Source organism: Euleptes europaea, chromosome 7 (assembly GCF_029931775.1).
Source record: "Euleptes europaea isolate rEulEur1 chromosome 7, rEulEur1.hap1, whole genome shotgun sequence".
NCBI lineage: Eukaryota > Metazoa > Chordata > Lepidosauria > Squamata > Sphaerodactylidae > Euleptes > Euleptes europaea.
The window spans coordinates 58,205,728-58,276,861 of NC_079318.1; the positions used below are offsets into that span (position 1 = coordinate 58,205,728).

The 71,134-nt window shown below is 50.4% G+C and overlaps 1 protein-coding gene across 1 annotated transcript; it reads left to right on the forward strand.

Annotated features, from left to right (window-relative positions):
• The first annotated feature begins 27,538 nt into the window (after positions 1-27,538).
• Positions 27,539-31,779, forward strand: SIX3 (SIX homeobox 3). Its single transcript, XM_056852489.1, has 2 exons — positions 27,539-28,386; positions 31,527-31,779. The coding sequence occupies exons 1-2, from the start codon at positions 27,563-27,565 to the stop codon at positions 31,717-31,719; spliced, it is 1,017 nt and encodes a 338-aa protein (XP_056708467.1). The 5' UTR covers positions 27,539-27,562; the 3' UTR covers positions 31,720-31,779.
• The last annotated feature ends 39,355 nt before the right edge of the window (positions 31,780-71,134 follow it).

Here is a 71,134-nt window from a genome sequence, read left to right on the forward strand (position 1 = left end):
GCAACCCTATGAGCCTTCACTAGGAAGATCCACGCTGTGCATATGTACAAAGCTTGTTAAAATTTGCTACTTCATGTTACAGTACTGCTACTTGTGTTTGGTCGTTTGGACACATTAAACACAGCTCTTCAAAAAAGCAATCTACAGTTCCATCAAACAGAGCTTCTTTTTGCTTCTGCAAAGGTGAGTACAAAGCAACTGTCTAGAGCAGTTTAAACAATCACTTTTCTTCAGATGTTTCACAAAATTGAAAAGTTTGCCACAGGAGAGGATGATAGTACATACATTCTAAACTTTTACAAAACTGACTTGGATGCAGCCCAACTACAGCTTCACTGGGATATGTTTTTGGATGTTGCAAGGGAGAATATTTTGATTTTACTTTAATTTAAAAAATGTAAATAAACAGTTTGCATTGATAATTAAAAGTTAAAGTTGTATTTCAGCTGTCTGAAGAACATCTGTTGAAGCCCCCCTAAATTTCTGGGGAGCCCCTCCCTAACTCCCCCATAGCACCTCCCTGTGATGTCACTGGCTCCTCCCCATGATGTCATAGCAATGTCTCTTCCCCATGATGTCATAGCAATGTCTCTTCCCCAGCCCCCCCCCCCATCAGAAAGTCTATGCCCCTGATCCGTGGAACTCAGTGGGGCTTACTTCTGAGTAATCATGCGCCATGCTAGGACTCCAGGCTTTCTGGCTGGTAGTCCATCTGTTCCATTCCTTCCAAGCGCCCACTCCCGTGGCTTCCGTGGCACGTTGAGCTGGATTGTGGCTTGTGCGGTTTGTCTCCGGGCGCCCTCTGTCTTCATGTATTAGATTTGTCTTCCTCCAAGGCGCTCGGGACAACATGCAGCAAAAGACTTTGATTTAGAGAGTCCTACTATTCCTGGGTGCAGAAAACCTGCACAATGTGTTGATGCCAGGTGTGATCCTCACCAGTTTCAATCTCCTAAGGATTTCTACAGGAAAATCTTTTGTGTAAGATTTAGGATGGGAAAACACGATGGGTCTCCCTTTAGTCTGGACGTGAGCTTTCGTGAGCCACAGCTCACTTCTTCAGATACCCTGACCAAGTGAGCTGTGGCTTCCGAAAGCTCATACCCTCCTCGAAGGGGAAACCCCGCTGCGCCCGGGGAAGTGAGCCCCTCTGAGTTGCGTGAGGCCCACCTCCGCCTAAGCCCTGACTCAGGACTCCTCAAACATTGCAAGTCTGGACGCTGCAGCTCCTCGGCGCTCTGGGCTTGAATGCGAAGAACTGGCTGGCTGCTCCACGAGGAACCTTTTCCTCTGTCCCGGACTCACTATGTGGCCTTCAGCAGACTCTCAGCCCTATTACCAGCCCTCCTATGTTCTGCAATAGGGGGATAATAGTGCCGATCTACCTTGCAGGGCTGTTGTAGGGGTGTCGTGTACGTACAGTACTAGGAACATGTGTAAGCCTTTTACAGGTATCATATAAACTGCTGGATCTCTCAGGGCCCTTTCTACCCAACGACCTTGTTTTGAGAATTTCAGTCTGAACTTCTTACTTCGCAAGAAGAGGGATTGTTACTCCCCTTGTGCCGCCAGATTCAAAGCATCGGTTTCCTCTGGATACTATTCGGCCCCACTCCTGTGCCCAGGCACGCAGGTGGCTCAGGGCTGCACGCCTACTCAGCTGTGCGTATTTCCTTGGGAGTCGCCCCCACTCCCCCTGACCTGGATGGCCCAGGCTAGCCTGATCTCGTCAGAGCTCAGAGGCTAAGCAGGGTCAGCCCGGCTTAGTACTTGGATGGGAGACCACCAGGGTCGCTATGCCGAGGAAAGCAATGCCAAACCTGCCTCTGTTCATCTCTTGCCTTGAAAACCCTACTGGGTCGCCATAAAGTGTCTGCGACTTGAAGGCACTTTGCACATACAGGTCCCCGCTCTTTTCATTCTTCTGTGAGCCTGGACAGGCCTGGAGGGCCGTCCGTGGTATCGGGCTGCACCTCCCTTGGGAATGCATGCGATTGCAGCCGTTTTCTAGAATTAACCAGGGAGAGTGTTGCGCGGGATCCTCCCAAGGCCAACGTCGCCCCTAGATGCTTCCAGAGGAGCCGGGTGGCTTCCTTCTTCTGACAATCAGCCCCATCGCCAGGTTTCCCCTCGCCCCAAACCCAGAGATCCTCCCTCGCCATTAAACGAACCACAAATCCTCGGCAAAGAAAACCGGGTGGAAGACTTGGATGGGAGACAGCTAGTATGTTTCTGCTTTGCGACACACACCTGTCACGGCGGGGGGGGGGGAATTGTACGACTTTCTGGAGAAGTAAGCATTTTTCCCCTGCGATCCACAAGGCTCTTGCTCTGAAAAATCCCTCCCTCCCCGCACCTTCGAATTTAGCTAACCTTACCCTGAGGTCAGCGGCTGGTAACTTGCAGTAAGTCCTCTGTAATATGGCTCGAGAAGGTATTTGAGAAAGGGCGCCTTTCTTTTCAGGCAGCCCATCTCTGCGAAAACTCACTCTTTTGTGTCTGTTTCCTGGCCTTAATCCCTTTTCTTATTTTTAAAAAACTTTCCCCTAAAGTACCAGCTGTTGTCCATACTCCATAGGGAGAGCAAGTCAAACGAATGAAGGAGGTGGGAGGGAGAGAAAGAGAAGCTTTCTTTCTGCGGTTTGGCTTGTGAAAGAAAACCCGGCCCTGCTTTAACTCCCGCCTGGTGCCTCCACTTTTGTCTAGAGGGGAAAAATTCACCTGCAGAAAATCGAACCTGCAACCCCGAATTTCTGGTTATTTTTTCCCCATTCTAGAAACAGGAGACTGTTTACGATGTCGTTCCCCCCACCCCAAAAAAAACAAAACAAAACCCGTCCTCAAAGGAATTTACTTGAAGCTAGCAAGAGAGGAAAGATCTTGCCCCTCCCCAAATGGGGATTTTCTATGTTAAAAGGCTGAGAAAATATTTTTAATGATCAAAAACTACATATTAGGGAAAGAATGCATGCTAACCCCTATATTTACATTCCGAGGTGGGTTGGTTTACTGTTTCAGAATCCCTGTTTGCACATCTGGGAGCCTAAACACCTAAGTCGCGACGACATTTCTTTGGAAGCCAGTCCCGGTGGTTTTAATGAGAAGCCGCCCCGGCCCAGCCAAAGTGAAGCGCTTTTAATCCCACTGATTTCAAGGGGGGAGTTAAGCACAAATCTCCCCTAATAAAATATCTCCTAATAAAATATGTGATGGTAAGCACGTTTGCTCTGAAATAAGTCCCGGTGACTTCCAGGGGATTTACTCTTTAATGTGTGTTTAAGACTGCCGCCTTGAAAGTGCTTTAACCTCGCCTGGATCCTGGCCCCCCCTTGCTTTAACAAGCAGGCACCTTTTCACATTCCAAATCTAAAAGTCGGAGATTACGATCTGATCAATCAGGAGCTGGCATTTAAAACGCAGCAATGGATCTGTGCTAGGTTCGGCCGCTAGTTGGTCCAGCGAGAGGTACCACCGCGTGGATTCATTTTGCTCTGAACTTGACTTGAAAGTCGGGAAAGCTTACTTGGAAATGTCCCCCCCCCCCCCTCTGACTTTCACCTGGCAACCCAACTGATGAATGATTGGAGAGAAGATTTTCCCATTTGAGAAAAGCTGTGGGGAGTTATAGATTCTAGAACAGGGGGGAAATGACTGAATGGGGGCTTTTAAAACTGTGAATGATGTGGAGAAGGTAGATGAGAAAAGTCCTGCACACAATGCGTTAGGTGTGATAGTTCTTGCTAGGAGAATGGACATCTTAGGTGGCTTTCAGAAGGGATAGTTGGGAAACCTCTGGGAAGGTAGGGCTAAGGAGACCTCTTAGTGATAGATGTTGGGGAAGAACAGCGGTGGATACTATTGTCCTGTGACTTTCGTGGGAATTGTCCAGGGCACTTAATTGCCTACTGTGGAAAAAAAGGATGGTGACCTTAATCTGACCCAACATGATTCTTCAGGCCTTCTGTTTTACCTCCAAGTAAGGTGATTAGGGGATCAGGCTGGTGCATGAATAGAAAACAGGAGCTCTGTACCTGCGTCTTGAGAAAGATTAAGCAGCAATATAAAGAAATTAACTTTATCAGTTTAATCTAAATTCATGATTGTGTTGTCCCCAGGGGGCAATCAAAGCCAGAAGAGTACACGAGTGGACCATCTAGACAGCGTAAAAAGGGAGCAACCAGATCCACAAGCCGGTTAAGCAGGAGGATTTGTCCTCAATTACTTGAAATCGGATTAAAGGTTAGACTGTAAATTGCTGGTGTGCAACATATGGCGCACAGCTGGATCAGACAACTAACTGGAAGTCGCTAGGTTGTTTCGTCCCAATCCCAGGTAACCGCACTTTGACAGAAGGCAAATCCCGGCAGTTTCCTCCCAATGCGACTCACTTTGCAAATGCAAAACCCGGATAACGTTTAGAAGCTGCTGCTGGCTTTAGAAAGTGGCTACTGGGCTGATAAATCTCTTCTGAAGCCAGTGGAGCGGATCTAACCTGAGCAGGTCTGTGACGTGATCATGTGGGCAGGTATTTGGACGTGAGCCCCACTGATTACTTTTTGAGCAAACAGACAGAGGACCTGGCTGTCATTATAACAGTTGCTTCCCTTAATGCCTCTCCAAATGTCAATTTGTGCCGAGCGGGGGTTTAAGAATCCAACCAGGAAAGCAAAACAAATAAGCAAATACGCTGTAAAAAGTGTTCGGCGCTCAAGGTTCTGGATAGGAAAAGATTAACTATTCCTTCCAAGTGTTCAGGAGAGTTTGCAAGAACTCCCTCCCGATCTTTACTTTTACTTCGAAGTTAATTCACCGGAGTTTACTCTCAAGTAGGAGGATTTAGGTCAGGAATTATAGGAGGTGGGTAGCGAGGAGGTCGGCCCCCAGGACTGTTCAGCTGTTACCCGGTAGGCGACTGTGAAATGCCGTCCCATCCGAGCCATTACCCACTTAGAAGCACTCCGAAAGGATGTGTTTAGGGTGGCGTGTAAACGGGTTTAAATGCAAGTGCCTCTGAAGCTGAATTCGCTGGAGCCACTGAGATTTACTCGGTTGGGTGAATGTCAGGGAAACCCACCTCTGCAGTTGCCTCTGCTCGAAGGGATCCCCTTTTGAAAACCGGTTGGTTTACACGTCCCCATAAGGCATCCAAAACGTACATCCCACTCCGTCCAAATTCGGTCACCCCGTCGGCGGGCATAGGCGTTGCAGCCTTTCCGGCGAGCAAGTCAAGACCCCTGGCTTTCAACTGACAGCCCGTCGGTGGTCGATGTTTCTGCAGCCTGCAAAGGAACTTGGGGGGGGGGGTGCCTGTTCCGCGGCCTGCTCGTTCGCCAAAAGCTCTCCCCCTTCTCCGAGGAGGCGAGAGCACCGGCGGAGAAACGGCCGCACGGATCTCACGCTGCGGCGACCGCTCCGGAAGCATCCACGGCGCCCTGGGCCGCTTTCGGTTCACACGAGACGCGGCGGGCCTGCGTCTTTGGGGACACCGGCCCTGCGAGCTCAGCATTGGAACTGCCACGGTGGGCTCAGAGCTGGACCTGCTGCGTCTCCGCCAAGCAGCCCCGGCCCCCCTCCCGAGAGAGAGGGGGGGGCTCTCCCCAACTCGCCCTTCCTTCTCCCTATTGATTGCGCTCTATCCAAACGGGGCGAAGAGACGAGAATTGCCTTCGACAGACGCTGCTCACTCGTGAATAACGGGTTCAGCGCCGGGGCTGCCTTTCGCCATTATCCTGCAAGTTAATATTGTGTAGCAAGAGCCGTCTAAATAGCAAAATCTTTCGAGAGGGGGGAAGCGCAGTTATGACCCTTTCCCAGTTGACCTTCAGAGACAGCACTCCGGAAAGGAGGACCACAAAGTGGAATTGGGGGGGGGGAGAGAGGGAAAAAAATCGAGGAGGCAGCCCCTGCCCTCCGACTCTGCCCAGGATTTCCATTTCCCTTCCCGCACATTTAATTCATTTATTTTTTGCTCAGTCCAGGTTAGTTCCATGGGACTTACTCCCCGGGCAGTTTGCTTCGGTTCAAGGCCCTTGCTCCAAAGTCTCCTTGACTTTCGGGGGCCAGAGAAAGAGGTCGCCCGATGCCTAAGCCGCTGAAGTACAAATATTTCAGATTTGAAAGGACAACTGCATTGACACCTCATCTTGGCTTTAACTGCCCTGCCCAGGCTAGCCTGATCTCGTCAGATCTCAGAAGCTAAGCAGGGTCAGCCCTGGTTAGTATTTGGATGGGAGACCACCAAGGAATACCAGAGTTGCTGTGCAGAGGACGGCACTGGCAAACCACCTCTGATAGTCTCTTGCCATGAAAACCCAAAAAAGGGGTCGCCATAAGTCGGCTGCGACTTGAAGGCGCTTTACACACACACACACAGATCTGTAGACCGAAATCTGTTTTGTTTTTGTTTTTTCTCTCCCGGGCAATCAGGTTAAAGTATTTGCATGGATTGCAGGCGAACATTACAGTTTGGGGAGAAGGTGAAGTTTTATCCAAAGTTCTAGGGTGAGGTGGGAGCGGCGAAGGGAAGCCCTGGCAAGAGCTCGCTTTCTTTGCTACAGGCCTATTGGTGATACGGGGCGTCATTCAGCCCTCCTCTCCCGCCCCGAATCCAAGCGGCTCTACAGGACAATTCTTCACGGTCTTGCAAAAGTTGCAGCCCTTCAGGAACCGGGAGTCTAACCGTCTATAAGATGCATCGGCTGAAACGGGTCACCAGTCGAAGAGGGATGAGCTTAAAGTGCCTAAGAGAAGGTGCACTTCCTACCCTGTGAGGGAGACAGGAGCGCAGAGGGGACCACCTATATTTTAACAGACCTAGGGTGTCCTTGCAGTTGTGTGAGGATGGGGGACGAGTTGGGTTTTATATGCCGTCTTTCTCTGCCACTTAGGGAAGAATCAAACCGCCTTACAATCACCTTCCCTTCCCCTCCCCACAACAGACACTCTGTGAGGTAGGTAGGACTGAGAGAGCTCTGAGAGAGCTGTGACTAGCCCAAGGTCACCCAGCTGGCTTCATGTGTAGGAGTGGGGAAACCAACCCGGTTCACCAGATTAGTGTCCGCTGCTGATGTGGAGGAGCGGGGAATCAAACCTGGTTCTCCAGATCAGAGCCCACCGCTCCAAACCACCTCTCTTAACCACTACCCCACCCTGGCTCAGGTGTGGCTGTCCCAGAACCACCTTCCCACCCCTTGCCTGCCGGCAGCCTTTGGGCCCTTCCCTAGATTCTCCAAAGGGAGCCGACCTGGTCCCTCCGCTCCCATTCATTTGACATTGATGTGAGGTCGAGAACAGTCGCTTCCAAGGCCCCCAGAAGCGTTCTGACGTTGCATTGGAGAAGATGGCCAGATATTCGCAAATGTACCACAAAACCCCTCACTGTTTACCAGCCAAGCGCTTACTCGGGCGTACTCTCAACCCACCAGTGAGCCCAGCTCTTGACTAAGCTGACAAACAGCAAATATATCCAGCCAGTGGATCAGGACTAGGCACTGCGGAGCACTCCAGCATAATGTTGTCTTATTGGGAAGATGATGCAACAGGTTGCAGGGGAAAGAGTGTCAGTTGCATAAACTATTCTGTCGTTTACAAAACAGGAGAAGACACCTAGTTGTCTGTGCTTGCCTAGTGACTGGCCAATACAGAGACGGATGAATACAGACATCCTATTCTGTTATTTATCTCTTGTCCCACTTCTCTCTCTCCCCTTCCCCCCTCTCCTGACTGATGAGCAACAGATTCAGGACTGACCAGAGAGCGATTAAAATGTGGGATTCGCTAGATGTAGTGATGGCCACAGGCATAGATAGCTTTGGAAGGGGGTTCGATGGATTCATGGAGGACAGGTCTATCGGTAGCCACTAGCCATGGTGACTAAAAAGAATCTGGGGACTAAAGTGAACCTCTGAAATCAGCCTCTGAATCCCAGTGCCAGGAGGCAACATCAGGGAAAGGCCTCTATGCCTTGTTGCTGGACCTCCAGAGGAAATGGTGGGCCACTGTGTGAGGCAGGTTGCTGGACTAGATGGACCTCTGGCGTGACCCAGCAGGGCTCTTCTTATGTTCCCTCCAACTCACAAGCCACTTTCCACACTTTGGTGAAGCCCGTAGTCCTTGTCTCCAGTTGAAAACACATCGAAATGCCCATCACTGCATTTACTCTCATTATTCCCCACCCCCAATTCCACTCTTCCATCCTTTGGTGTGTGATGCCTTCGCATTTCCTCCCCCCCCCCCGTGGTGAGACTGTAAGCTCGTCAGGAGGGGGACCTGTCCTTCAATAAAATAAAATGTATTGGTGCATTAATAGAGCCTCATCTTAATACTATATTGATATAACGTGTATACATTACAGTATTTGTACATAATATTGTAGAATTAATATAGTCATATCGCGAAAATTATAGTATGTACTATGTTGTAGAATGTTACACTGTATTATGTGGTACTGATATTATGACTGCCTCGGTAATAAATATAACGATATATATATCAATGTATATTAGTGCAAACAGTATGAATAGATAAAACCTATTCTATCACTCGATAGCTATATACATAGCACAGTATCTACATATCTACCTATGATATGTATTAGATAGGTAGATATCCTGATCTCTCTCTCTCCCCCCCTATAAATATTTATCAACATCGATCGATCCTGTGTTTATGTGTAGATATTTAAAAGTCCTCCTCCGAGCGAGAACTCCCCGATTACAATCACATACCTTGATGCACATAGGTAGGTTGGAGAGCTATATTCCGATCTCTCCTATTTGCACCTGCAATCCGCATTCAGTGCTAAAATCGGAGTGTTGCCCATAATCTATAAAAGACATCCACATGGTTGGAAAATATATATATATGAGTTTGGTTTGAAAATGGAAAGGGAGAGCTGCGCAGAAAACAGGGAGCGGAGTTCAGGTTACCTCGAAGCACCAGTGAGAAGGCTGCGTGAAGTCGGTTCCGCTCACCAATGATATAGGGACCGCGTCCCGCTTCCCCACCGCCCTCCCCACCAGACAGTAACCGTGCAGGGCTCACCATATTTTAGCAGCCCAGAGTTCGACAAGACAGGGGAGAACGTAAGAAAGGCCCTGCTGGATCAGACCAAGGCCCATCAAATCCAGCAGTCTGTTCACACAGTGGCCAACCAGGTGCCTCTAGGAAGCCACAAACAAGACGACTGCAGCAGCACCATCCTGCCTGTGTTCCACCCCACCCAAAATAATGGGTTTTCCTTGATCTCTTGTCAACTGCAGATATGAGAAAGGGATGGGTTTTCCTTGATCTCTTGTCAACTGCAGAGTCAGCTTTACTTCCTACGGCTTCTGCCTTGTGCCTCGAACCCCGCTGGGTCTAAACAACAGCGGGAGGGACTGACCAAGGCTGGAAGTTTGCAGCCTACATTTAATGGAGTTGGGTTTGAGCTTGGGCTGTGATTTCTCCCCAGCCACCTCCTTACTACAGCTGCAAGGGGCAAAAAGAAGAGAAACTGGTTGCCTGGACTACCCAAGTGTGTACAATCTCGCAGAGACGAAAGCATGGTTCATCCGTAGCGGACGGGCCTTTATCGAATTCCTGCTGCAAAGGAAGAGTCGCTGCCTGTTAGAGTATAGCCAATATTGGACCATTGACTTCTGGCCTTAGGTGTCCATAAGCCCCCACCCTATCAATAGAATAGGCCTCCTTCACGTAGCCCTGCCCTTACTGTGAAGAGATCGATAGAGTGTGTTTGGGTAGACGGCCTGGTCCATAACCCAGTGAAGATGACGTGCTTGGAACCTGGAAAGCTGCCATGATGAATACAAGAAAAGCCTGGCTAGATCAGACAAAAGGTCCACCCGACTTAACGTCCTGAAGGCAATTCCTTTGTCAACTGCTTCCTACAGACTATTCTGCATCGTGAATGTGGAGGTCTCCTGTTGGCAAGAACTGTAGATAGACCTATCTATCAGGAATAATGTGTCATTAAAGGTAAAGGTAAAGATCCCCTGTGTAAGCACCGGGTCATTCCTGACCCATGGGGTTACATCACATCCCGACTTTTCCAAGGCAGACTTTGTTTGCAGGGTGGTTTGCCAGTGCCTTCCCCAATCATCTTCCCTTTACCCCCAGCAAGCTGGGTACTCATTTCACCGACCTCGGAAGGATGGAAGGCTGAGTCAACCTTGAGACGGCCACCTGAAACCAACTTCCGTCGGGATCGAACTCAGGTCATGAGCAGAGCTTTTGACTGCAGTACTTCAGCTTAACACTCTTACCCCCCCCTTAAAGCGGTTTAGTGACCCCCCATGTCTTGTGGCAGTGAGCTCTACAAGTTGAGTATTACGCCTTGCTTCACACAGGGAGCAATCCTAAGTAGGTCTGCTCAGAAGTAAGTCTCATTTTCCCCCAATGAGGCTTACTTTCAGGAAAGTGTTTTTAGGGCTGCCGCCATAATGACTCCGCTCCAGGAAATTGTGATTCTACTTTCAACCAACAATGGGTACGTATTTCTACTTAACTGGCTTGTGGACCCGGTTCCTAACCTCCTTATGATTGGCAGCCTTCCAGAACAGTCTGTGGTGGTTAACATCTCATCCCCTCAAAGTTCTGGAGCACCTGACAGACCGGCAGCCCAATCCTATGCATAGAAGAAAACGCCCATTGAATTCAATGGAGCTTATCCCCAAGTAAGCGTCATTCCAAAGCTTAATTCAAAGGCACTGGTGGGTTTGTTTGTTTGTTTGCTCTCCTTTCTTGCACTTCTTTCCAATTTTAGTATAAGTTGTTTGTCAGAAAGACCCTCCTTGGTATCCTCATCTGAGCCACTGATTTCCGTGGATCTTTCTAATACAGTGCTTTAACATGAGTGTGCAACCGACCATTGAGCGCAGCAGGACCCCCGATCCTAACCACGTTTCATGGAAGTAGATCCTGTTGGAAGCTACGGGGTGAAAGGCTGCGGTTCCTACGGTGCACCATAAATAGCGTTGCATGAGCCTTCTAAGCCCATATTCTTCGATGGATTTAGAGAGGTGTACATCTATTTAGGAATAGACAGTTTAACAGGCACATCTAGAAGTAAGTTCAGTTATAATCAGCGGGGCTCAAATCCGAGAGAACAGACGTCTAGAAACGGGGTATAAATGGATTTCAGTATTATAATTTGATCTTAACTCTGGAACTGGGCTCCCGCCTGCAAGAATGAGAAATATCAGGACTCAGATTATGTGAAAGTAAGATAGATATAGGTTGTCATTTAGTAAACACTATATTGGGCAGGTTGCCCTGACCTGGATGGCCCAGGCTAGCCTGATCTCGTCAGATCTCAGAAGCTAAGCAGGGTTGGCCCTGGTTAGTATTTGGATGGGAGACCACCACCAAGGAATAGCAGGGTTGCAGTGCAGAGGAAGGCACTGGCAAACCACCTCTGTTAGCATCTTGCCATGAAAACCCTAAAAGGGGTCGCCATGAATAGGCTGCGACTTGACGGCACTTCACACACACATATTGGGCAGGATCCGAGGAACTGTCCGGTCCTGAATGAGGCTGACTTCCGCGTAGGCGAGTTTAGAACTGAGGTCTCAGCCTACCCACCTAACCTCAAAATACTCGCCCTAGATTGGCTTTCTCACTGCATTAGCGGCTCTTCAGTGTGTCAAGCGAGAAGTACCGAGGTGGACCTAGAATCCGAGGGGCAGCTGCCTTCGTCCTGGCACTCTCTCTGCTTGTCGCAATGGGATGTGGGCTCACCGAAGCTGATCTTTAGCGGGGCCCATTCGAAGGTCACCCTAGACGGGTTGTTGCCGGCTGGAATTTTTTGCCACCGAGCTGGTGGAGAGCAGTTTAAGCTTTGCCACTAAGTACCAACAGGACCCCTCCCCCCCTTATCAGAAACGTACTTTTCATTAGAACATAAGAAAGGCCATGCTGGAACAGACCAAGGTCTATCAAGTCCAGCAGTCTGTTCACACAGTGGCCCAACCAGGTGCCTCTAGGAAGCCCACAAACAAGACAACTGCAGCAGCACCATCCTGCCTGTGTTCCAAAGCACCTATTATAATAGGCATGCTCCTCTGATCCTGGAGAGAATAGGTATGCATCATGACTAGTATCCATTTTTTACTAGTAACCATGAATAGCCCTCTCCTCCATGAATATGTCCACTCCCCTCTTAAAGCTTTCCAAGTTGGCAGCCATCACCACATCCTGAGGCAGGGAGTTCCACAATTTAACTATGCGTTCCCAGTGAGTTCTAGTGGAGAGATGCTGTGCAAGCCCTTCAGTTCAATTCCAGGGACTGAAAAGTGCTTCCTTTCAGCTGGATCGTGGCCAGGGTTTCCCCCAGCTCCTCTCCTGGGAATTGCCAGGGCAAAGAAAAAGGCTCCAGGCTGATGAATCCCAGGGCTGGGTGCCACTTCAAAGTCGGGGTGTGGCCTTAGGGGTGCGCTTGAACAGCTGTGGCCTAGTCAGCACAAGGCAGTTTGGGGTGCCCTGGGTGGTTAAGCCGTGCAAGCGTAGGCAGCATCTCCAATCTGCCCTTATCCATCCAAATCACTAAGCTGTTAACTATCTTTACAGCTGGGCTCTCAAGGTGTCTGACTCTTCAAGGAAGGAATCCTCCACCCCGCCCCATTGCCCACACCCCCTCCAGTGCTAACCGCTGTTAGCTGGAAGGAAAAGCTACTTTAGGATCGCTTCCCTAGACTATTAAAAGCGCTCGATTGTATGCTGTCTTCTCTAGACTATCGATTTCTGATTTGTAGTCTGGCGTGATACCAAAATAAACTAAAATAATAATAATACAGCCTTCTCTGGGTACAAAATCGACACAGCTGCACTTCCAAATCCAATTTTACATTTACTAAATAGCTACCTGTAAGGATATGTCATACGCATAATCTAGGGATGTTTTTGTAGGAGTGATACTCAGATCTTCTCCATGCGGTATGTGTGAGAGTAAATACCAGTAGATACATGCCTAGCGTAGGCATATCTTTCTCTGTTCTGGTAGACCATAGAGGAAATTCTAGCACAGCTACCTATGAATAACACCCATTGATCTCGGCTGGACCTGCTTCTTAGTACACATTCATTGCAGGTAAACCTGCTTTAGTTATTTCTGCGCCTTTTTGCATACACCAGCACAGGGAGCTATCAAATAAATACAGAGACCAAGATTCGGGCTGCCCTATTCGTGAGCAGGCGTTCAGGTTAACTGTGCAAAACTGTATCTAGGTGCATCTACAGCGACTGGCTAGGCTGTTTTTTTCTTGGACCACTTAACCTTGGACAGCTTCCCAGGGCTAACAATGAAGGACGCGATCCAGTTAAAAGTCAGCAATGTTAACGTCCCGCCGAGATTTCCGCAGGTGCTTCTCCCATAGAAACCAACGGGACTTTAAAACTGTTTTTGCCGCTCACATTAAACCCAATAGATCAGCCTTTGGAGTTAAATGGGTTGAGGCTAGCAGGAAGAAATTTCACTCTATCGCCAAATCTACCTGTCCTTATCTACGGCTCAGTGATAATGCAGCCAGTGATTACATTCCCTCACCTCTAAGAAGACGGATATGAGACCACTCGGATCCTTCGCATATTGCATGCAATTAAACAGCACGGAACTGAACCCAATGGAATGTGCTTTCTTGCAATAGCTTTTGGGATCGCTCTCCCTCAGGAACAGAGTATACGTTGCTCACAGAAAACCTGAAATACTGACAATTTCAGTAAGGCTTTGATCTGTTTGTTTCCTCGGTGGTAACAAGTCCAAACGAGTTCAAGGCCCAATCAAAGCGAATAACTTTTTTTGTCAAACTGATATCAGTGGGACATCTACGCGTGAACTTAAATCATACCGATAGAAACAATAAGGTGTTGTTTTTTCACAAGAAGAACTTCATTTTGGTCTGGATCGGGCCCAGCGTGCTCCGAGCATTGACTCGGGCTGTTATCTGCCATCGATAAGGACAGAAAGGTCCTGGCCGACAGCGCGATTCGAAGCACGTTTCCTCAAAAGTAAGCCCTGACTTCACTGGGGCTTAAAAAGGGTATAGGTCCCCTGTGCAGGCACTGGGTCATTACCGACCCATGGGGTGACATCACATCCCGACGTTTACTAGGCAGACTATGGCCATTTATGCATGGGAGGTTTTCCTTGGATTCACCGATTTCTAGATGCACATTTTTTCCGTCTGAATTCTCAAAACTCTGCATGGGGGCTTATTTTTGAGTTTTGAGAATTCGGATGGGGAAAATGTGCATCTACAGAGCAGCAAATCCAAGGAAAAACCTCCCATGCATAAGGACTCTATGTCTACCTGGGGGTTTGCCATCGCCTACCCCCAGCAAGCTGAGTGCTCCTTTTACCGACCTCCGAAGGATGGAAGGCTGAGTCAACCTCCAGCCTGCTCTCTGAAACCGACTTCTCTAGGGATCGAACTTAGGCCTCTGGGTTTGGAAATACACCTTTCCGGGCATAGCCCCCCAACCTACCCAACTAAGTGGGATTTGCTATTGAGTAAAGGTGCATGATGAGGTTCTGCTGCAGATCTGATAATGGCAAGTGGCCTCGTGTTTCTCAAAGCCATCGCTAACAGGCGCAGGCCGGGAAATCCACGCAGAGGTGGAAGCCGCCCGCCTGCCCGCCCTCTGGATGCGCACAGTGCATCCGCAGCCTGAGCCCTCCACTGGGTGGAAACGGTCTTTGGGAGAAAGACTGGAACTGGGGCATCTCCGAAATCCTTTCCTGCGAGGCAGATCGCTCCGGAAAGACCCCCACTCACCCATCCCCCCACCCCTTCTCGGTGGCCATTTATGCATGGGAGGTTTTGCCTTGGATTTGCCACTCTCTAGCTGAACATTTTCCAAATTCTCAAAACTCAAAAATAAGCCCCCTGTGCAGAGTTTTGAGAATTCAGTTGGGGAAAATGTGCATCTGGAGAGTGGCAAACCCAAGGCAAACCCTCCTATGCATAAATGACCCTTCTCTCTCTTGCATCTGGTATGTGGGGTGGGCGGTTAAGCGTGGGTTGGAGAGGGGGTAAGAGGGACAGCACCCCCTGCATTTTCGGAGGCTGGGGGTGGGGGGTCGAGCGGTGCCCCCAGAAGGCTGGGGTGGAGGCGGCGGGGGGCGGGTGCAGCCGCCGCCAGGCCCTTCCATTGAGCGCTCCGCCAAGCAAGCGGCTTGGCCGGCCCGCGCGTGCTGAGCGCGCCTTTGGCCCGGCCTTCCCCCCTCGGCCGGGTTTTGTTCGCCAGCTTTGTGCGCTCGGCTGATTGAGCCCCTCGTCTTAAGCTGCTCGGGGCTCCTTTGCTCGGCGACCGCTAAGAAGTCAAGAGCATCCTTCGCTCGCCTGGCCTTTCATGCCCTCCCGTTTGTTAGCCCGCTGACGCCCGCCTTAAAAAAGTCCCGCGCGCAAGGCATTGAGACGTGGGCGCCACAAAAGCCTCCGGGAGGGGTGGGGGGAGAGATGGGGGGAGATCTGTCCCTCGGTCCTCCCCGCCTCAGCTTCGAAAGCTTCCAGGCCGGGTGATTTATTTTGGTGGGTCCACTTGCATTTGCAAGCGGCGCCGAGCTAGGGAGGGCTCTGGATCCCCGCAGCAGTGGCTCAGGGCCGTGCGCGCGCGTGTTAATCTGGGCTCACGACTCTGGGGCGGTTTGGTCGGACTCGAGAAAACGCGACTCTTGTTTCTGGGTTTTTCTCTTAACGGGCCGGCAACGGGAACCTGCAATCTTCCTCTTTTCCGATTGCAGAGCCGCTTATTTATAAGGAGAGCAGGGGCCGCGTTGATCCAGATCTGTGTTCCAGCAAACCTCCTCTGTATGTCCGCCGCGCCTCACTTCCTGCCTGCCTAAACCTTCGTATCGAATCCCAACTGGACTGGCGGCCACTCCGCGCCTCCCTCGGTCAACCCTCCTCCTCGGTCGCCCTCCGCTCTTAGGCACCTTTTCTTTCTGTGACTGGTAGGAAATATGGAGCAGATTCTTTCTGTCTTTCTTTCCTCTCCCCCCCCCCCATTATTTTATTTCATGACATACACTGGTTTTTAAAATGTGTAAGTAGATGTGAAATAATAAGTCTTCGATAAAAGTGAAATCGATAATATAATTTATACAGTCAGAGAACTCAAGAATTGTTCGCAAGTGTGAGCGTATACAGTATGTGCGATGCCAGCACTATTTGTGATTTTTTAATAAAACACCTGTGCAATAGTACACAATTTATTCATGCGACATTATTCCTACGCGATAGCCCGCATTACCGGATACACACTCAGTCTATAGCACATGGAAGTCAATACCATAATGGTATTGACAATGGTTATTTGAGTTCATTTAAATTCTCCTATGTAGGCTCAACTGTATTGGGAAACTATATCAAAGTCTGTCTGTCTGTCTCTCTCTCACTCACACACACACACACTAACTATCCTTATGATATATTTACTCATACAGTAACTGATATGCGTTGTTTGTATTCCGACAGGGACTACATTTGAATGTACATGAATGTGTGAATGTATACATTTAATGAACAGGTTCTCTCTCTCTCTCTCTCTCTCTCTCTGTGTGTGTGTGTGTGTGTGAGAGAGAGAGAGAGAGAGAGAGAGAGAGAGAAGTGTGCATTCATTCACATAAACCTATACTATTCATAAACACACAAACTTTTCTCTTACTAGAGGTTGCATACCATTCTGTTTAAGAAGACAGCTACCAGATTATCGCAGTTCTACTGCATGCAATGTATGTAAATACAGGGATCTGGTCACCCCAGAACACGTTTACGTTGAACAAAGTCCCATTGATTAAACCGGAACTCGATTCAACCACGGGAGCGTGGGCAGGCCAGCGTCTTTCCTCAAGAAGTCTTCTCAGTGTTTAATTAATGTTTATTTTCCTTAGCAGAAATTGACAAAGACGATCTGATTTCGTCTTTGGCGATGACGTCAAATATTTGCTTAGTCTTGAGTAAAGGAAGTTTCCCAGTAATCCCCGTCGGAGGATGATCCGCCAAACAGGGGTGGGGGCGTGGAGGGGGGGGGTCGAGTGAATGTTAATTTACATAAGAAAGAGGGCTGCCCATTTGGTCAGTAAGAATCTGCTTCACCTGTACCATCCTTAGAGCGGACCTGACACTGGTAGGGGGAGAAAATATAATAATGGGCAATTGATTCGGCGTAGCTCACTTTTCCTCCCTCCCCCCTTCTCGACCATGTTAGGAGTGATAAGAACAAGCAACGCAGAACCATGAAAGCACTAGTCAAAATTAAGCACCTTTAATTCCCATTGACTTCAATGGAAGAATTAAGCAAGTATTTAATTCTTTCTCATTGAAATCAATGGGAATTAAAAGTGCTTAACTCTGGCTGGGTCGTGCCCTGTGGTTCTAAAGATTCTTTTAAATGCATTTCAACATCTTCACGACTTTTAAAGATTCCTAGTAACCCTGGTTTATGTGGAGATGGGAAGATTACATTCGTACCTGCTGACTCCCTGTCAGTTGGAATGGTTGCTGGCTGCCCAATCCTCAACACAGGTCTCGGCGGACTGGGCGTCGGCATTTCTGCTCCAGTGGGCTCTGGCTGAAGTTTTAAGAAATAGGACTGCTTAGAACCACCGAAGCTTCAGTGGCTTGTAGGACTACGGCAAGCTGGAAGGTTGGTTTTTTTTAATCGTGGTTCTGACTTCTATAACATTATTAATTAATAGAAAAGAGCAAGAGTCCAGTAGCACCTTAAACACTAACAAAAATATTTTCTGGCAGGGTATGAGCTTTCTGAAGAAGTGAGCTGTGGCTCACGAAAGCTCATACCCTGCCAGAAAATATTTTTGTTAGTCTTTAAGGTGCTACTGGACTCTTGCTCTTTTCTACTACTGCAGACAGACTAACACGGCTACCCACTGTGAATTATTAATTAAAGTCAATATACGGACACAGAAGGAAGAGGGTAAATCTGTGCCTTCCTCACACTATTAAAGGTATTGTAGAGCAATTCACACATAGAGCGAAATGTTTGTGGCTTGATCCTACAAGAATGTAAGAGGTCTGTGTCTGTGTGAGAGAGAGAGGGGGGGGGGGGAGAGAGAGACGGACGTCTGCTCATCTGGACCAGTTTCGTTTATATAGGCCCAGTCTAAGGGCGAAAACGCATGGGAGGTTTTGTCTTGGATTTGCTGCTCTCTAGATGCACATTTTCCCCATCTAAATTCTCAAAACTCTGCATGGGGGCTGACTGTTGAGTTTTGACAATCTGGCTGGGGAAAATGTGCATTTGGAGAGCGGCAAATCCAAGACAAAACCTCCCATGCGTTTTCACCCTGAGCGTTTTTACACGCCCACACATCCTGTGCAGTTTCCTTCTGTCCACGCTTTAGTCCCGAGCAGAGCCTGTGATATCTACACGAGGGTCCCCCCTCGATTCCGGAGCAAGCAGCTCGCGGATGACAGCCGCTGGGAGTCAAGAAACTAAACGCTGCGCTTTAGGACACGCTTGGAAAGCCTGCTGAAAGTCCTCGCCTGTTCCGCTTCCTCACCTTTCCCATGATCCCTTGTTTCCAGCCGAGGTTTGAGCCGTAAAAGTACTTCCTTTTCGGCTGGGTTGCAGAATCTCTCTCACACACGCACGCACACACACAGATCACCGCACACCTCAGCAGGGCTGATGGCAACATTAACTCGGAACTCTGATGCCAGATCCGCACACTTGTTGGTATTTCTGGCTAGGAAAACCAGTTTGGATGATCTGCCTGTCTCAGTTCAGCCGCTCGTCGCCTCCTTCCTGGGGAGACCGGCCAGCTTCGAGCCCCCCTGGCCCTAACGCTGACATCTGCCAGTGCTCCAGGCTGCCCCTGGAGAGCTCGGGGAAGCCGGGAACGACGGAGACAAATGCGGGGAGCCCCCTGGACCTCCCCCCAGCCCAGTTCCGCCGCCGGACGTGCGAGACCCCCCCCCCAATTCGTAGGAAAGCAGATACGTGATTTCAATGACTGGGTCCTATCCTGACTGTGGGATTTCCCGGCGAAGGCGGAGGGGCCCCCCTCTCCCCCTCCACCCGCGGCTTTCGACCGGGGGAGCAGCCCCTCCCGCCTCTGACCGCCGCTTTTTCGCAGGCGTGAAACGCGGCTCCGGCAATCGATATGTAGTCAGGGTGGGGGGCAAATAATGGACGAGGATGGGTGCCTGCGATCATCAGCGTTTCGGGCTTGCTCTGGTTCAGATCGAGCCCCCCGCCCTCGCCGCTTGGTCTCGACGGGACGCACGCCGGCTGGTTTGTTCGCGGTCCCGGGGCCGTCCGGATCCCCAATGAGGGCTCCCTTCGGGCGAAGGAAGCGAGGGTCTCCGGGCTCTGGCGCCTCGGGGCTCCCCTGCCTTTGTGGCTTTGGGGCAGGTGTGTGTATTGGAGGGAGGGGGAGGAGGGAATGGGCGAATCAGACCTTTTGTCGTGGCCCAATTCTCCCTCGGAGTCTTTCCAAACATTTGTTTGAATGATTTACCTCCAGAGGAGGAGGGGGGGAAACTAATTGATATTAAAGTGGGGGGGGGATAGGCCCGGAAATCAGAAGGCCAGCAGCAAAACCTCGGTAGCTTGAAAAGAAGGGCGCTCCCGCCCCTCGGGGGAAACCGAAGGGCTCCGGCGGCGAAGTTGCCAGGCGGAATGCCACAGCGCCCGGATATAAAGGGGCCAGGTCGTCCCTCTCCCCCCCCCATCGGCCTGTCCCATCGCTCCTCATCCCCACCACTAATGCGCCGAGGCTGCGCTCCCAGGCACGCCTACTCGCGAGTAAGCCTCGGCAAGGTCAGCGTGGTCGAACTCGGGGCAGAATCCGCTTGCCAGTCCCGCGGGAGGCAAAGGGCTTCGTTGGCTCCCCTCGGTTTCCGTGGGGTTTGCCGGCCTGCTCTGGCGGATCGAGGCCCCCGCGCGTCCCTGGCCAGATCCTGCGCTGGGAAAACTTTGAAGGGAAGGGGGTCTGGGGTAGGAGACGCTGCGACCCGAGGGTAGGTAGGTAGGTGGGTGGGTGGGAGGCTGCGGGTTCTCCCTCCGCTCCCCTTCCCTATTCAGAGCCGGAACTGTGATGCGATTCATTAGAAGTAACGACTTGACATAAGGTGGATCGCCATTGAGCGAGCCTTTCTTCGAGTCGCTGGCGGAGCTTCATTCACCGTCTCTAACAAGGCGTGCAATCGCTCTGATTGGGCAGCTTCCTTCCAACGGCGGGGCCTGTCGCGGGATGCCCCCCTAATGAGGGTCACCACCAGAGGCTGATCAACTATTCCAGCCCTCCCCCCCTCACCTTCACTCCAGGAAATGGGAAATTCAAAAAGAAGAAGAAAATTGGGACCTATCGTATAAACTATAACTTTTTAGCAAAACATGTCTGAGCAAATAGAAAAACACCCCCCCCCCCAAAAAAAAGTAATCCCTCTCTTTCGCCCACACTAACTTTCCTTCTCTTTCCAGGCCTTTGATTTACAGGCCTATGAACGGTGGTCGGGAAGGCCAAAACACTTCGACTCAAGCATTGCTTGCGTTTGGGAGAGGACTCTGAAACCGTCCATCCCAGTGGCAAAACGAGGCGCCAGTCAATCCGCGCGGCCTGACGGCAGATACGGTCTCATCCCTCCCTACAGAACCGAAGTGCTGCTTCCACTAAAGTGGCAGAACATTTTTACATTCCAGGAGCAGCAGCAACGCCGACCCCAGCGTATTTCTATTATTTATCGCAGCAAAACCACGCTCGTAATTAGATTAAAGGAAAACACACACGTTTATTCAGAAGTAGACCATGCTGCGCTTCCTGGAAATTACTACCGGGGAGGGGTATCTTTATTTATACCCTTAAACCCTTTTTTCCCCCTTGCGGGTAAGTACTATCTCTTCAAAAGAGCCCCATGATTCCTTATTTTAAACAGTCCTGCTTTTAAAGTTCCCATATATGAGTTAACAGTTCTAAGTGGACTTACTAGGAAGTCAGTGGGATTTAATTCCGAGTAATCATGCTTGGGGTCGGACCGCAGGCTGATCTGAAACTTGCCAGCCCCAACCCAGTGCAGAAGTGAAGCCTGACACCATTCGTGTTTATTCGGACGTAAACCCCATGGTGTCCGGGGTTCCAAGTAAATACACCCATTTACGCCAATGAGTCCAAGTACTTGTGCAACAGGATTGCACAAGTCCCCTCGAACTAGACCCCAAGGGTGCCTGACTCTGAACTGAGGCCCTAGGGGGGAGATGCTGGTGATTTTACCGACTCTCACCTGGAAGCAAGCCCCACTGAACAAACTAGCACTAACTTACTCCTCAGTGAATATGCCTAGGATTCGTTGTAAAGCTGCCTGTTTAATTCGGAGTAGACTTTTTGAATTCCGCGCGACCTGCAAAGGATCGAGGCTGCGAGCCTCACCGAAATCAACTGAACTGGTTTCCAAGAAAACGCATTAAGTAAAGGAGGGTAACTTTGAAACGCAACCTGCTGAAAGGAGTGGGAATTCTTTTAAAGCAAATTTGGTTCTGATCGTCGGGGGCTGTTTCTCTCTGTAAGGAGATGTAATCCCCCTATAGGAAACCCAACGCCTTGGGTTCAGGGCGAGAAATGTGGCAGAATGTTAACAAAGCAAAGCCCAAAACAAGTTGGCGTGGCACTCTAGTGCCATTGAAATGAATGGGTCTTAGCTGGAAGCCTCTACCTTCAGGGCAAGGAATCAAAGATACAGTTTATTCAAAACAGGAAAAGGCTCCGAATCTGCAAAAAGATTCGTTGTCAAATTTGGGAAGGGGAGCAAGGGGAGGGAAACTTTTAGAAACACAGACTTCCTTCTAACCCCCCAAAAATAAGTTTGCTGCTTACAGAATCACTGAATAACTACATTAATTTTTAAATTCTCTCACCTTTCCAAAGCTAAACCATCCCACTTCTTTATAACTATTGAGGGGGGTCCCATAAAAGAAAAAAGACTTTAAAAAAGTTTTCACTTGAGCTTTAGTGAATTTTTAAAAAATCACATCCTCGTTCCCACTCATTCAATTCTGGAACCTTATTTACCTCCGGAAGTTGCCTTCGTTTTTCGCCCCGCGTTTTTAATTGCAGTGGCCGAACTGGTCGTAATTAAGAGGGAATCAAACATTGACATTCGGTTCTGGTGGGGAATCTGCTCTCTGGAATTTAAGGGTTGGGGAAAACTAGGCTTTAGGCACCAAAACAAGGACGACCATGACGCACACTGGCACTGCGTGCCACTCTAGGCATCCGTCAAAACCCCCTATTAAAAGATAGATCTGTGTAGAAGTGTGGTTGTGAATGACTGACTGATTTCTCTGTTCCCTTTTTTCTTTGATTCGAATCCTCCTTTCCAGACCCACAGCACTTAAAAACCTTCAGAGGGAGCCCAGCGCCCTCTGAGTGAAAGGGAGCGGGAGAGGAAGGGGAAATCTAATGTCGATCCACCGACTCAGTCATTCAGGACAGAATCGAGATCGGGGGTGGGATAAAGGGAACCGGGAACTACAATAAAACAAACAAGCGGCCCAATAGGGAGCCCCCCATTTCCTACACTTGCGCGTGAGACAAGGGGCCGCGGAAACGCTGGAGGGCACGTTGAGAGCTACCCCCAATCGAATTTACTTCTAGGTAAAGTAAAGCGCCGCAGGAGGGTCTTCCCCAAGCGACCCGAAGAGGGTCCGGGGACTCCTTGGCCGTGTTTCCCACGCCCTCAGCCTGCCACATGGGCACTAGGCATCACTTCCGAGCAGGAGGCCGGCTTGGGAATCCGTCCCGGTGAAACCCATGCCATTCCCATCTCAGTTTGCAACACATCTCTCCCCACCCCCCCACCCCGGTCGGAAGAGCGCACCCCAGAAGCTAAGGTTTACACAACTCCTTCGAAACCTGGCGCAGAAGAAAAGTGGTCCGAGGGCTCCCCCAGCCTGGCCCGGAGCACATTCTTTGGACCGAAACCCCCCGGATTGCCCGGGCTACCGAGCGTGTGCGAGAGCAGGGCACCATCCGGGAACTCCAGGAGCCCCATGGAGCTCCTGGAGGAGGAATGGGGCTCTCCGCCCCCCTACGATCTCCCTGCCCCCTCCCCGCGGCTTTTAGGGAACGGGGTCTGCCAGGGCTCCTCTCCCTGGTTTCGGGGCTCTTTAAAAGAAAAAGAAAAAACTGCACATCTACTTCAGCAGAAATCAACAACTTTGAGCGAACTACAAGCACCTTTCCTTGCGAGAAGTGGCTGCCTTGAATAATAATTGGGGAGGGAGGAAAGAAAAAAAAAACACCACTTACAGGATCCGGAAAGGATTTCCCCAAGAGCAGAAGGTCTTTGCTTTCCGTGGCCTGGATGAAGAGCGTCTGGCTGGGCTGATGCGATCCTGGCTTCTCTCCCCCGCCCCCCACCGCTCTCTTTTCTTCCCTCGGCTTCTTCCCTTTCTTGCCGTCCCTCGGTCGGTCTGTCTGTCTGTCTAGCCCTCTCGCCAGCTCCCTCTTCGGCTCCGGCGGCCGCTCCGTCTCTGCGGCTCGCTTGCAGGGTGGGGGGGAGCCCTTTTTTTCGGGGCCTCTGCATTAGGCAATTCCATTGACAGTTTTCAGCCAGCAGCTGCAGTCATTAAACGGCATTTACACCCTGGCCTCCCTCGCACAAAGCTAGAGCGCCAACAATTATCTGCTTGTACGGTGGAGGACATGAGAATGTGTCCCTAACAGGCTTAGGGAAGAGAGGGAGAGCTCAGTCGCCCTGCTAGGCGCAACTAGAGCAACCGTGCCCGGTCCCCACCCCCCACCCAGGAACAATGTCCCAAGTTTTTGGGCTGCCCCTAGGCAGGGCGACCAGGCAGTGGCGTCCAGAAGTTCGCAGCTGGCCGCCGGCCTGCCCCTTCTGGAAGACAACAAGGCCCAGCCGCTGGAGCGGATGGCCAGAGCGGTCCGGGGGCACAGGCGGGATGTCAGGGAAGAGCTCGGGGCCAGCTGAGCGAAGGATCAGCGCGTCTTCAGCGGCAGCCCCGGGTCACAAAGGCACCTTGGCAGGACTGCAGCAGAGTCGCCTGGTCGGGGTGAGGGACGTGAACTCTTCCCGCACCACCCTCGGCTCGGCGACCAGAGAAGGCGCCTCGTGGAAAGGCGTCGGGTTTGTTGCCTTGAAAGGCTCCCGAGCCAGGATTTCCTTGGCGTGTCTGCCTGGGGGTGTGCGTGAAACGCCGCTCTCCCCCGTCCTCCTGGTTTTCAAGAGGGAGTCAAGACCACCTGTGTAGCCTTCCTTCACGGGGACACCCCCAAAAGTTAAGAAAATCTGCGGTTCTGAGCACCACGGATTTGTGTCCCGCAGCGAAATATGTTTGGTTATTTGGGAGTAAGACCCGTGAGTTTACAGAAGCAAGCATGCTTAGAACAGAGCTCTTGGAAAGCAATTCCGCAAATCAGTTGCGGGGGTTTGATAAGGAGCGAGTGAGAAAGGAAGGAAGGAAGTTTGGAGACTAGTTTGGTCCACTGATTTATCTTTAGTGGTGTACTTAGATCTGAAAACAAACGGGGTGAAAACTCAAGGCACCCACCCCCATTTCCCTGTGCCCAAGAACGGTTCACTCCTTTCCGTCCTTGTCTGAAATCCTGGCCCTACAAGGGCAGGTTTGGGAAGCGCCGCTATGGCCTGCCCTAAATTTTAGTCGTCGGCTAAACACGACGGCGGGCAAGTCCTGCCTGCCATAAACCGACCAGGTTGCTGCAGTTCCTGGCTTGAAATCTAAGCTGGGACCAGGTATGGGGTGGGGGGGAGAGTTGTGTTGGTGGTGGAAAGAATTCTTCAAACCCCCCCCCCCCACTCCGTCGGGTTCGGCTGTCCAGAGAAGCGTTTAAGCCCCTCGCTAAAAAAAATTAAGCGGGCGCCTTGTTTTCATCAGGAATGCGTCGCAAGGTAGCACACACCCCTGTTGACAGTTCGGCGGAGGAGTGATGAATACCTAATCCGGCCAGGATCTTCCAGTCCAGTAGCTCTCCCAATTGGACCTATTCACCTGCCACTTGGCATTTATTTCATGGGGGCTGCTGTGTGAAAAGAGCCCCCCCCCCCAGTTTGGGAGTCCGACTCAGGGCTTCTCTCCCTCTATCGCCCATCGCAGCTTTTCGAATTATGATGGTGATCGTCCCTCGAATTGGCCAAGTCACGCGATGTCCTTCCCCTCCCTATTTTAATTGTATATCTCGTTTCTCTTTCCCCCCCTCCCCTCCCACTGATGTCTGCAAGGAGTTTGGGCTCCATGTCTCAGCCCCCCTCCCTTTTCTCTTCCCCTCGCCCTTCTAGATCTCCATCGGAATGCAGAGCATAGATTCTTTGAGGGGGAGAAAAGTTTTGAATTCCTCAATGATTTTTTTCTTCTTCTTCTAGAAAGGCGGCTTAGGATAATTATTTCAGCTTTATTGAGGGCAGATTAGGAGAAGTCTGGATGCTGCGTTTCAATACGCGTTCTACATGCCTGGACAATGTCCGCATTGTTTGCGACTGTGTGTGAACCCATTCAAAATATACACTTTTTAACACCGACCAAAGTCCTGTCTAAATATACACAGTAAGGCTGGAAAGACATCCATGACCCGTACAAATCTCTGTAAATCACACTTCCAACGCTGCAGAAGCCAAACAAAGGAGTTACCAGCTCAAGATGCCGATTAAAATCTCCTTAAAAGCAACACACCTAAGGGTAAATGGAGGCGGCCGGCAGCCGGAAGGCCCCTGGAGCTGGCAAGGAGATAGCAGTTCAGCACGGGCTTTCCCGGTTGCAACAATGGTTTTTGAAAGCAGGGGAATATTTTGACGGCCCTTCGACTGGTTTTAAAACTAGGGCGGAAAGGGGGGGGCAATTGATCATAACCCAAAAGCTGGAAAATGGCCAGATGCGTTTGTTGCTGTCAGAGGTCAAAAGGTTACGGGTGGGTTGAGAAGAAATCTGAATGCCTAATACGATGGAGAGGTTAGAAAAAGACTTTTCTGGGAGTTCTAAGCTGCAGTCCGTTCACCTGATGTGATTTACTCGAGAGTATTTGGCGACATGAGTGAAACAAGTCTAAGATTGGCGCAGACACGGTTGGCTTGCAGCCCCATAATCGGAGCCCGGGTTTTCCTGTCGTCTACTCGGAGGTAAATCCCACTGGGGGGAGGGAGAGAGAAAGAGAGAAGGATTACTTCCCAGCGCGATTGTGCGGTTTTCCTTGGAGCGAAGCCCCCCTGGATTCTTTGCGCCAAGCGACACTTCTGCAAAGTTTGGCGTGGAAGTTGCGGGGAGCCGCTCCTTTCTGAGACTCCAGCCGAGGGAAGGAGAGACCGGGAGCGCGGGGCTTTCTCTCTCCGGCTCGATCCCTTTCCCTCTCCTCTCGGCCCCAGCCCGCGCTGTATTGAGATGCTGCTCCCGGCAGGGTCGGCGGCCTGAGGATGGGCCTAATGATCTCATCTCGCTTTTCTTCCCCGGCGCTATTAGTGCTCAGATAGGCAGAATGAAGCGCAGCTACGTGCAAATCATGTGTAAACGGCCTCCGATAGGAGCCCTTTTCTCCCATCGCGGGGCCCGGCCCGGCCCATTTTCGCCTTTCTCTTTCCAACTCCCCTTCCCTTCCTCCGACGAGTTCCAAGCGGGCTCTTAAAGACCGCGATGGCGTTTCCCATCTAATTGTACATCCTGGTCAAACCCAAGAGATGCGCCCTGCCTGGCGCATTTCCCCGATCATTTGTTTAGAGGGGGAGAATCGGGGGTGGGGGGGGGAGAGAGGGGAGAGACAGCGAGAGAAGTGGAAGTGCTAAGATTAGGAGTTGCAAAGATTAAAACACATACAGACCCGCGCGCGCACACACACACACTCCGGCTTGCCTGTGCTCCCCCCCTCCCGCCGGCTCTCCCTGTTCCCTCCCCCCTCCTCCTCCCCATGTCCCCTCCCCTCCGCCTTTGGGCGCAGTGGTAAGAGCCCTTTTTCTTACGTAGTCCCCGATGATTGGCAGGGCTGACAGTGATTGGCAGGGCGCTGCCATGGCGACGCCACAACGACACCCGGCAGGCCAATAGAAAAGCGAAACAAAATGCTTCGGCGCGGCACTCACGGTGGATTTAGGGGAGATATGATGAGGCGGCGGTTGTCATTAGGGCGATCGCGGCCGAGTCCCTGAATCTGCTCGCCTCGGCGGCGGCGGCGGCGGGTCTGCAGGGAGGGAGGCGGGCGGGCGAGCGGAGGGAGCGAGCGGGCGCGCCTCTGCATGCCTGCCCGGGAGTGAGCGGGCGTGCCTGGGAGTGAGTGTGTGCGGGCGTGCGAATGTGAGTGCGCGCGCGCGGCTGCGGGCTTGGATGAGGGTCTCTATGTGGCTGCGGGAGCGGGTGTGGATGCGCGTGGGGTGCGTGAGCCCCCTCTCCCTCCCCTCTTCTTCTTCTTCCTCCTCCTCCTCTTCTTCTTCTCCTCTCTCTTTCTCTCCTCCTCCTCCTTCGCTCCCTCCTTTCCCGGCTCCTGCCGCCCGCTCTCCGGCCCGCCGCCCGCCCAGCCCGGCGCCTTGAGCCGGCGCCTCGCCCCCCTCTCTTGCCGGCCCCCCGTCCCCGCTCCGCCAGGCTGGGTCCCATGGTGTTCCGATCCCCTCTAGAGCTTTATCCCACCCACTTCTTCCTGCCGAACTTCCCCAGCGACCCGCACCACCACCACCGCTCGCTGCTCTTGGCCAGCGGCGGCGGCGGCAGCAGCTCCGGAGCTGGAGGAGGCGGCGGCGGCAGCGGCGGTGGCGGCGGCGGCGGCGGCGGCGCTGCCACCGGGTGCGGCAGCGCCGGATCGGCCGGCGGCGGCGCCTCCTCGCGAGGAGCCCCGGAAGAGCTGTCCATGTTCCAGCTGCCCACCCTCAACTTCTCCCCGGAGCAGGTGGCCAGCGTCTGCGAGACGCTGGAGGAGACGGGCGACATCGAGCGGCTGGGCCGGTTCCTGTGGTCGCTGCCGGTAGCCCCCGGGGCGTGCGAGGCCATCAACAAGCACGAGTCCATCCTGCGCGCCCGGGCGGTGGTGGCTTTCCACACTGGCAACTTCCGAGACCTCTACCACATCCTGGAGAACCACAAGTTCACCAAGGAGTCGCACGGCAAGCTGCAGGCCATGTGGCTGGAGGCCCACTACCAGGAGGCCGAGAAGCTGCGCGGCCGCCCCTTGGGGCCCGTCGACAAGTACCGCGTCCGCAAGAAGTTCCCGCTGCCCCGCACCATCTGGGACGGCGAGCAGAAGACGCACTGCTTCAAGGAGCGGACTCGCAGCCTCCTGCGGGAGTGGTACCTCCAGGACCCCTACCCCAACCCCAGCAAGAAAAGGGAACTGGCCCAGGCCACCGGCCTCACCCCCACCCAGGTGGGCAACTGGTTCAAGAACCGGCGGCAGCGGGATCGGGCGGCGGCGGCCAAGAACAGGTCAGCGGGGGCGGCGGGAGGGGGGCGGGCGGGTCGGTGTGACTGGGTGTGCAGGGGAGAAGGAGGTCGGGAGGGGGGGTCGGCCTAGTGGCTGGACGGGACGGCTCTCCTCCCCGGCCGCCACGGCCTCCTCTTTTCCCAGGCTGCCTTTCCCGCCCCACCGGAGGTTTCGGAGGGGGCACCAGACCTTGCCCGGTCTACTTGGAGGCTTTGGGAGACGCTCACGGAGGAGCTGGGTGGCCAAGCAGGCTGGAGGCGCGGAGCACCCTTTGCCCTGGCTCCCGGCAAGCCGAAGGGGCTTCCTCCAGGTTGATGCCAGAGGAAGGCCTCCCTCTGCCCGCCCCCCCCTTTACCAAAGAAGTTCCTCTCTTCCCGCTTCAAACTTGCGTTTGCTTTCCCTGAGCCTCTTCTCCTTTTAAAAGACTTGCCGGGGTTCTGCGCACGTGCAGCAGAGAGGGGCGGCGGACCGCAGGGGCGACTGCGCCTCGGCGGGGCCGAATCCTGCGCCTCCGGTTTCGCCCCGCAAACTGTTAGTTTGAGGAGGACGCTTTCTCGCCTTTGCAAATGCCTTCCGCGCACACCACTTCTTTTTCTCGAGGGGCTGGCAAAAAAACAAAAAGCCCTCCTCCTGGTAAACAGCGAGCTGCTGGGGAGTCAGGAAGGGGGGATCCGATGTATTTCTTTATTTGTGCAATAAAGACGGGATTTGGCAATTGGGAACTCTCCTCCGCCCAGCTTTGCTCACTAAACAATTTAAACAAACATCCTCATGCAAAACCTCCTTCTGGAAAAACAAAGGGGGGCAGCTGTCCTGCCATTGTTCTTATTAATTATAAAAAGCAAACAAATGCATTTGCGGAAAAAAAGAAAGCCAGAAATAGAAAGAAGGACAGGGAAATATAATCTCGAAGGAAAGCATTTAATATATATATATATTTATTAAAGGATAGTCCCCCCTTCCGAATCTGAATTTATGCCGGTTTGATTTAGGAATGTCGAAATATAAATACACGTGCCGGTGAGAGCACCATAGGGGCCCTCCTCGCTGGGCGTTGGGTTGTGTTATATAAAACAGGTTTGGGTGGCTTTAAATCGCTCCAAGTAATAATAGTTAATAATAAAAACAATTCTTTTATTTTTTTAAAAAGTGTCCTTACTCTACATTTCGAAAATAAATGGATCTAATCAGAACAAACAAAATATTTCATTACCACTCTTGACTTCTCCGTTCCTATTTACAGTGGAAAGTTTAATCTGAATTCCTAAAGGGAGGGGGAGAAAACATTTTTTTTTAAAGGATTTTCAGTGCTGCTAGTTGGGGCCAGTAAACCGGCAAGTAGCAAATCGGTTGAGGTGAGACACCGAGAGGGAGACTCGGCGCACCGGTGGCCGTGAGAACGGGGAAGGGGAATGAGAAAATTCCTTTTTTAAATATCCTAACTCCAGAAGCATCGAGAATTACAAGACACTATATTGTGAAACAAACAAAAAAAAAAAAATCACAGCCCAGCGGGAATGGAAATAAAAATGTCCTGGGAAGTTGGCCGAGAATTATTATTTTTTTTGCCTGTGCAGAGGGCTTGGACTTTTCGTTTTAACCTGTGATCCCGCACATTTCTAAATCTAACTTTTTTGGGGGGCGGGGGGGGGAAGGAAAAATGCCATCTATTCTCTAACGCAGTCGAGGTCAGAACCTCTCTTGTTCTGAATGGATCTCCCGGTGGAGCGCCGGACAACACTGAAAATACTCGAGTACGATCTCTAGATCATTTTAGCTGCGGGAGGGGGGGGGGGAGACGTATTTTTTTCATCTTTTGTCCCCGAAGGAACCTGCTTAGCTGTTGACGATTCTAAGAAGCTGCGTCCAGCAGTCCTTTGTCTGTTTGCATGCGTTTCCCAACGCCATCACTCTGCAAAGGCAACCACAACAAACAAGAAAATACCGTGAAGGGTTTGGGGGGGGGGGGGTAGGATGGCCAAGCCAAAGCCTTAGAAATATTGGTCTGCCCCAGCCCCCCCCCCCCCGGAACCAGTCCCATCGTTCTGCCTCTTCACCTTTTTTTTTTTTTTTTTTTTAACGTTATTTATTCATGTCTGGAATTGGAGGGAAATCTCCCCGGCCTATTCCTTCCTCGCCTGCTTCGCAGCTCTCCACGGCCGTTGCCAGATCTGGACTCTCGTGGGGTGGGTCTGGGGGTGGGGGAGTGAGGCCCAGCAGCTCTCGGGGTCCGACCGACCCAGAAAGAAAGGGGCCAAGGACCTTCCCTGCGAATGCGGCCGATATTTCTGCCCGTTCACGAAGCCCCCCCCCCCGCCAAAGAGGAAGGGGTTTCGATGCCACTTCCCTTCCACCCTGTGTTTGTTTGTATGCGTGTGGGGTCCCCCCCTCTTTTTTAAATCAAAGAAGAAAAGTGTTTCCCGATAGGCGCTTCCCTCTCTGGCAGAAGTGAGATTTGCTTTCCTTTTCGCTCTCATCTGCTTTTGAAACACTTGCGGGGGAAGGGGCGGTGGGGGGGGGGAGAAGAGAGGGGCTGGCCTGGCGCTGCAGAGGCCAGCAGCTAGCGCGGCGAGCGGGGCCGCCGGGTAGAGAGGGAGAAAGAGGGGGGAGAAAGAAAGAAAGAAAGAAAGAAAGAAAGAAAGAAAGAAAGAAAGAAAGAAAGAAAGAAAGAAAGAAAGAAAGAAAGAAAGAAATGGGACAGTTATAAGCAATGATCTGCAGTAACAGCAAACAGCAGGTGGTCTTTAAAATTCTGCATTTGTCTTCTTTGGGGGTTCCCAAATGGTGGGCTATATCTTGTGGGGGGACAACACAGTATAACCATTAAGGAAACAGTTATCCATTCTTATAGGAATTGCATTGGAAAAGTTCTGAGAAAGAAAAAGACTTGGGGGTTAATTTTAGGTGGGCCAGTGGAGCAGGGCTGGCTGGTTGTTGAGGGCTCTTTCTAGGATGGATAAAGGAAAGGGTCCCCCCTGCCCAGATCCCCTCCGCCTGCGGAGGCCGCCGCCTCCAGGGCCTGTCTTCCCCGGCCCGAGCGAGCGAAGCGGTGGGGCGGCGGGGCTCCCGGGGCGGGGCGGCGTGTGGCTGGGGCTTCTGAGTGAGGCTTCGTGCCCTTGGTTTGTCTCCCCGCGTCCTGCAGGCTCCAGCACCAAGCCATCGGGCAGAGCGGCATGCGGTCCTTGTCGGAGCCCGGCTGCCCGACCCACAGCTCGGCCGAGTCCCCGTCCACGGCGGCCAGCCCCACCACCAGCGTCTCCAGCTTGACGGAACGGGCCGAGACGGGCACGTCCATCCTCTCGGTCACCTCCAGCGACTCCGAATGTGATGTATGATAGCGGCCAGGGACGCGGCCCCGAGGAGCGGAAAAGCACAGCCAGGCGAACTGACGCGCCCCCCCCCCAAGTCCGCCCCCCCCCGGCCCCGGCCAGCGAGCACCGCCCGCCCGACCCCTCTCCGAGATCCCCCCCAGCAAAGGAAGCCACCTTCAGAACACACCGAGACTCAGAGAGAGAAAAAAACAAATAAGCAGACGTTGCGAAGGTTTAAATGCAGACAAACATTCAAATGCAAAAGGAACCAGAAACAAACATCCACTCCGAAAAGGGACTTTAAAGGAGAAAAAGAAATACTTAGAACAAGATGCTTATGCTGCAGCGGGGAAAAGAGCAACCACGACAACCATAAACACCCGGTTATGATGAATATTATTCTTAAAAAAGAAAGGTGACATTTGTATTCTTTGTAGGAGAAAAAGCACGATCGAGCGCGCGCGCTCTCTCTCTCGCTCTCTCTCTCTCCGGCTCTCTCTTTTCATTTTGAGTTCATTGTTTGCGCTTTCCCATGGACTGCATCTCACCCGTTTTGCATGACGACGATTCAGTTTGTATCTGGGGGTGGGGGTGGGCCGGGATATAATATTCTCTATAATAAATGAACAATAAGGAAGGAAAACTAGGAGGTGGCCAAAAAACAACAACTGGAAAGCGCCACTCGAATTTGTAAAAAAAAAAAAAAAAACGGAGGAGAAAAAGCATTCAAAAATTTTTTAAAGGAACTCTTTGAAAAGGAAAATATCCAATGTTTATCGCCTTCTTTGTTGGGTTTTTATCAGTTTCTGTCTTTATCACCCCCTGCCCCCAAGTCCGAACGACGGCTTAAACTAGATGCAATTTTTTTCTCCTCCTCTTCCTCCCTCCGTGGTTGTTGTTTTGATTTTTTTTATGCTTTTGTTCAACAGACAATCATTTTCTTCGTAAGCACCTTTTTTTCTACACTTCTGTCACTGCCTGTGTGGGTACTGGTTATAAATGTGGAAAAAGAATAGTTATGACTGTAACAGATTTTTATTTTTATTTCAAAATTTTATATGAATTATGTATATCTTAATGATGCGGTCATTTTCCCAGTTTGTAATATATGTGTAGAAAATGCTTGTATATGATATTTGCTCTTCTCTTCTCTGTCTCCCATCCCCTCCCCCTCCCCCTTTTCTTCCCTTCTTTTTTAAAACAAGGTTTTCCCCGACTTGCGTTCCTGGCACAAACTTAGCTGTCAAGAGGTGACCGACTCGGTTTCCGAAAGGGACCCCAAGTGATAGACGACATTAAGCTTAGGGTGCCACAGTAGTTATCTTATGCAAAAAAAGCATTTTTGAGTATTTAAATAGCAGCTTTTTTTGGGGGGGGGGTCTCTTCTTAAACTCCACGTAGGACGCTTATACCACTGTTTCCTTTATTGCGTGTTTATCTATATGTACAAACTTTCTAAAAAAAATCAAATACAGTATTCCATTTTCTTATCTATTCATTGACGTTGGTGTTTTTCGTCTACTGTGAAGACATGCCGGTCTCTTACTAGCCTCCTTTCCTTTCCCTCTTTGCCGACAGAGAAAGTGAGATTGTTGGCTTTTTAAAAAAAATTCTCTCTCCTGTTGAACGTTTTGCTTCGCTTGGTCGAGCTGTGCTTTATGCACATGGAGGGTTTTCCGGATCCTGAAGCCAGTTAAGCCGAAGCTTTTGCGTTGACGCCAGTTTAGCCCCTTTGACCTCGAAGGCTCTTGTCGGAATCAGCGTCCCTCGGAACGAGCCCCGTTTATTCACTGCAGTAGGACCGCTCTGGCGTACGAAGGTTTTAGGTAGGAGAGCCTAAATCGGTTTACACTCAAGTACTGTGGTTGTTTGGGCTGTAGAGGAGGCGAAGAAATTTGCCTGAAAGCACATTCGCTGTTCCATGGCAGTGAATGCCACTGGAACTCTATGGGGTTCACATCTCGGGGTATGTGCGTGTTGTAAGGCTCCGTGGGCCAGTTTCCAAGAGTCGAGACCCATTGCGGTCAAGGAGATCTTGTTTTAAGTCAGCATCTTTCGGATGGTCTGTGTGGGTGTTCTAAACTGGGCCCAAATAGGTGCCTTCCCCCGAACCTGGGGCGCGTGCATGTGGCTTGCCGGGTGGAGGGAGAGAGGGGCGCCTGGCTGCGTCGGATCCCTGCGCGCGGCGTGTTACCCATGAGGAGAGAGCCGGAAGAGAAACGTCCAACCCCCCCTATAAGGATCTTGGCCACAGAAGAATGTCAGATGGGCTCGAGCGGGTGTGGGATAGGCAGCGAGCCCTCTTTCGTCCACACAAGCCTCTTTTGTTTGGGCGGGCACTGGTCCGTTGGGCTTACTTCGGATTTCAGCTTCTAAACCTCTATGAAACTAACTCGACCCCCCCCCCCAGCGCAAGTTCGGGGATGTGAGTTGGGGGCCAACCGCATCCAAAGAAGATGGCTTTCTGTCACAGCCCCCATAATTTGATGTCCCCAAGATCATTGCATTTCCTTTGATTCCTTTCCCCCTCCCTCCAGAAATCAGCCTAGATGGGGGAAAAAAACAAAAACCTACCCTCCCTTTTGTTTAGATGGTCTTCCAGAAGGCGTTTAAGACACTTAGGGTAAGGGTGTGTGTATATTGTTTTGTCTGTAGCTTTAAATGCAAACACGACAACCGACCCCCCCCCCTTTCCTTCGCAGCCACCTCACTGACTGCTTCTCCCTAATCAGTTTAGGGCTCCTCCCTCCCCCCCACCTCCTAAGTAGATGGTTAATGTGTTGAAAGGAGCCATTTTTCGGCCTGGCGACCGGGGGTCCCGCGTCACCTTTGGCGTATTGAAACGGGGTTTTTTTTTGTTTTTTTGCCTGGCCCGGGGCAGGTTATTCAAGCGTGAGGGAAGGAGAGGTGAATTCTAAACTTGTTTTTATTTGAAAATACAATTTTGAAACTTTGATTGGGATTAGAGAGAAACGTGCCTGGATTCCCACCCACCCCCCCCTTGACCATTTCCAAGTTCTTTTGGGATTTCCGAATTTTCTTTCTTAAGTGCTTGGTTGGCAAAGGACAGGAGATATTCTTGGAGGGGAGGGGCGGGGGTGGGGAAAGGGAACTTTGGGATGGAGAAGCAAAGCCAGAGACGCCCTGGCTTGGGAAACGGGTATCTGGCCTTTGCTTTGGTCAAAAGGGCACTGGGGTAGTTTTACTGCGGAACCCAGTTCGTAGGGAAATAAAGCCATAACTTTAGTCACACTTACTCGGGAGTAGGTCTTGCTGAACAGACCTCTTTGTGAGTGTGACTAGGAGGGGCGCTGCAAGACACGCCGGGCAGGATTCAGCCACCTTAAACTTTCTGGTCCCGTCGACCTCAATGGAAAAGATTGAAGCACTGACTTCCTTCTCCCCTTGAAACCCGTGGGACTTGAAAGGGCTTCATTGGGTCCGGATCGTGCCAGTAGATTGATTTATCATCAACTCTGCTAGGGAATAGTTCGCCTCAAGCCTAAACTTTTGCCTAAATCTCCGTGTCTCCGTGGCAATAAAAAAATTGCTGGAGACTTTATCTGGCTTTCTTGTAATGCGGCCAACAGGCAATTATTGCCACTGAAGCTTTATCCTGGGAAGTGAGAACGTTTTATGCGTCCTACTCCGATTAAGGTGTACTTCCTCTCTGTAGCGACTTTGCATGAGAGTACAAGTATGTTTCTCTATTATTGCTCAAAGTGATTTCAGAGTCTATTCCTACTTTAAAATATAAAAGAGGCAGCCAGCAGCATCTCCCGGTTATATCGAATCACCTCGAATCGGTTTTGAATCCATAGCGGAGATTGGCAACCCTCACCCCAGTTCCTGCCCTGCCACAGAAATAGGCTCAGATCCAAATCGTTTAACTCTGTACATGGAACAAAGAAGCCGGAGACCAGAAGTCCCTGCCGGATCCCTTTGCCCAAAGAAAAAGGTTGAAAAGCCCACCCAAAAACCCTTTGCAGATCTACACTAAGATCCTATCCATGCCCCCTTACTCCCAAACAACCGCGCACGGGATTGCACTCCCATTCAGTTCGACAGGACCGAGTCTGTTGAAAGGGCATGGCTGTCACTTAACTGGGATTTGGGTTGGGGGGACGGGGCGGGGCGGGGGAACGATGCCGGCTCTAAACCGAATCAAACTATATGTTCTATTGCCATGCAGCGTCCAATACACGTGTTACTTCTGTTTCCTTGTTCGTATTGGAGTGAAGTGGGCTTCGAATTAGACCGGACGCCGTGTAAAGCGTCACCCCTCCCCAAACCCAAAACATAGACTGTATTAAATTTGTTGGCTCGAAAAAGGGTCATTCAGATAGCTCACAGATTATACACCCCCCCTTTTTCCTTTCCAAAAGTAAACCGATGCAACTAAACTGGGACCACTTTGTTTCGGGAGTAGCTCAGCTCTCAGGGGGATTAGCAGGATGAGGCCAGGTTCCCTCCAGTAGATATTTTGCTTTCAGTTCTTGCAAGATACACTCGTCTTGAGGTTTGATGGCCTTTCAAAGGGGAGCGTTTATCCGGGTTATGCGCTTCTTCTTCTTCTTCTTTTTTTAAATTATTGTGAGATTTTACTCTGTCTACTGGATGCTGGTAGGAGAATGCAGTAACCTGACATCTTTTTCAAGTATGAGAGAGTTCATTCCGCACAGCCTCGGAATGAGGAGTCTGTAGATGCCTCGGGGCAGGCGTTTTCTTCTAGTCTTTCAGATAAGGACGGGACCCGCAGCCGGATCCTAAGAAGAAAACCCCACTGACTTCAAAGGGGCTGACTCGTAGGTACGAATGTTCAGTACTGCGGTACTGGTCCCCCTTGAGTCCCGGAGCCTTGACTCGGGCGCGTCTCGATTCGAAGTCCACCGAAGTCGATGGTCATTGAATCGGTTGATGGTCTCCCATTCGGGCATGCTGCCCCAGCTGCCAGAAACTGTTCTAACCAGATGTGCTTTGAACATAACTTTATGAAGCAGCTGTGGGGCTTCGAGAAGAAATCGCCAGTTGTCTCCCTTTGATGTTGCGATTTGGGCAGGTAGAAGGGAGTTCTATTCAAACCAGGCGTTCTTGGCTCTAGCTTTGGTCAGGGGTGGTGGTCACTGTAAACCGCCTGGTTAAAAAAAATCAGATAGCACGTAAAGGTCAAATAATGCTAGTAAATATCTACAAGGTGAGCGTATGCTCTTCAGCAGAAATGTTCTCTTGGCGGTATAACTGAGACTCTTTGGCATAGATCTTTGGGATCAACCCTTGCCCCCCCAAGTATATATTTGCCTTTCAGAATCCACGATCCCTGACATGTTTGCTGCAAGGCCACGCTGCGCTTTATTCCAAAGTAAGCAGGAGCAGTCTGCAATGCACGAAATCGATGGGATTTGTGTGTGTGTGTAAAGTGCCGTCAAGTCGCAGCCGACTTATGGCGACCCCTTATGGGGTTTTCAAGGCAAGAGACTAACAGAGGTGGTTTGCCAGTGCCTTCCTCTGTATAGCAACCCTGGACTTCCTTGGTGGTCTCCCATCCAAATACTAACCAGGGCTAACCCGATGGGATTTACTTCCAGGTAAATGGAGTTAGGCTTGGGCTGCTAGGTGGCTTGTCTGGGACGGCAGAGCCGTTAGTCTGCAGGCACAGCCCTGGAGACTCTTACTCCCGAGTAGCACCATCGCCGCCGCCTGAAAGGGTTTCGGTGCTTTTCACAAAAGCTCCAATAAAAGACAAAGGCAGCGCTCAGGATCTTTCTCCGGCCATCTCAGCTCCTTCCCCACCAGAGAAACGAACTCGCTTTAGGATTTGCATTAGAAACCTGAATGGTTGATTGAGGTGTAAATCTATGAAAATCTGCATTTAAGCCTCCCCCTCGCCTCCATAAAGCCATCTGCCCTGGGAAGATACGGCCTATCGAAAAAGGCCAAACTGGAACTGGGGAGGGGGTTACCTCTCCCCCGCCCCCGCTTTGGCTGACGTTATCGACAGCTCCCCTTCTCTTGTATTAGTTTATTATCCGGGACAAGCTGGCCTGTTGATTAAGATGAAATTACTCGGAAGCTGAAGTGCGTTTGATCAATAGGCAAAAAGAAAAACCAGCGGACCCGGGAGGCCAGATGGCAGACGAGGCGCGCAGCCAGCGAGGCCCGGAGGGGGCACTAGGGGGCGCTAAATGGGGACGCTCTTCCCCTTGCTGGGGAAAACCCAGGCCCTGCAGTTTGTAATGCTGCTCGCCCTCGAAAGTTGGTGAAGGCGGAGGACGCCCTTTTGGCACCATAACCCTTGGTCAATTTAGACCAGGCCAGATGGTCAGACTTTAAGTTTAAAGGCTAAAGGTTCGAGTTTAAGTTCAGCTAGGCTGCCTGAGCTTTCTTCCCGCTCGCCCAGGCCACCTGCAAGCTGGAGTATTTGGAGTTGAACGGAGAAATCTAAAAGTTCCTTGTTTTTGATCCTGCGGGTTTTGCATCCCTCACACACTGGAATAGAAATCGCTGGGTTGGAACCGGTGGGGTCTCCCTAACGCGAATGGACGGGGTTATGGGCAGCGTTGCTCGACGTTTGCTCTCGAGTCACTCCCATTGCTTTGGGTGTTGCGAGGAAACGGCGAATGCAGCCTCAGTCATTTAAATCCAAACCAAAACATCGAGTTGGACTGGGTGACTGCGTGAAAGGGAGTTCGTTCCCTCTTTCACACTGTGTCCACAGTGCTATAGCGGTCACGGGTCATAACTCGCAGGCTCGGGGCTCAACCCAGCTGTTTGTCGAAGCCAGTTTCAGACGGCTCTCAGGAAAGGAACTCCTCCCAGGGCCACCAGCTCCCGCTTCTGATTCTCTGATGTGTTTGTACGCTGCTATAATCCGCGATCATTAAAATCAATAGGAGTTCTCCTCGGACTTCCGTGGGGTTCTGGTGTGTGTGTGTGTGTGTAGAGGTAGACGTTCGTGCAGGGAGATCGGACCAGGTGTGTGCTGGCGTGGCGAGGTCCGTGTGCGCACACGCGTAGACCCCCACCTCTCAAGGGCCGTGCAGAAGGCCCTTTGTCTGGCCGGCGAGAAAGTCACCTGGAAGCCCCTCCTTCCCCCTCGAGTTCCCTTCGGCAACATTGCTGTCCTTTGTGTGCCTCTCTCTCCCTCCCCCCAATGACGGAGGGGGGCTCTTTCCCTGGCCGGGATCGGTTTTCGATCCTCTCTCGCTTCCCCGGCGTGATCAATTCCAGCCTGCCTTAGCGAAAGAGGCGCCTCTCTCGCCCGCCTGGCCCCGTCCGTCTTCAGCGCCGCTCGGGAAGGTTCGAGCCCCTGCCTGCGCTGAAAAGAAGCCGGGGACGTTGGTGCCCTGGCATCGCTCTCATTTCCTCGGTTAGCTGAGCACAACTTTTCCATTCGTGTGTATTCATGCAGGGCCTCATTGAGCTCTGCACACAGCGCCGCACTGGCCTGGATTCAGCGTAAGGGGAAGGACGGGCGAATGACGCCTCTGCAAAGGCCGGGGAACGCGCACACCTCCCGCGCACCGGCACGGAGGGGTCGCTCTTCTCTTTCTCCCCCCCCCCACACTTGTTCCATCACCAAGTCCAGGATTCCCATTGCACCCCCCCACACACAGAGATCCATCACACCCACATACCGAAATACAAAACTGATTAAACATATACCAGTTCTCTCTCTCCCTCCCTCCCTCCCTCCCCCCCCCCAGAGTTACATAGGGCGCGCTCGCACACATAAACCTAGCCCTCTGGACTTCTGACAGCCATTCAGACCGGCAATGCACATACAAACACCGAGGCCTCAGTTACAGACAGTCTCCAAGGGAGGCACTGGGAAAATCAACTCCTGGCTTCTCCTCTCCCGCTTTTTGCAAGAAGACCAGTTATAAAGAAGCTAGCGAGGGGGAAGCCAGCATCCGTAGAGATTTGGGGAGGGGTGTCCCAGAGGCATGTGCTAGGAGGAAGGAAGGGATATTGCATTTGGGGGGATGTGAAATCCCAGACAGAGCGGTCAAGGGCGTCATTCTGTGAGCCCGAATAAATGTGGGAGAAGCCTCGTCTTGGCTGTGCGGGAGGAAATGGGATGCCAGTCTTATCCCAGGCCTTGCCAGCGACCCTGGAGTCAGGCGAGGCGACCAGGATGCGGAAAGGCCTCGCAAGCAATTCCCCACCCCGGAAAAAGTTACGCTGCTTTGTCATTTCAGATACATTCTCCTGAATCAATGTTTAGAAATGCAACTCGGCTGCGAACATATATACACTTTCAAGGACAAAGGCCTCTGAAGATGCCTACCTATTCTCTGCAGGATCAGAGGAGCATGCCTATTATATTAGGTGCTGTGTGGAACACAGGCAGGATGCTGCTGCTGCAGTCGTCTTGTTTGTGGGCTTCCTAGAGACACCTGGTTGGCCACTGTGTGAACAGACTGCTGGACTCGATGGGCCTTGGTCTGATCCAGCACGGCCTTCTTATGTTCGTGGGACTTGTTCCCGAGTAAATGAACCCATGATTTGTTCCTGCTGCCCACATGTCCCTGACACTAGAAGATGTTCTTCAGAGGTTCCTTAGAGAAAACGGACATTAGGGTCCTCCCCCCCCCCCAGGTCAAGACATGCCCACAGCCCAAGTCCCTGATAGGCTCGGGGAGGTTCCGAGCAACCTTTTGTTTAAAAAAAAACTAACAACCGTTCTCAGTCCTGTTCACACAACCCAGAGAAGGCAAAGGACGGCTCTTGCATTTGAGGGACCTCCTTGCAACTGAGCCGATTTCGTTCAGCTGAATCCGCTTTCTGGCGAGTCCGGTTCAGCCGGCTGCGCTCCGGCTTGCCGGTTGGCTTTGCTGGGTTTACTGCCATCTTCCGGACACGAGCGTATGCATGTCTGGCAGGAGGGGGTGGGGAGAAGAGCTGCAATGCCGCAACCTCTTCCCTGCACGCCAGGCTGATTCCGTGGCTTCTCCTGCAAGTGGGCTCGCGGACGGTGGCCTAACTTGGACGGGCGTCTCTCATTCCTCCCCTGGCGAAGAATTTTTTTAAACCCCAAAGTAGCTCTGGTAATATCTTGTTTGAACACCAAACACGCTTTTGAAAACCTAAACTGGGTCAACGCGATAGTTCAATGACGCTGAAGGTGCCTGTAATGTTCTCTCTTCAGCCTGCGTGATAGGGGAGGGGGGAAAAACACACCACACACACATTCTTTAAGACTATTGGGATTTAAAACAGTAATTCTATTAAATAGTAATTGAAGGGTCGCGAGAGGCTATGATACAGGATCAGCAGCGTGTAAGCCGCCCGTTTGAACTTTAATTTGGAATCATAGGCAGATGGGATCACGGCCTCTTTCTATGATGCGTGCAGATTTAAAACTAGCCGGCCTGGAAAAGGAGGGGGGCGGGAGAGAGGGAGAGAAGCTGCAATGCAGATTCATTCATTAAACATGAAAGGTTAGTGCAGGAGAAGGAGAAGCGTTTAGACGTTTAGGTAGATGCTGCAATTCCCCCCCTCCACGCCCTCACCCCATCGCAACCCCCCTTCCAACTGTCTGTTTTGCTTCTTCTCAGCTGTTATTACGAATAACCTGGGTGAAGGGCCTTCGCGGAGGTGACTTCCTATCTTTTTCGTACGCTTGTTTGTTTTGCAACCTCTCCGCCTTGCGCGCCAGGAGCGCTGGCTCAAAGGGAAGTGCGGAAGGTCGGCTGAAGGAGCCCGATTCACGCAACTCACGTAAGCCCTTGCTAGGGAAGCAGGGCAGGGGGTCCGCCGTGCTCAGTGCGGCCTGCTCTGGCTGGAGGCTCCTCAAGGGAGGTCGCTCCAGTGGGTATGCCAGGGACGGATCCGGAGACACTCCACGCAGAAAGCAGGGGCTCCGCTGCCCAGATTCCTCTGGGCCTCTCGACTTCCCGCCCAGCCTCGGGGAACCCAGCGAGACGGTGTAAGGGAATTCACTGCTCCAAGACGGGGTAGCGGCGGCTCAGAGGGAATGAGGCTAATTCGAGAAATCTTGGCAAGCTCTATTAGCTATGATAGATGAGATAATAGAACCTGCATGTTCAGGTGCAGTGTACCCCCTAATATTATGTGCTGGGAAATGGCTTTCTGTGAGCTCCCTCAGCGACCCACCGCCCACCATTTGGAAACAGGGATCTTGGAGTTGATCAGCAAGGTTCTTCTGATGTTCTTCCTAATGGTTCACAGGTGTTCTTGCCCAAGAGGGGTGGGCGGAGCCTTTGTGCCCCCCTCCTCTCCTGATAGCGAGACTTTCTCCGAACTCCCCCCTGGGTTGTGCTTTGAGCCACTGGTAGGGGAGAAATCAACCTCCATTTCAACTCCTGCCCTGGCCTTCTTCCAAGGAACTTCGGCCTTGCACGTGGTTCTCCCCACCTTCGCTGCACCTTAACCACAACCCCCTGAGGTAGATTAGGCAAGTTGATAGTCCCAGGTCCCCCAGTAAGCTTTCCTGACTGAGCTGGGATCATGGCCTGTTCCAACACTTAAACCATTTACACCACTGGATTTTGAAGTCATCTTGAATGTTCTCCTGCCTTGATCTTCTCCCCAGTTGACTATTGTTATTGACTTGCTGCAAGAGTTCTTACAGCTGTCTGTTGAGAAACTCCTAAGCTTGGGAATCGTTTTAGTTGTATCCTATTTCTTCCAGACACCTGAAGGTTGGACAGGGAAGGGGATCTCCTCCCCCACCACACCCACACACAATCCTGTGATTTCATAAGGAGAAATTTGGGGCTGGTTCCTACTGAATCAACCTGTATCCGGGAAGCATCACACGGGAAATTACATGACTGGAAAAAGACTGCAGCGGCCTAGTCTTCTCCATGAAGTACTAGTTGTCTACGTGGATTGAATTCCCTTTTGAAAGAGGCAGCATGCTGTCCAGTCAGCTCCCACCTGCCAGCTAGAGTGGTGCAGGCCAGACCCCAAGTTTACCACACCAGTGACTCTGAAGCTAAACAAGGGCCTGTGTCTGGTCTATCTCCTCCAGCACCATCAAGTTGCAGTGTGAACGGAGTCAGACGTACACACAGGCGAAGTGCACTGCAGTCTAGGGCCTCAGAAATAAGAGGGGCCCCTCAATGTCACCACAGTTAACAGAATTTAAGGGTATGAATCACACACATTTTGGGGTTCTTCTGATGTTCTTCCTAATGCTACAAGGCCAAAATGAACTTGATCTGGTCCAGGATTTCAACATATACTAAAGGGGCCTGAAGGGGAGATGTGAAGGTACTCCTAGCATCTGGATACATCTCCCTTCTCAAGCCTTCTTCCCTCAGTCAAATTCAAATTCAATGCCTTTATTGGCATAAAAGGGGAATGCACTCTGCACATGCTCAAGGAATGGAACCGATTCTTAGGCAGAACTCCGGGTCATTGTAAGCTTGGATCCAGGAACTCTTGCCTGGAAAAGAACAGACTTCCCCTTCCCCGCTGTTCGTCAGGATATAGTGCCCCCCACGCCACGATTCCGGCCCCCCACCTTCATCAGCCCCCTTTTGTCGCCTGCATGACTTTGCATCTCCCCCCTCCCCCCTGCCCCTCGCGTGTTTATTTGCAAATATTTGCCAAAGCAGCCAGTTTCAAAGCTGGCCTAATTAACGCCCCCCTCCCGTAGCCCGAGTCGTCTGGGCATCTGGGCCCCCGAAGTGCAGCGCCTAAATGCCCCGCTTTGGCTGGGGGGGGGGGGTCGCGTCGCCGCTGGTGGGTTGGAGGAGCGACCGCAGGCCGGCTGGAGCCCTTCCAGAGCGTCGACGGTTTCAGATGTTGGATTTTCCGATGAGTATTTACCTTCATAACTAATTTAAGACCATTATTAAATAGAAATTCTCAGCAGGGCTCCTTAATGATGGAACACGTTGCTAATTAGAGAGTTTACGCTCTGTTTTGGCGAGGCGGTCTAGAGGGATGGCGTTGTGCTCTGCATGCAAACGCGGGATTACCAAGCTAGGAAAAAGGAGCGAGAGAGAGAGAGAGAGCAAAGCCAAGCCTGAACATTTCAATCAGACTATTAGAATGACAGGCCGGGCTCCCTTATCTGCGGTGGCTCGAGAGAACGAGCAGCAACGCCCGCCTTCTACGAGGGTTCACACGCACTCAGGCACACGGGGAATACTGGGAGAGGGCAGGCTGCCCCTCTGACCTCCTCCCCGGCTCCCTGGTCTCAGGGCCGCTGCACTGGCAGGCTCTTCAGCGCTGACCTCCTCCAGGCAGAGCAGGAAACCAGGGGGCCAGCTGACACGTGAACCCCCGACGCTTGGCGGCTGGCCTGGGCGAACGAACCACCCCGGGTCCAAGGTCGCAGATCGGCCTCCCCGGTGATGTCACGTCCCTTCACAGGCAAGGCAGTTCACACGTTCAGCTGGGGAATCGTTAAAATGTGAAGTGTTCGAGAGATGAGAACTGAAGAGATGTTGTGGAATGTGTGAACTGTCTTCCTGCGTGAGATGAGACGTGCAGATCTCAGGTGGAACAAATGTCGAGGATTCCTCTCCATGAAATGACTCCAAATTGGACGGTATGATCCTGGCTCCTAGAGGGGGAGGGGCCGTAGCTCAGTGGTAGAGCATCTGCTTGGAGAAGGTCCCAGCCAGGTTCAATCCCCGCCATCTCTAGTTAAAGGGACTAGGCAAGTATATGATGTGAAAGACCTCTGCCTGAGACCCTGGGAAGCCGCGGCCAGTCTGAGTAGACAATACTGACTTTGATGGACCAAGGGTCTGATTCAGTAGAAGGCAGCTTCATGTGTTCAATATGTTGTTCCCTCCACTGCATTTCTGTCATCCAACCTACCTACCGTAAATCAGTTGGATGGATGCTCTGACTGAGCCCACACAGGTGATCGAAGTCATGGTGAGACGTCTCCCACCCCGGGGTGCTTGATCTCCTGAGCGGTGAAAAGAACTTCACATCAGGAGCAGATGTGCGGCACAGCGGCTGCCTGTAATCAGGCAACATGTCTGGCTAATGCTCGGATTATTCCAAAAGCTACATTTCCGTGTGTTCACTTAGATAACACTGAGAATCACACATATAACTACCCTCTTTGTGTTCCTGGTTCGGGTTATCCAGTGGACTAGAGTGTTACTTTTGGAGGTTTAGATGCAAAGCCGGCTGTGAATCTCGCTGTAGTCCTTGGGTGGCTAATCTACCTCTCAGGGTTGTCGTGAGCCATTCTGAGCTCCTGCAGGAAAGGCGGGGGTGCTCTTTGTGGGGGGGGGGTTGGAGGTTTGCGTGTGTTGGGGGAGGTCTTGATGGTAATCATAAAAGTCCATTCCTGAGGAATGCCTATATTTCCGGACTACTCACTGTGTCTAAGGGTGAATGCCCATGCTTATGAACAATGAAAGAAGCCCTAGGATTTCTAGACACACTTGCCAAGAGCACAAAGATCTTTACCTTTTGAAAAAAGCTCTGATAACATTGCTGTTATAAAGTATGTAACAAATGATTAAATATATAACAAAAGCTTAGAAAATGCATTCCTTCCCCCACCTGATTATAGCCATTAAATCTTGCTGAGAATCCTGCTCTGGACCCTCGGATGCAGGATACCAACGTAACTAATGGTAGCATTGGTTAGACTGCGGCTGCCTGCCTCCTCCTCGTCTGTGTCTCTTGCCTTTCTACCCATCCCTTTCTTCAGGGCAGCAGGTGCAGGGTTCTAAGGAGGCCTCCTGGACAGGCCCTGAACAACCCCAGACCTGCTGAATTGACAAGCTGCTGCATCCTGCGCCTTCCGCTGGCCCCACACGTGATGCATTTTAAGAACACATGTTCTCCTGTATCATCTAGTATGGTACCCAACAAGCATTCACCTGTGAAGCACAACGGGCCACGAATACAGCGTATATACAGAGTATAAATGTAAGAGAAATGTAAGAGTGTTCCTGCTGGATCAGACTAATATTCATGTTGGAGCTAGCCAGGTTGAGATTTGTCCATTGCCTGTGGGTCCTGGGAGCAGACCTATATGTTTGTCGAGAACCAGCCCCACAGAGGTACACTGCCTTGGAATATGGAGGTTCCACTCGGCTATGGTAATCATGATCTAAATCTGAAACTATCTGAGATTGCTACGATCTGCTCACTCAGATATTCTTGATGCGGTCTTTATGCCTCTCTCCCGTTTTTTAGACGTTGTGAAGATGTGGCCTTTTCTCCAAGCAGGCCTACATGGTTCTGACCCCTCCTCCAATTACTTTTCCTAACAACCCTGTGAGGTGGTTGCAGGTAAAGGGTGACAGGCCGAATCCCCCAGAGAATTTATGGGACCCAGTTCTCTGCAGGTCAAACATGATACTCTGAAGTCAGAAAAATGAAATTTGCAGAGCAAGCCTAGTCTACTCAGGTCTATTCAGTAGGGTTTACCCCCAGGAAAGCCTTTGTGGGATGGCACTGTTAAGGTCTGGGTGGCTCCGGGCAGGCCCCCTTCAAGCCGCCGAAGTGGTTCTGTCCACATTTTAAGGAAGGAGGGAGGGGGCCAGCGGTGACGACAGGTGACCTTTTTGCCCTTCCAACTTCCAGGCTAAGAAGAAAGGTGCGGGAGCCCAGGTCTGGAGCTGGTGTCCAAAGGACCTTCTCGGAAATCTGTCAGGGACGACTGTGGGCTTTGTGGACCATAATAACGAGTCTCTGCAGCCTTCACCTGCCCACTCAGGCCCATCTGTCAAGTAGAAACTTTTGCGGGAACAAGGGTTTCGATCCAGCACCTCTTCAAGGTCCAGAGAGCGCCCTTTCACAGCTAAGGAACTAATGAAGAGTTGCCATTGACTCAACCGGGAACTGCAGCCACGTTCACCTTCCCCCGACAGTATAACAGTGTTTGTCTCATTCACAGGGTGAAATCCTAAACAGAGTTACAAGCTTCTGGGCTCATTGGCTTCAAGAGAAAGACCTCTGCCTGAGACCCTGGAGAGCCGCTGCTGGTCTGAGTAGACAATACTGATTCAGCATAAAGCTTCATGAATTCATGTGATAAAGAGACTTGGGAAGGCTGGGTTGCGCTGTTCATTGTAAACTGAAAAGTCTTAAGTGTAAACCAAGCGCTGTATGAGACCTCCCCCCGGAAGAGGGGGAGGGCTTTCCAAGGTCATCTCACCCATTACCCACCCATTAGACCACCCCACCTTCACTCCCTTTCCAGGCCGAGGATTGTTCTGAATGGCTTCCCTTGGCACCGCCTACGTCGGTGCTTTCTGGGGTTGTCTGACACGGGAAGCCCCTGGGAGGAAATCTGCCCTGCCTTCTGGGGCCTCCCTTCGGCCACAACTCCCTCCCTTCGCCTGCCCTCCTTCAAGAGTCGTGCAAGGTCCTGGTTGCCTTCGGGGCTTCGCTCCCAACCTGTTTGCGGTGTGAACAGAGGGGGTGGTGGTCACTGCTGGCTAGCCTAACGTGTGCATTTGGGCATTGGGCGAAGCCTTGCTGGCGGCCCGGAGGCTGATGCCCCGAGTCCCCCGGTGCCAGGAGGAAAACACGAGCCCTGCCTAGCCGGACGAAGGCGCCTCCCTGGTCGATGGGCATCAGGCTCCGGTCTTCGTAAACAGGGAAGTGCTGCAAGCAGATGCTCTACCACTGAGCCACAGCCCCTCTCTTAGCTGAGGTCTGGGGGAGTGGGGGGGCACTCAGGGTGAGGCCAGTCAACAGGATCCTGCTTCCCAGGAGGGCTGGCTGCGGTTATGAGGTGGTCAGGGAAAGGCACAGGGCCTTACTCTTGTGACTTGACCAATCCCACAAGCTGCTACAGCCCTGCGGTTGATTGACAGCTCTCCAGAGTGGCGAATGGATGCCAGGTCTGACACTGGTATAAAACACTGGGCAGTGTTCTGCCCAGCCCTAGCGCTTGACTGAAATTATCAGTGCCCTTGTTTAGCATGGGGGTTCTCAAACAGCACATGCTTTTTAAAATTGGAAATATTTCTCAGCAGCCTTGCTGTCCTCACGATGCACGAGGTTTGCTATAAAATGTACAAAAAGCAGCAACAATGCAGGGGGGGGGGACTTAAAAACAAAATCCAGGAAACCAGTGATAAATATTCAGCAAGGAAGCAGGTCTCCACCTGCCTCTTCAAAAATTGCAGGAGAAAGTAAATGAGCCAGTCCCTGAAACTCCCTAAGCAGAGAGCCAGATGAATCTCCTATGGGAAGAGGCCCATAGCTTAGGTAAGCCGCTGGGTGCTTGATGTACCTAGCAATGAATCTGAGGTACACGGAAGATTGAGGAGGCATCTCGCGACCATCTGGTCTCAACCCCTTCATCGTAGGATCTCTCTTAGATGAATACACTGCAGATTAACAATCGCTAGTCTAGACTACAAAGGGCGCTAGGCTACAAATTGATTCAGATGGCTCAAGGAAGTGAGCCAAGCCACAAGGAGGGAGGATGGGGGGGAGCCCTAAACTCATTGGAGTCACTAGCAGTCTAAAGGAGGGATGTTTCTTATTCTGAGACCACTGTCCCACATGAATAATGAGCATGCATAAATCTAGTTCCAAGTAGACATGTGGGGTGGAAAGAGCCACTTTGACCCCTGAGATACTGGGTGGGTGGGTGGTGCAAGGGGGTTCAGGGAAGGAAGAGGGGCTTTTGAAGCATTATCTGGAAGTAAATGACATTTTGATCAGTAGAACCTTAAAGTAAGGGCCATAGATGGAGTGCATCCTGTTGTTACAGCCAAATCCACTAATCCAGCCAAATGAAAATAATTGCAATGAGAAGAGGAAGGGAAACCAGACGGATTTAGAGGTGCCACTAGATAGTTCAAAGTCCTTCACAGGCCTTGTCTCGACACATTTAAATGCATATAAAAAGACTCCTCATATTGCAGATGGAAGCTGAGGCCCAGAAAGAGAGTGGCTTGACCAAGGTCATCTCCTGAATTTATGACCAAGCCTAGATTTCAGCTCATCTATCTCCTCCTGCTTTGCTGGGTTTGGGTCTTTCTTGTCGTTAACTTACTAGAGCAGGCCAAGTCCCTTACCAAATAAATACCTTTTAAACCCATATTAGGAAAAGATATTTCGCTACTCCTTGAAGTGCCACTGGACTCCAGTTTCATTTTGTTGCTTCAGATTAGCAAAACTGGAACTTGGATTAACTCATCTGGAATTAACTCCAGGGTAGTTCATGGGGAGTGACAACCACTCCTCTTCTGGAATTCAGCCTGCGAGTTCCTTTTGACAATGACGGGCCTACTTGCTTCATTTTTATTATTCTGTAATATCACTAGGTAACCCAGTTGCACATACATACACCTGCTTGGTTCTGGATTGATTAAACACACGGTCCCAGCAGGAACTGACACAAGAAACTGGATTTAATGCAAGACCAGATAGGAAACTCTTAACCTGGTCTTTGGACTTGGTTGGGAGATTGAGGCCGGTAGCGGAAATGAATCCTTCTAAGAGGATCCTTTACATTTGAGGAAGGCCAAGATCTCAGAGAGGAACTTTCGCATAGGAAGTGCTATTAGATTTAAATTCACATTAACCCTTCAGCAGGATGGCTTTCCCTATTGAGACATTCTGAACTGGGTAGATTTGGGGGTTGTTTATGTCCTATGTTGGGAACACACACGGTTGAGATTACCTGGAATATCTGCAAAGCCATTTTAGGAGGAATTGCTTCCAGAAGCGTCAGCACCTCAAATTTCCTCCCTGATGAGAGAATTGACTGCAGGTGGGACTGTGAGCCCCATGGATTCTCTTCCCAAGAGAAAGGTGCCCTAAAACAGCCAATAGAGGATATGCCTGGGAAACATTCCGGGCGGAGCTCCCGGAAGCCAAGCCGCTGCAAGCTGGTTTTAGGGCAAGGTACAGCCATGCTCGCTCTGTAGCCCTCCCAATGGAGGAAGGAGAAAGAAGGCCACATTTTGTGGTTTCCTACACACTTAAAATCTCTCCGGCTGGTCCGGCATTAAGCCAATGATTTCACTCTACACGTGGAGAGCAGCTGGATCTTTGCAAACGGTGCGATGATCTTTCCAAACGTGAGAAACTTGGTAGGAGCTGGAAGGCGCGGGAGGGAAACAAAACATTACGCACTTCCAAGGGTTTCTTCCCACCCACCCCCTTTTCCGGCTCATCCTGTCAATCACGGTTGCCCTCTGCACCGACACCTGGTGGTCGATGTTTGGAGGAGCTCCTTAGGGTCGCGCTCACGGTAGGTGCCGCTGTGGAGAGGCATTCCTCCTCGGCTTCTTCCTCCCCCCCCCCCCAAGTTGCTTCCAAGTCAGCCAGAGCGAAGTCAGTCTCCAAGCGCGTTCACACGAGTATAAGTGATACCCGCTCTTGCTCGAGAGACAGAAAAAGTTAAATCCTACACCGAGAACCAGGCTACAAGAGTCCTCCAGACTATAAAAGAGTAACCTTTTGAGGCTAGATACGGTGCAAGTCCATATTTTCCAAACGCCACTCGGGGTGGGATAACGAATAAGCTACGTGGGAACAGAACTGTCTCGAGAGACGCTCTAAGGGATGAATCTCTTTTCAGTGGTCTAGCCATGTCCGTGAGAACGAAGAGAGCGCTTCTGCACGGGCAAGAGTGCTTTTCTCTTCCCACCCTGGCCTATTTGGTGTGGGAGGGAGGGGCTCCGGCGTGGGTCCGCGGGGCCTCTTAGCAGGCCTGAGCCCCGGCACCTCTCCGAGCGCTCCCGGGCAGGGCATCGTCGGGCAGCGGCCTTGCAGTGTGAAGCTTCTCCGAGGCCCCCCCCAGCCAAGCCCCCCCCCCGGAGCGGAGCTCCGAGCCGCCAGGAGCCATCAAAGCAGATGTCAGGCTGGCTTCCCGGTGACACTCGGGCGACACCTTCCCTCCCCCTGAATTGCTCATTGTCTTCCGGGCTCGCAGGAAGAACGACGCCCGCCCTGCCTCCATTGTTCGCGCTCCGGAGCGTTTCTGCCGCTCCCGTCAAGGGCGCTTGGAGGGCGGGGAGGGGGCGGGGAGCAAGGGCCGAGGCTCGCCAGGGCTGCCTTTTTGGAGCGTCAGAGCCCGGTAACAAAAAAGGGGTGATGGCCTCTGAGCACGTGCAGAGTGCCTTTTCTCCAGCCCTGAGTACTCACCGCTGGCGCCTCCCTGCTTCTTCTTAGATTGGTCAACGAAGGCGCTTGTCAGCCTTCGGGACCGAAGTGTACAGCGCGCCAGCTCTGGTTCAAATCCCTCCTTTTCAGTTAATTCAAAGCATGAACATATATGAAGCCGCCTTATACTGAATCAGACGCTCGGTCCATCAAAGTCGGTATTGTCTAGTCAGACCGGCAGTGGCTCTCCAGGGTTTCAGGCAGAGGTCTTTCACATCACCTACTTGCCTAGTCCCTTTAACTGGAGATGCCGGGTAGAGGAGAAAATCATGTTTCCGAAGTGCAGTGAACTCTCCAAAGCATGGTATAAATGCGCAGTATTATGAATGGGGCGGTGAGGGGGGGCGGTGAGAACGGTGGAACAGGGCAGGGCAGAGAATGCCTTGGGCAGAGGAAGAGGCCTGCTGGACCACCCCAAAGCTCCCCCTAGCATCACCCTGTTTGTTACAGAGCTTCCAGGAAGCCCACAAGTAGGGCAAGAAAGCCAGGGACCCCGCAGTTTTCCGTCCCCCAGCAGACGTGCCTGAACATGGAGGTTCCATTTAGCCATCCTCACTAGTAGCCAAAGGTAGACAACGGCTATGCCCAGCCCTCTTTCAAAGCCATCTCGTCCCCACATCTTCTGGCAGCGAACTCCAGATAGTGCACGGATTTACTTTGGCTCGGTCGTCCTGAGTCTACCTGCCCATCAGTTGCACCGGGTGGCCCGGCCGAAGCTGACCGGAACGGAGGCCATCGTCGGCGTCCTCACCGTGTATCATTCTGACAAACCTCCTTCACTTCGAAACCTGACTGTCGAGGGAAGGCCGAGATCCTGCTTGGGTCTGCGCCCATTCTGCAGGGATAGACGCGCCGCACTCTCTGCAGCCGGGCGGTAAGGCCAGGCTACCCAGTCCCCGAGGCTGGGGGTTTGTGACCTCCCCATCTTTAGGGTCCTGATTCCCTACAACCTTCGGCTCCCCCCTCTCAATACCAGCAGGTCTCTCAGGCGCCTGCCTCCTGGAGGCCTCTCTGCTGGAGAAGATGCCCTCGGGGTGTGCACCCCGGGGCCAGTCTCTTATTCCGGGGCCCAGACTCCGGTTCCCCTCTGGATCCCTCCAGATCCCCCAGCCCCTCCAGTCTCGCGACCCTCCCCCATCCCGGGTCTTCCCACCCGCTCCCTCGGCGGCGGGATCCTGGCTGGCGGAACAAAAGGCGCCGGGAGGGAGAGGAAGCTGCCAGTTTGCCAGCCAAGCGCAGGCAACGAAGGCGGCAGATGTAGGGCTGCCGGGAAGCCGCCGGGGAGGAGGAAACCCAGGCTGAGCAGCGCCCAGGCAGCCCGGCCTCCCCCCCCAACACCCCCCCCCCCAGGCGAAGAAAGAGCAGCCAGACTCGGGCGAGGCGACCCGACGGAGGAAGCCGCCCCACCTCCGCCGGAGTCGGACGCCGGAGCGCCTTTGCGCCTTGGCAGCGGGTCCGCCGAGGGAGCCCAGGCGGCGACCCGCAGCGCGCCTGGCTGCCAGACGCTCTCCTTCGGGTTCTCTGCGGAAGAGACGTGGAGACGAAAGCCCGCTCCAAAACCACACCTGAGGAGAAAGGCACCAACACCGCCCGTCCAACATTCGTATCCCGGCCCATGTTTTACTTGGAAGTAAGCCCCACTGATTTCAACAGTGGTTCTTCCCTGGGTCAGGAACTCCTTATTGCAGCCGCAGGGAAAGAAATTCCATTCTATTCCCCTCTGCAGTCCGTTAAATGATTCACTTTGACGTCCTGAGCTTTACATGAGCTGGGATGGGTATGGTTTTATATTGAACTAGCAGGGCGATTGATTTTATCCTTCCCCTTCTTTCAATGACATCAACTTCTAAGTCGCCCCTTCTGGGGATCCGAATGTGATTAGTGCATTTGAGAGATAAATTGATATACTGAGAGAGGAAGGCACAGGATGGACCTTAGCCATTAATGTATGCCGGTCTGTCTTTTATTAAGACGGAAGGGATCCGCACAGACGCATCGCGCATGTCCGCATGCTTCCCCGAACGATGCGCGTACAAACATTTAAATTTAGATTTGCATTAATTTATTTAACTGGCACCCGGATCCAAAGCAATCCCTTGGAGGCGTCTGGTGGATTTCAGTGAGGTTGACTTCCAGGTAAAGTAAAATTTAGGATCGAGGCTAAGGAACAGGAAGAGGGCATTTATTCATTGTTCGTTTACGATTATGGATCGCCTGCTCTTTTCTCCACATGTTCTGGGGGGGGGGGGGAGAAAGAAGAAGATTACCCAGGTATTGGTTTATTTTTGTTAATAGGGTTATTTGTTCGTATGGTTTTCCTTTTTCAGAAGAATATGAAAAACGAGGCCAGTTTGGGAAGCACAGGCTTGTCAGGCAGAGGAGCTTATGCCGGCGTTGTCTTGTCTCTTCCAAATGCACCTCCTTAAAAGTTGCATCGAAATAGTACTTACCGACCAGTCAAATTATTTAGGATCGAGTTCAGAGCCAGGGTTTTGCACTGCACTGGACTTGGTACCGAGTGGTTCTCCTCTCCCTGAACCGAAGCTAACTGGCACCCGGTCTTAAACACTTCCCACGTGTTGGTCACTGTGTGGACGGCCCCGCCGAGGGGTGACTGGTGCGTGCGAACCAGCCGTCAGAGAGCGGCCCGGATTCTTTACACGCCATCATCTGTGGGTCCTCTGGGAACTCAGGGGGCAAAAATGAACGTGTGCACAGGTTTTGAAAATACATCCTTATGGACCTCGGGGGAACCTATTTCCCAATGGAAACAATATTCCTACCCTCACCACTCCCCCGACACGTGTTTTCTAAAAACCGGCTCACAGGAGTACAGTAAAGGTGAAAGGTACCCAGTGGCATCCCTAATTCACTGCAATGCCCGGGGCTTTAGTACATCGGCTTAAACCTCAAGTGTTCCGATTTAAGCAGGCAATACCCTCGAGCCCAGATCGTTGTTAAAAAAACAAAACAAAACCCACAACTGCTCAGTGCTTTGTCAATCTTGGTTGGATTGATCTGGTCAAGAGGGAACAGGAGCGATGTGATCCCATTTTATAGATGGCGGACTGAGTCTACGAAACAGCGACTTTCCGGAATCACATGCTCGCATCACAAGTCCGGGGCCAGCCTGAAATCCTGCCCAGGTTGGTCTTACTCTGGTTTACTTAGGAGCCAGTCACAGTAGCTTCAATAGTGCTGACTTCTGCTGAAGATAGAAATTCATCTAACTAGAGAGCAGAGTAGCGAGGCGGAGCACTTCCCGTCTGTTCACTTCCCTAGAACTGGCCAGGCAGTCCTTGCTCTCCGGTTTTAGTGGTGCGAGCTCTAACACACACACACACCTCGGTTTGGCGCAGAGCTTTGCTCTAAATCTTTGAGCCCTTTCTAAGCCGGCCACGAAGGCTTGCCATGGCGACAGGGGCAGGCTGAGGAAGATGGAAACGCACAGCTTTTGGTCCCTTTGCTTTTGGTCTCTGCCAACCTAGATGTCCCGACTCAAGGCGAAGAAGAACAACTCGCCTGGCTGTATGAACGGCTAGAATGGGGTGAAGCAAGCAGATGCCGGTGTACGATTGATGTGCCTGCGAACCACACCGTTATTAACCACACCAATAACCTCCACTTTGTGGACTCAGGCATAGTACCATTTGCTCACGGATTAAGTAGTTTGGGAATCGGAGCTAAGTCATAAAAAATAACGCCAACACTGCATAATAACGACCCCACACACACACACCAAACCCTGCAGAGACGACGATCTCAGGTAGCGCAGAGCCTCTAAGCAAGGAACTGTGATTTCCCTTCCCTTCCTCCCTTAAGACCAGAGGTAACAGGACAAAAGAACATGAGCGTGCTTCGAGTTTTGATTATTTCTATCTTTTCAAAATTGTATGGGGGTTGGGGTGGGGGGAGCCCGGTAAATCACCTCCTCACTAATCGGCATTTTCCTTCGGGGAAGGACCGTGGCTCAGCAGTAGAGCATCTGCTTTGCACACAGAAGGTCCCGGGTTCAATCCCCCGCATCTTCGTTAAAAAAAAGAAAGAAAGAAAAATAATCTGTAGCCGGTGACAGGAAAGCCCTCGACTGGAGACCCCTGGAGAGCCGCTGCCAGTCCGAGTAGACAATACTGATCTTGATAGGTCAGTGTTCTGTAATGCCTCTTCCTGTGTGTTTCCACGCCTCCCGTCCTCAGGGCATGGCCTTTGAAATGAGCTGTGCTCCTACGGAACCCAATGGACTGGAAAGAGAAAAAAGATGACGATACTGCTGATGATTTATGTCGTCACTTCACTTTCCGGAAATCTTCTGCTCCACACGCTCCATTTCACGCCCCGCATCGGTTTGCTTGCTGCCCCGAGACTGCTCTCTGTTGCGATTCTTTCCCTCCTTTCTCCGGCTCTTTCTCGGTTTTTCCCACTGCTTGGGGAAGAAGCGTCTCTGCCCAAGAGCCGACCCTGTGCTCCAGGGCAGACCCAGGTCAGATGCCCCCGACTGTATTCTGCACTTAGGCAGCCAGTTTCCCTTTGCCAAGTGGAGAGAAATGCGGGTCCTTCCCGGTACAGCCGCTTTCATAGCTGCCTGTTGGGGCTCCAACCTCTGAAACTGCGGGACGAAAACAAGCTCAACTAAGACGCCCCCCCCCCCAAAAAAAAAATCTGATCCGGCGCTGAGTTGCTGGACCTGAGGTTGGCTTGGTTTGTTTATTAGAATATTTCTAAGCCGCCTTTCCAGAGTCCTGCCGGAGGCGGCTTACCATTAAAACCACAATATTAAACCAGTAGTAGAAAAGGACAAGAGTCCAGTAGCACCTTAAAGACTAACACGGCTACCCACTGTGGAATATTAAACCACAAGCCCTTCAAACCAAAGCCATTTAAAACACAGTTTGGGGTTTAGCTGGTTCAATTCTTCAGAAGACCAGCGCACCTGGGACCAGTTTCTGGCCAGCTCTGCCCCCCTTGACTGCTGCAGAACCTCGATCCTCATTTGTAAGCTTTAATAAACCCAGTTTGCTGGAGAGACCAACAATCCGACTAGTTTCTAGCAGAAGGGGTGGGGTCGCTGCACCCATTGAGACCAACGGGCCAGATGGCCCCATTGAACCTTCGGGGTAAAGCCTCTGCCTGGCATGCAGAAGGGTCCCAGGTTCAATCCCCGGCATCTCCAGTTAAAGGGACTAGGCAAGTAGGTGATGTGAAAGACCCCTGCCTGGGACCCTGGAGAGCTGCTGCCGGTCTGAGTAGGCAATACTGACTTTGATGGACCAAGGGTCTGATTCAGTAGAAGGCAGCTTCATGTGTTCAAGATATGCCTGGTAGACTTCACAGATGGCAAAAGACTGCCAGGCAGATCTGGTGGGACATGACCGCCCCCCCCCCCCCACAAAGTAGCGTGCTTCTTAACTCTAGCCCTTGAGATCTGCTATCCCTTGGAGGCAGGCGGGGGGAACCCACTTAACCTTCCCGCCGGAACCCCAGCATTCTGGGTGGAGAGCGACTGGGTTCCAGCTCTCCCGGAAAGTTTTGCCTCTGACCGCAAACTAATGCCAGAGAGAGGACAAAGGTCTTCTGTGCCTGGTCCCAGACAAACAGAGCTCGCAGCCTGAAATCGCGGTCCCTGGCTCTCTGTTTCAGAACACACAGACAGCAGAAATACAGATACAACTATCAGATCATAGATATAGATGTGAATAATGCAGACAGAAACTCAGTATCTATCTATCCATCTATCTATCTATCTATCTATCCATCTATCCATCCATCCATCCATCCATCATCATCATCATCTCTCTCACTCTATCATTCTGTCTAGAATTGATACTTAATTGTAATGGACACCTTCAGGGCGCTCTTGCCCGCGAGTTTTGTCCAGGGCAAAGGACACGCCCTGTTTCGGTGGCTCGCCCTGTTTCGGTGGCTCCAGCTTCTCTGGTCTGCAGCATCCAGGGAGGGAGGGAGGGGGTTTACCTGGGCGTTTGGGGCTAACGAAAGGATGTGTCAGGGCGTCCCACTCAGACGACTGTTGGGGTGGAAAGGTCGCACGTGAGAAGATCAGCCAGCAGTCCTTTGAACAAAGCCCGGTAGAGTTGGATGAGGGTTCACACACCTGCATAATCCTTCGCTGGATGGATATGCCACTAAATGAGGGCTTGCACATGTGAATACGCCATGGCACGCCTAATTTTCACAGGTCATCTCAAACACAATCTTTTCCAAAGGAGTCGCTTAACACAAGCAGTGGCCAGTCACCAAGTAATCATTTTTATTCATGTAAAAGATTTATATTGTGCCTCTTTGTATAAATGTGTTCGAGATGAGAAAACCACTGATATATCTGAACGTGCCAGCTACAGGGGTAATCTGTAGCTCATGTTTTGTTACTAAAGCTACATATTCTATAGCTTAATACATCCTTGGTACATGTTTGGCGGGAATTTTAGGGAACACCTCCCACCGAAGATTTCAAAAATTCCCTGAGCACGATTTCCATCTTCTCCGATATTTAGGAAGTGTTGTCTGATGGTTAAATAAGCAGCAGGACCCTGTGCTGTTTACTCGGAAGTAAAACTCCTACCTCTTTCAGTGGGACTTCTCCCAAGTTAGTGTGCGTAGGACTGCAGCCTCTATGTTCCTGCTTGTATTTAAAACACTTGTTCTAGACTCTATAGATGATTTCCCCATCTCTTCTTTCAGATAGTGTGTGTATGTGTAGGGTTATGTTCATTATAATGAACCATCTATAGGGAAATTAACCCCCCACCCAAACATTCGCACACGACCAGGTACTTTTTTGCTGGACGCCTGACTGAAATAAACCTTGCTTTCATCAAATTCAAATCCAACCCACTATGGAATTCCTCTGATACTAATGGGAGTGACTTCATTTTCTTTGCCCAGGATCAGGGGAGAATTTCACATTTGCACATTGCATAAAAATGAGTTTCAATGAATGACTCCAGAAGAACTTTATACCTGCGTTGGCTGTTTCCTTCGGCTCCCTCCCTTAAACAGAGAAGTCAGTCTGTTGTTACTAAGTTAAGGCACCACAAACATATCCATCCGGGATCATCCGGCGGTTCCACAGTTATGTCATCCTTTTGTTTATTCTGGCCTATTGCATTACCTTCTAATTACCATCTATAACTTTCCCTTCTCCAAATACGGAAGACAAATATTGGATCTAGTGAATGTTGTGCCATTTCTCGGTTTGTCAAGGGTGGTCTAGGAAAGCTCATTCCGTGTGTTTTTGCTGCCATCTACTGGTCAAGCAATAAGGAGTCAGGGTTTTGTGTTTGAAACTCCCCACTGCACAGGGGTCTCTGGTTAACATGGGATTTTGGGCCAACTCGCTTACACAATGTCCCAAGAGACCCCAAATATCAAGAGCAATTCATGTTTCCTGAGGCTGCTTTTCCTAGGGAGCAATCCCCTTTGTCAGATGCAGGACTGAGAAAGCAGTTGGTTGCAAGGCAAGAGAGCAGAAACTCTTGGACTACTAAATGCATCACAGACATAATAGGCATGGAACACTTCTTGTAGTAAAAGCACCACCCATAACCCTGTTTCAAGCCCTGAAAACTCATGCCAGAATTGTCAATGAATTCCAGTTCCAAGCATGTTGCATGAATGTGTGTGTGTTAAGTGCTGTCAACTCGCTTCCGACTCATGGCGACTCTATGAATCAAAGTCCTCCAAAATGTCCTATCTTTGATAGCCTTGCTCAGATCTTGCAAACTGAAGGCTGTGGCTTCCTTTATTGAGTCCATCCATCTCTTGTTTGGTCTTCCTCTTTTCCTGGTGCCCTCAACTTTTCCTAGCATGATGGTCTTTTCCGGTGACTCTTGTCTTCTCATAATGTGACGATAGCCTCAGTTTAGTCATTTTAGCTTCTAGGGCCAGTTCAGGCTTGATTTGATCTATAACCCACTTATTTTTTTTGTTTTGTTTTTTTTGCAGTCCACGGTATCCGTAATGCTCTCCTCCAACACCACATTTCAAAGGAATAGCATGAATGAGTATCTATAATTTGAGTTTTGACCCGTATTCTTTGAAATGGTAAATTTACTTGATGTGGGGGGATAGATGACAGCTATAGGTAGCCTAGTCTGTGCAGTAAAAACAAAGGAAATTGGATGGATACAAGACAGGGATGGTGAACCAAAATGCCCAAGAGATCAATCAGCACCTCAAAGGAGTTCCTACTATGTCCTTGTTAAAGCCTCTATTTTTATTATACACATTGTCTCTCTGCTTTGAGGCAAAACTGATGGGCTCTTCCCCATTCCTCCCCATTAGGAATAACAAAAAATGTTGTAAAAAAGTTCTTTCTTTAGGGCTTTGTACATTTATTTGTCTATGGCTGGTTCACACAAGCATGTTCATCGCTTGATTAGTGCAGCATCAGGTAGTGACTTGCATGTGTGAATGAGCCATCACAGAACAAATAGTTCCAACAGAATTTCTGTATAACCCAGCACTCACTAAAATGTCATATGAGTGTGCAGGTTCTTAGAATATACAGAATGTTCTACATAACCCCACAGCCTGCATCCTATGAAGATTCAGTGTTCTATGCAACATGGAAGGTGAAATACTTCACCAGTTGAAGTTAGTTTCATGAGCTGACCTGCTCCACACCCTTACTTGAATGGGTAACCTCCCGCACACCTAGGTGTCGCATGCATGATTCCTTAAAGAATCTACTCCTTAAGTACCAGTAGCTGGCAATGTGCCACTGGGTGGCTGGCATAACTGGGTCATAGTTTTCCCAGGGGGATGGACAGAGGGTAAACTGAAGTGGGGGGCAGATAAAGGTAGGTTGGTTGGTGGATGGGAAGGAGAGAAGGAAGGAGGAAAAGAGGAGGGACTACGGGACTTTCAGGGGAGGGAGAAAGGAAATGTGTGTAAAGTGCCATCAAGTCTCAGCTGACTTATGGCAACCCAGTAGGGTTTTCAAGGCAAGAGACTAACAGAGGTGGTATGCCATTGCCTGCCTCTGCATAGCAAATTCCATGCTGGTCTCTCATCCAAGTAATAACCAGAGCCGACCCTGCTTAGCTCTGACATCTGATGAGATCAGGCTAGCCTGGGCCATCCTGGTCAAGGCAAAGAGGAAACGGGGAGGGGGAAATAAGATGCCCCCTGCCAATCCTTGCAGAAACCCCACTTGCAATATACTGTATATTAACAACACCAATATGTCACCTGTTTCTTTCATCCTTGAAAGTCGTTTCTTGATGTTACAGTCATCACCAGATGACTATGCTTGTGTGACTAGAGCATGGATTAGTGCTGACAGGAGAAAGGCAAGTGGTGCAGGTGAAGGTTTCGCCCTCCCGGGGTCCTTGTTGGTATTTGTAGAAAGCTGGCAGCAATCATTAGCCTGGACGGGACTTCCTTTCAATCAAGCCGCCAGTCTGAGGCCCTGCCGAAGAAGCGGTGCAGAGAGGTCCCATTTAACAAAGCACCAGGCTCCTTGACTTTCATTGTTAACCTTTGAATCCCAGTGTCAGACATCTCCTGGCTCTAGCGAAGCCCAGCTGCACAGAGAATATTACACTGGAGAGTTTAACCTCTTCGTCTGGCAAATCAATAGGATTTATTTGGTGTTTTATACATGCTACTTTAGGAACATGATATATGGAAGCCTGCTGGGACACACGGCCATTCCGAGTGCCTCCTGACTGCTGCCTTTACTTGTGCTTGCCAAAGATGTGAACCCATTTTCAACCTGTGACGGTATCTGCTACAGGCGATTTTTGCTGGGTGCTTTTAACCTATGATTTCTTGCTGCTCATGGGCTGAATAGATAGTGGCGCGGTCTGTGCTATCCATCAAGAAATGTCTTAGTTATACTTACATTGTTGTTTTTTTAAATGATGGAGATGTGCCTTTGAAATGCAAGCTTGGATTCTAGTCCCCTGGAAAACAAGTGTCAGTTTCGAAGGCTGTAGTCTTCAGCAAGACACTTGCCCAAGAGTAAAGCTGCGGATATCACTTTGGAATAGGGCTTGAGGCAGTAGCAAAAGAGAAGCGGCTCAGTTCATCCGGAGCTAGGTGAGCTTTTCTTTGCAATTTCACATCTGGCTTAGGGCTGTTGAATTAAAAAAAATTTAGGTATAGTTCGGATTCGGCTGAATTCGGCCCGTTTAGATTCGGGATATGCCAAAGTCCGAACTCCCCCACTTCGGGTCTGTGTAATTCGGCGGGAATTCAAAGTTCGGGAAAAAAATTCGGCCGAATAAAGCCATTAAAAACACAACCAGGCCTTTCCGTGGCTCTGGGGGGGGCATTTTTGGGGGTAGAGGTCCCAAACTTTCAGAGGAGCTTCAAAGGACCCTTCTTGCCAGACCCCCCAAGTTTTGTAAAGATTGGGTCAGGGGGGGCTGAGATATGGGCCCCGAAAGGGGTCCCCCCACCCTTAATGTGCATCTCTGAGCAGAGCTTGCCGCCCATGCACAAAGCTCCCAGCCCCGACAAACAGCTGATGAGAGCAAGGGCAGGGCAGGTGCTAAGAACTTTGCAAAGCAACACAACTGCAAAGCAACACCTTTGCAAACATGCAAAGGGCGGGGCAGGTGTGAAGAATTTTGCAAAACAATACAACTGCAAAGCAACACAAGCACACAATGCAACACCTTTGCAACAGTGCAAAGCAACACCTGACACCTGGGAGTTTGCAAACCATGGAAAGGGATAGAGGCAGCTAGCTATGCATAATGAGCAGGAGGGGGTGGAATTTCTCCTTTTGCATTGGACTTGGGACCAGGCAGATGCATTCTTTAAGTCACCATTTGAAAACCAGTTTTGAGCAAGCATCAAAATAACCTAACTGATCTTATGAACGAGGGAAAACCTGAAGACATAAAAATGAAGCCCCCCCTCAAACCAGGGAGAGAGAGACTGGAGGGGGAACACACACCCCAGGCAGAACCGACAAAAGCCCCCTTTGGCTCCCCCCCCACCCACAGAAACTGCTCCCTCCCCCCACACACACAGACTCTGCTTCCCCTCCCCCACACACACACAGAAAAGAAAAATTATAGATTAAAGCCCCCAAAGGGGTCTTACTGTGGCTGTCTTCTGTTCCATCAGGAGGGGCTGGGAGGCTGGGTAATCCAATATGATTCCATTTGTATCCAATATGAGATCCATATGTATGCATCTCTCGAGGGTGATCCATTCATCCCAATAGGGAAAAGGGGAAAGCCCATATCTCGGGGGGCCCTGACCCAATGCTTACAAAACTTGGGTGGTCTCTTAAGAAGCCTTGTCTGAAGCTCCGCTGAATGTTTGGGGTCAGCACACCCAAAAATGCGCCCCCTGCAGCCACGGAAAGAGAAAAGGGGGGAGCCGATATTTATGCCCCCACTGAACCCATCTTTACAAAACTTGGGTGGTCTCTTAAGAAGGATTGTCTGAAGCTATGATAAAAGTTTGGGGGCTGCACCCCCCAAAAAGCGCCCCCTGCAGCCATGGAAATGGAAAAGGGGGAGAGGAAAAAGGGGTGGAGCCCATATCTAGGGACCCCCTGACCCAATGTTTACAAAACTTGGGGGGTCTCTTAAGAAGCCTTGTCTGATGCTCCGCTGAAAGTTTGGGGTCGGCACACCCAAAATGCGCCCCCTGCAGCCATGGAAAGAAAAAGGAGGAGAGCCCATATCTCGGGACCCCCTGACCCAATGTTTACAAAACTTGGGTGGTCTCTTAAGAAGGCTTGTCTGAATATCCCCTGAATGTTTGGGGTTTGTACCCCAAAAATGCGCCCCCTGCAGCCACGGAAAGGAGCGAATGTGCACAAGCACCCCCGCACACACAAGGATTTCCCTCTCTCTCTCTTTCCCCGGCGGGGCCGCACATCAGCTGATTCCTCCAGTACTCAATCCTGACTGATTGGCTAGAAGAAGACCCAGCTTGGCCACCGATTGGCCGGGGGAGGAGAATGCTGCTTACTGAAGGTTATGCTGCTTACTGACGGCCCCGAATTTGCCGGATTTATTCGTGAACTCCCGAACTCGCTGAATTCGGCCCCCCCGGTTGCCCACCATTTTTTAGTTTGGTTCGTCCCGAACTAAAAACCACCGAATCAAGGGAAATTCGGCTGATTTTCAGTTCGGGCCGAACCGAATCAACAGCCCTAATCTGGCTGATACAGGACACTATTATCTGGGTAGCTCAAAGTCAGCTGGTATGTCCGAGGTGCAGGCACAAATGAATCATGGCGTTTCAAATGACTCAGAAGGAAAACATTCTCATTTTCACTTTCAGTATTTCCACTTCTCTGACCCTAAATACGAGCAAGGCTATACAGTCCACCCATGATGAGGAAGTCACCAACGATGGCATCTCCATGGTGAGACCTCACACATGAACACATGAAGTTGCCTTATACTGAATCAGACCCTTGGTCCATCAAAGTAAGTATTTAATAACTATTCACAAAGCCATTCAAAAACAAACAACATCTTGGCTTAGGCGGCTACTATAACTTTTACCTCAGCATGACTCAAAAAACACTGTAACAGCAAGAGAGAGGAAACCAGTGAAGAGACGGTGGCCGTTAACTTCAAGAATAAGAGTCTTCAGAAGGGAGGGGCAGATTCCAAAGGATGGAAACCATCAGTTCAGTGCATCAGACCTGTTTGCTCCTGAAGCCATAGAATTTTCTCTCATTCAGATTAGGCTCCAGAGACTTTCCAACAAAATCTCCCCTCCCAGGCTCCCCATCACTCTTTCTCTCTCTCTCTCTCTCTCTCTCTCACACACGTACATTTCTATGCTGCCTTTCCACCCAAATAGGGTTTTCAAGGTGGCAACCATCAAAACATTCCAACGTTAAGACAGCATTTAAAATAAAGTATATGTAAAATTTAAAAATTCAATAAAAACACATAAGCCTATAAACGCACATAACAACACAATGAGGGAGCAGGGCCAATAAAAGTTCCTGGGGGTATGCCAAAGAAAACAAAACAAAACAAAAAAAGGTCTTCTCTTGCTGGTGGAAGATAACAATAGAGGGAGACAGACGAATCTTCCTGGGCAGGGAGTTCCAAAGTTTTGGCATCAGGACGAAGACGGCTGTCTCTTGGGTTGCCACCCATTTGGCCTCAGATGGCAGGGGCACCCAAAGCAGGGTCTTTGAAGAAGACTGGAGTAGACATGTAGGCTCATATGGGAGAAAGCAGTCCTTAAGGCATGCTGGCCCCAAGTTGTATAGGGCTCTAAAGGTCAATATCAGCACCATGAATTGGCCTAGAAGCAAATTGGGAGCCAGTGTAGATGGAACAAGACTGGAATGATAGGGTCCCTATGACCCACTTCAGTCAATACTCTGGCCTCTGGACAGCCTTCAAGGGGCAAGCCCACATATAGCACATCACATTAATCAAATCTATATGTTACCAGGACATGCAGCACAGTGGAAAGATTTTCCCCATTGACTAAGGGCCACAGATGGCTCACCAGCTAAAGATGGTGAAAGGAACCCCTGACCACAGCTGTGACGTGTTTATACAATAGGAGGCATGGGACCAGCAACAGCCCCCCGGCTACAAAAAGGCTCCTTTAGTGCATTCCCATCCAGGACAGAAGATATCCCAATTCCTGGGTCAAATCTTCCCCTACAAGTAGCATGTCCATTTTGTCAGGATAAAGTTTCAGCTTGCTAGCCCTCATCCATCCCAAAACTGCCTCCAGACACCTGTTCACAGTATTCACAGACCTGGGATCTGCTGGTAGTGCAAGACAGAGCTGAATGTCATCTGCATCTTGGTGGCAACTCAGCCTCGCTCTCCAGATGACCTCTCCCAGTAGCTTTATACAGATGTTGAAAAGCATAGGGGAACTTTGTGGGACCCAGTTGGGCAGAGGCCAAGGGATAAAAAAGCAACCCCCCAGCAACATACTCTGAAATCTACCTTGGAGGTAGGACAAAAAACACTGCAGAACAGTGTCTCTGACTCTCAACCCCAAAAGGTGGTCCAGAAAGTTACCGTGATCAATGGTATCAAAAGCCACCAAGAAGTCAAGGAGAATTAATATGGTTGCACTCTTCCCGTCTATCTCCTGGTAAGGATATCCACCAGGGTGACCAAGGCTGTTTCAGTCCCATAATTGGGCCTGAAACCGTATTGGAATGGATCCAAACAATCCGCTCAATTCAGCAATCCCTGAAGTTGGCCAGCCACCACTTGTAAATTCACCTTGCTCAAGAATGGTACATCTGAGACTGGTCAGCAGTTATTCAACTCTCCTGGGTCCACTCTTTAGGAGTGAAAACACCCTGCCTGCTTCAAGGCAGGGGTGACCACTCTCTCTCTCAGGGAGGCATTTACTGTCTCCCAGACCCAGACTGCCAGTTCCCCCCGCAGCAGATTTAAGCAGCCAGGAGGGGCAAGGGTCATACAAGCAAGGGGTAGGTCTTAAACTTTTAAGAATCCTGTCCATATCCTCAGACTAGACAAGCTGAAACATATCTCTCCTTCTGCCATCCCTCTTTCTGTCCCTCCTGTTGAACTAAAATCTTGCCTGGTAAAATCTTGCCAGGTAAATGTATCAGTCTTTAAGGTGCCACAAGGCTCTTCGTTGCCACAAAAACAACATGGCTATTCTGCAAGAAACTGGGCTTTGTTGTTCTGGATCCACTGCTAGGACCTGCCTCCCTATCCTTCCTCACCATGTAGCCACTGTGATTACATACATGTCTGTGGTATTCCAGTCCTGAAAGATATGGGATGGGGCTTTTCTTTTCTTTCTCCTTCCAATGCCTGCCTCGCTGTACCAAATTTTCCCTTACAGTCTGCACTTTCCTGCTTGCCTGCTGCTCTCCAAAACTTATCTCCTGTCCAAGCAAATCTGCCTGAAGGGCCGCCGACTACTTCCTGTCTGCCCAGGTGTCTTACCCACCTTGAGTCACCAAATACCCTTGCCTAGTTAGCCTGCCTGTTCCTTGTGCTACTGTTATTCAAGCTAAGCAGCTGCAGTGCAGTGTATTATTGTCAGAAATCCTTCATATCAGTTCTCCCATAGATTTTAAAATTAAAAATTGCTTCAAAAAAAGAGGAGCAGTCTATCTGCCTGAAATTTGACAGTGTGGATGTCTTTGGGGAGTGCTATAATCTCTTTGAGTTTTGTTCAGATTAGATGGGAAAAGGTACATAAGAAAGGTCTGAAACCAATGGAAATAATAACAAAATAAAACTATGCAAATGAAACAACAATATTGAAAGAAACTATAATAAAACAAAATCATACAAAACAACCCAATAATGAAATAGTCTGTTTTGAAATTCATAACAGAAACTAAAGAAACAAGACAAACTCTTATGCACAAGTCTATAGAAAGCCTATATTTTTTCCCCACTCAGTACTCAGGCTATATCACATAATTTTGGGCTAGAAATCCTCTATATACAATGTGTCATTGGGCTTTATGCAGGCTACTCTTCATGTATACCATATAATATATACAGTGTATATGTATGTGCATAGAAGTATGTCTGATACTTCTCCTGATTTTCACCTTTGAAGATGTGTGGAAGGATTGTGGAGATCAGGTGTACATGTGTATATGCCACCTTGTATGTTATGTCATATGTGTGGTGGGGCACATGTGTGGGTACAGTGGCCTACTAACACAGCAACCCTAAGCAGGTTTACAACTTTCTAAGCCCATTGACTTCATTTCTGCTTATGACTGCACTGAAAGCATATAGGTTTTGTGTGAAGTGGTCTCTACTAGAGATGTACTCAAGCACCAAAATCTGAATTCATAATTCAGATTCATAATTCATAATTAGGGCTCATCTGGTTCAGAATTTGGAATTTAGAAGTCCTGAAATTTTCTAATATCTGGAACTCCATAAAACTCCAGAGAAATTGCCATTTCCCACCAAAACACTCACACACACAAAGAAGAGTTGGTTTTTATATGCCGACTTTCTCTGTGTCGTGAGTCAGCCTGAGACTTACTCTTCAGAAGAAGAGGAGGCGGCAGAACAAGCCCTCACTCCCTCTGAAGAGATAACACCGGAACAGCAAGACGGGGCCTCTGAGCCAGAAGACTGTCCGTCTGAAACAAGAGAACAGGAACAAGGAAGAGAAAGCCTTTCACCTTCCGGGTCTCCTCCACCAGTGGAGAGAAGAAGAGTAAAAGGTAGAATGGCTCTGCAGCAAAGGAGAAAGTCAGCCCGGATTTTGGACAAAAGGCGTAAGTTGGCGCAGGAGGAATCAGAGTCTGAAGCCGACAGTTGAGCTGAAACACCTGGAGAGTCACGAAGGCAATATAAGCAAGACTGACCGTTAAGTGCCTCGTGGGAGCAAATGTTATTGCATGCCGCCTGTCTCTGATCTTGAGAAACTTCATTTGGAGTCCGGTTTGCTGTGGTGTTGAACTTGGAAGAAAGCCATGGCCTACAGCCAAGACCTTAAGGGCGAGGAGCTTGTGTCTGTCTGTGACTTTGTTCCTGTATGGTGAGTGTGCTTATTGTTTCTGTGCTTATTGAGGAGCTGCCGGCCCCTCCCGGCAAGAGTAAAATACGTGTCAGGCTCTGCTTCCTTCAGCACTGATACATTGCTGTGTGGAAAGCAGAGACTCAGACCTGCCTGTACGCAACACTCTACCACTTAAGGAAGAATCAAACCAGTTTACAATCACCTTCCCTCCACCTCCCCGCAACAGACACCCTGTGAGGTAGGTGGGGCTGAGAGAGCTCAAAGAGAACTATGACTAGCCCAAGGTCACCCAGCTGGCTTCATGTGTAGGAGTGGTGAAATAAATGCAGTTCACCAGATTAGCGTCTGCCACTTATGTGGAGGAGTGGGGAATCAAACCTGGTTCTCCAGATTAGAGTCCACCACTCCAAACCACTGCTTTTAACCACTACACTACGCTGGCAAATTACTTTTTAAAAGATTTCAGTTAGCCCTCTGATCCTTTTCCAGTGCCTATGCCAACTTCAAAGAGTTGAGAAGAAGTGGCAAGTGCACCCAGCAACAGCAGCTATTGCCAGGGAGCAGTGCCAGGCATTAGGAAATGACTGCAATCTGGGCATGAACCCCGAACAGTGCAAATGGCACTACAACAGCACTGGGCCTGATACAGTGGAGCAGAAGACAGCTGGTGCCGGGGAATGGGCAAACACCCTGGACAGAACTGGCAGGCAGACTGGAGCAGCAGACAGACAGTGGTGGGTGGGGTGGAACTACCCCAACAGCACCAGTGGGGCACAGCACAGCTGAGTGAGTGAGCCCAGTCCTGAAGGAGCAGTTGGAAGAAGGGAAGGGACAGCAGGAGGAGGCAGCAGACTGAAGTATGGCAGACTGAAGTATGGCAGACTGCAGGCTGGATTGTACCATTCTCTCTTACTCAAAGGGCACCTCAGGGAAGCTCAGCAACATTCCTGCAGCCTTCCCCATGTGCCAACTTCCTCTACTATGCCCACATTTCATAGTGCTTGGCAGACCCACCCCCAAAATAAAAGTAATCTGATTCTGCTAGAGCAAAACACAGACCCGCCCCAAATGAAATTCATATACACACAAAAACAGACAAGATCTATCTATCTATCTATCTATCTATCTATCTATCTATCTATCTATCTATCTATCTATCTATCTATCTATCTATCTATCTATCTATCTATCGTCTGTCACCTTATCCTTATGATTGATATACCCCCAAAGGGGACAAAACTTAACATAACATTTCCCTGTTAATCTATAATCTTGTTCTATTTTATACACTAAGGAGTAGAGCATGAATCAAATGTAGACAGAGACACAGAGAAGTCTGTTTCAGCAAGCACAGCAAATGGCCAGGGGGACTGCAGGGGGGTTATGGAAATAGCGGTGCCCACCTTTTGTGAAGGTACCTTCTGGTGTCTGTGCCTGCTTCAGGATTTCATAAGTACAGAAAGGCATCACTCACAAGCTTTGCTCTCATCCCTTCCCCCCTCCCTTGGCACAAGTGGGGCAACACCAGTCAGGGGATATCGAGCTCTCTGCTTCCTTGGTTCCCTCTCTGCTCACCTTGGTGCCTGGCTGTCGGGGGAATATTTCAGTCAGCTCCCTTTCTTGAGAAGCCAGGCCAAGCTGTCTGAGGTAGAGGTTTCACTTTTCTCCACTTGCTAGCAGCCTGGCCTGCCTTCTCTAAAATTCAATGGGACTCCAGATATCAGAAATTATTCTGATTAGCCAGAAGTATAATGTTTGATTCTGATTTATTTGCAACTATTCTGCATATAGCATTATTTGGTGCTTCTGAATATTTCTGAATCCGAGTTACACATCCCTCATCTGTACTTGATTTCTGTTTTGTTTGCTGGAAGAGTGTGTGTCCTGAAAGATGGGGAGACAAGTAAAGTGTATTTGCAGCATCTTCTAAGTGCTCAGTTCTGCTGGTTTCCCTGAAATTCCTCTCTGTTTTCTGAGGTTCTCCAAAGCATTCACCTGCACACTTTCAGGTAATGAAGCTCCCTCCCGTGCCACTTGAAGAAAAAACATATCAAGGAAATGATAAAAGGAAGCTGCAATTTCAATGGGATCAAATTGCACCTGTCTTAAACCGGGTGCTTCCTACCAGAGAGATGAATTCTGAATTAGTGCTAGTCTGAATGTTCCTGTATAAATTTGCGGACAATGTTTCAGGTATTCTTTCCCTTTGAAATATGTAAATCAAACATAATTTCTCCTTTTTTTAGCCTTCTTGTTGCAGATAATCTTTTCCTCAGGAATCGAAATAGCATATAAGACTTCATTCTTCACCAAAATGGAGCAAGGGCATTGGGTACTATGCAAAAACAGATTGCTTTGAGCAATCTAGGTGATGAAGGGTGTTTTTTTTAAGTTTCCAAGTGCTCCTGTTTCAGCATAAGAACCCCATAAATATTTAGTAAGGTGGTTTTCATATGGCCTATTCATGCTTATCTCACTGTTTCCCCTCTATTGAGCTTACCTATTCAACATTTCTGCAGCAGTGGTTACAGATTTTATGCAAAACCTCCTCCCCCCACCCCATTGGCTTTTCAGATCCCCGAGTTAATCAGTCACCCAATATCCATTTTGATGACTGCCTCTCCCACCCCCTTCTGAAAAACAGCATCGCTCAGGACAGTCAGAAAAACAAGGCTCAGCTAAGCCTTGCGAATTATTCCCAGTGTTTTTAAATGCTCGTTAAAGGCTTTTGCTGTATCTCACTTCAATAAACATCATGCTCCAGTTACTACTTCAAACCATAGGGGCATTATCCTGCGCAGCACTTATCAATATTTTAACATGTGAAAGTCAAATGATGTTGAAACATTGAACTATATTTCCATCTGTGCCAGCTAAAATGGTACAAATGCATCCCATGTAATGGAATCTCACATCCCTAGCTGCTTTCTCACAAGTGATACCTGATTCCGTGGTATTTTAGGCAGCCGTCTTAATCGACTCCAAGGGGGAGCTAGGGAAGATATGATTTTTTTTCAAAAAAATAAAGGTTTAAAATATTAAAATAGATTGAATCTGAATGAACCAGGGAGAGGAAGTACTTTTATAGTAAGCAGGCATTGTATTGGTTTTTTGGAACTCATTTCCAGAAGGGCTTGACCTGGATTCTGAGAAAAGAAGGAATTTATTGTGTATCTGGAGACAGCTATTTGTTTTAAAGGAAAAGATTCAGTGGAGAATGCTGTATCTGTAGGGGACAGTCTAAAGATCTGTATCCCCTTGAAGACCTGCAGTGCATTTACTGGTTTTCAACTGGTGAGTTAGAATCCAAAACGAGGTCATGGATGAAGGAGTTGCATAAGTACCACTGCCATTTTTGCCTTTATAGAAGGAAAGAGGATGAAGCAGAAAGGTGGGAGTCATGGAGAAAAATAAGGATAAGGATGCAGAATGGTAAGCTGCAGTACTGCATTTGAAGCTCTGAATTCAATCCCTACGGAAGTCAGGTTCAGGCAGCTAGCTCAAGGTTAACTCAGCCTTCCATCCTTCCAAGGTTGGTAAAATGAGTACCCAGCTTGCTGGGGGTATAGTGTAGATGACTGGGGAAGGCAATGGCAAACCACCCCAAAAACATAGTAAATATAGTAAATGTTGGGATGTGATTCACCCCATGAGTCAGTAATGATCGGGTGTTTGCACACAGGACTACCTTTACCTTTATTAAACATGGGTCTCTGTTTGAAAAGCTTGAAGACTACTACTTACTGCAGGGATGGTGGCCCATGAGCCACATCCAGACCTGAATCAGCAATTACTATGGCCGTTTTTGCTCCTACCAAACATGAGTGGCTGACTCTAATCTGGTTAAGCAGGTTGGTTTCCCCACTCCTACACATGAAACCAGATGGGTGACCTTCTC

Bases quoted from the DNA above. Each gene is read 5' to 3' on its own strand.
- SIX3 (XM_056852489.1), top strand. From the start codon at position 27,563: ATGGTGTTCCGATCCCCTCTAGAGCTTTATCCCACCCACTTCTTCCTG. The intron at 28,387-31,526 runs GTCAGCGGGGGC...CGCGTCCTGCAG, and splicing joins GCGGCGGCGGCCAAGAACAG to GCTCCAGCACCAAGCCATCG.